This window comes from Gouania willdenowi, chromosome 7 (assembly GCF_900634775.1).
Source record: "Gouania willdenowi chromosome 7, fGouWil2.1, whole genome shotgun sequence".
Classification (NCBI taxonomy): Eukaryota; Metazoa; Chordata; class Actinopteri; order Blenniiformes; family Gobiesocidae; genus Gouania; species Gouania willdenowi.
This window is the reverse complement of record NC_041050.1, coordinates 32555607-32608276: the sequence shown is the minus strand read 5'-3', so window position 1 is coordinate 32608276 and position 52670 is coordinate 32555607. Positions and strand designations below refer to the sequence as shown.

Here is a 52670-nt window from a genome sequence, read left to right as displayed (position 1 = left end):
AGAGAGAAGCCTCGGAGGTCCCAGGGATCAATTCAGACCCTGACAACACCACACTAAACCAGGGTGCCATTTGTTTAGAGGAACCCCCTGAAACCCTTCTCCCCATCTGTCAGGGGGCCTCTGAGGCACTTTGTGTCTGTGTGTATGTGTGAATGTGAGTGGGTGGGAAAGGAGGAGGTTAATCAAGATTGGGTTGTGGATGGGTGTGGGTGGAGAAGGAGTGTGTGTGCGTATGTGTGTGTGTGTGTGTGTGTGAGGGAGAGAGAGAGAATATGTGGTAGGGGAGCATGGTCATTATGCTGATTTTCCATTTTCTTTCAAGGCATTAGAAGAATACTTCCTTTTACATTCATTTTTTTCCTTAAGCCAGGCCATCATCAGCTACTATGCTGCACACTTTTATGCCACGGCAAGGGTGGTCAGGAGAACTGAAATCTGGGAATCAGCTCAATTATGGACGGTGGCTTGCTGATAAGAGTGAAAGAACTCAACCCGGAGAAAGAGAGAAAGGCGTGAGACTCCTGTTTTTCAGGCATTTACTCGAACACCGCTGGGTCCGTACTGCAAGCTTGGCCTGACCCGACCGCCTGTTTTTGTCAGATCTGTTGTGACGCTCCTAACTAGATCTGTTCTCACACAGACCTCCCCCTCGAGTACCTCATATATTTTTTGTCTTTGAATGCACGCTCGCTACTCCTTCCAGTAAATTCACACGCTTCCATTCACACCTGCAGATTCTCAAACCACAGCTTTATTTTCTTTTCGGTTCCCTGGCCATTGATGATGGAGAAAAGACGCAACAAAGCAGGACATCTATTTGTTCTTTACTTAATCAGGAAAACCTGAAGGGTCCCTTTCAAATGCTTCCGCACAGCAAGCCACCTCAAAGCACCACTCCTGTTCAGTTCACACATCCTTGGCTCTTAAAACCAACTGGCCTGTGTTTCCTACTGACCGCTGCATTCGATCAAGGTTCATGTTGGTTCTAGCTCACAAAGGGACAAGTGGTGACCTCTGGCCTTGGCACTGACCCCTTCTCTTCCAGGGGTGAGGTTCTGAGACAGATGTGGGTAAACTTCCCCATGTGAACAAGAGAAAGAGGCCCACTTGTTAAAAGTCTTGGTAAACTCCTACGTCTCAGAGGAGTGAACCTCAAAGTGGAAAGTGGGTCTAATTGGGAAAGGTTTGGATATGGGGTTCAGATAGCAATGGTTCAGCTGAAGAGTCAGACTGTTTTCACAGATAATTAGGACTTATGAAAGGCAGAAGCCCTGCACACTCCTGGTTGACACTACAAATACCAAATTCTGGCCAGCAACGATAATTTCAAATGATTTTTTTTACTCAACAAGATGTTTACATCTACAAGGAAAAAACATGGCTTTTGTTTCATCACTTTTATGGAAGTAAATTACAATAACTTTGTGAAAAGACTGGAAGTTTCTATAGAAGGTCTGAAGTCAAACGCATTTGCTGAGAATTCCAACAGCTCATGGTTCTTATGATAAGTCACCACAAGGCGGCGCTCCAGACCTGAGCTGTAAGAGGCCAAATGTTGAAGCTTGTGTAGACGACTTCCAAATTTATAGCAAACCCCAAGTTAGTGTTAGTTTCACCTTAAACCATGTTGTTTTCCTGCTAAAAAAGGGTCAAATTACAACTCCTCATTAAAACTGACATAAAACATGTATTATACTTTAAGTGTTAGATTGTATTATTAATTTAAGATTTTTGTGATCTTGACAAATTTGGAACCTTTATTTGTTAATTATGGGTCTACGCCTCATTGATCTGAGGCACTACGGCTTGATGTCGAGTTTGACAAAACATGATTTCTGTAATATTTTGACTATAAGAAATTTTTAGATGAAACAAAGTTTATCATAGACTACTTTGGCTCAAGAGTACCAAGGAAAAATGTTTTTAAACAATTGTTTTGAAAAAAAAAAAAGCACAATCACAAAAAGTAACACCTTTTACAATTTTTTTGCCTCCCCCATTCATTTCTAATGACCTTTATTTTTAGGCCAGTCTGAAAAAAATGACGATATTTTCTAGAAAGAAATCTTTTGAAATCAGCCAAATTTGACCGGAACACAAAAGGTTTTAACTACCTTAAACTATACATTCTACATATTGTTTCATTCTCAAATGTTTTTAAAGCACTTTTGTTTTGTTCCTCTAAATATTTGAACTGTTCAGGCTGTAAATAACTATGTGGTAAGCATGAAAGTAACACTGCTGTTTCAATTCAGCTGTAAAGGCAAAATTACTTACTTCTTTGTAATCACTAAGTTAAATTCATTTCATGTATTATATATAACTCTATAGAATACAAGTTATTTCAATGTATTGTATTTTCTCTTGATTTTAGGTTTTCTTGTTTTGATTTAGTATTGTCACTGTGCATTTATTTACTTTGTTTGATTGAAGGCATCTTAAGGGAAAGCACAAAACATTACAACATATATTATTCACATTCTAAGTTAGACCAGTTATTATTTTCAAAGCAACACATAAATTCAATCTAATATTTACTTCCATTATTCCTACATATTGGATTTAAAAATGTTATTCTAACATCTCGAGCACGGATGGATGGATGGAGGGAGGGAGGGAGGGAGGGAGGGAGGGAGGGAGGGATGGATCTTCTTTTCTACTAATGCTTCTTCTCAAATTTTAAGAAAAATAGACAACTAGCAACATGGCTTTACCTAAATATAAACATAATAAACGTTTCCCTTAAACTGGTGAATAAATATAATGGTAAATGGTTGACTCAGTTGTTTAGGTTGCCTAGGTTCTCACAAGTTATCTCAACACATGGGTCAAGTTGGACTCTTGTTGGCTCCAGTCTGATGAGCACTGGTTAAACTGATAATTAAAAGCATCATATACGAGAGGAATCCAGTACAGACAATGGCTCAGAAATGTAATACCAGACCATTTAAATCACCCTAAATGGACAGCCTGGCCGGAATCAGGGGCAGATCCTTTCTTCAGTTTTCCCAGAGAGAGTCCAAAAATGTTCAGTGTGTCAGTGGAGAGCAGCGTGTCTCCCAGTGTGTCAGTGGGAGTACAAGAGCCTGAGTGTGAACTCTTCATTTTTCCCAAGCTGAAGAGTCATAAATGTCTTGTTTCTATTGTGTGGAAGCTCATCTTGAACATTGTCCCCGTGGCTTGTCCCACCAGTAGCCAATAAGTGGAACATGGTCTCCTATCGAGAGGCGGTCTAGCATTCCTGGCATTTTTAGTCGGCTGTCTGGCATAAGGTCGGAAGAGACACCGTCAAGCAGAGAAACCTTGTTAGGTTTGTTTTCCTAGTGAGGAAACTTTGACCGTCTCCACACTGGAATGCTATTGTCATCTTTTGTCTTCACCAAGGTATCAAAGCATGTGAACAAAATGTGGTGCAACCAAATACAATGATGCAACCAAAACCTCGTAAGACGTTCTAACCACAAAAAAAGAGCCGTACTTTTAGAGATTTTGAAGCTAACTCTGAACTGTAGTTTCTAAAAAAGATTTGGCTTTTTATTGAATAGGTTTGGTGACTAAAACAGAAACTCATTTATGATCATACATACATATTTAGAGGAGATTGACATGCTACAACCTCCTGTATATCTTAAAGACCTGTTAGTGCCCTATCGTCCGGGCAGAACGTCTCGTCTTTGGAACCAGCTCCCAGTCTTAGTACGAGAGGCTGCTACTCTCTCCACCTTTAAGGCTAAACTCAAAACCTACTTATTCGCAAAAGCATATACCGTATAATAATGTGAATCTAAACACTAGGAACAAAGCCCTAAACCTAAAAATAGGAACTAAAAACTAAGATTATATAGTAGAACACCAACATTACATTCAAACACAATCCACCATCTACGCATAGTCCTCTAACGGGTTGTTGTCCAGACAGACACAGTCGTGCCGGGTTGTAGTTAATCCCCCACTTATGATCCTCGTTGTATACCCACCATATTGCTTATACGCCACCCGACACCATACTCCTCGCCCTTCTCTCACTTTTTCTGTTTCAGGTGTCTTGACGCTGGAGCTGGCAGTTCCTGATCTGTGGTTCACGGCTCAACTAGTCTGGGACACTCTGATGTTCTATTTCTCTATCCTGTTCTGTTCTCCTCTTTTTGTCCAATAACCCCAACCAGTCGAAGCAGATGGCTGCCACCTCTGAACCTGGAGATTTCTTCCTGTTAAAAGGGAGTTTTTTCTCCCCACTGTAGCTGATGCTTGTTCATGTGGATTTGTTGGGTTGTTCCTTTTTTCCTAAGAATTTTACATTTGAACTAAATGATCTATTAGCTACTTATATATACAAAGCCATATGTAACCATACATAAATACACCTTAAACACACACACACACACACACACAGTTGTCCAACTATTTTCATTCTATGTACAACATAAATGCAACAGTTTGATCATGTTATAAACTTAATAACAAGTAAAACAAACTTTCATCTACCGAGTTAATATTTACAACCAGTCATGTTGGAGACACTCTGACATGCACACACACACGCACACACACATAGATTATATACTACTGTTATATACTTTTGTTATGTGTTAAAATATATATATAATAATATAAGATTTATTTTGAGGCTATTCAAAATACATCTTTATATTCCAATTGTCAATGTTTACATGAAGAGAAAGTGGAAGGAGAATGTTAACTCTTACTTAAAGTCATAAAATAAAGTGTTAAAAGGTAAAACAGCATGTACTGTGTGTAAGTGAACCCCGGGGCCCAGTGTTTTACCGCCCTGGGTTTAAGGTCTCGTTACTGGGAGATTATTAGACTTAATCTAGTAAAGAGGAGCGTGAAGTTCCGATCACCCCGAAGGCTTAGGAGCTGCTTTTGAAACAGTGGGGGAATTCATCGGAGCCAGCCATATGCTGCCTTCCCTCTGAGGGGGGAGAGGCGTGGCTAATTCTGAAGCGAAACCCTTTCAAACAGCACCTGAGGCACTTAGCTAACAGGTACGTCAGTTTGGTGTGTGAATGAGCTGCTGAGTTGCTGATGAAGCACTGGGTCACCCACGGTGTGCAGTAGGGTGAACTGTGCCTGGGGCAGGTGGCAAACAGTGGCGTGCAGAGGTGCAAAGGGTGATCATCATGGGAGGCCTTTGAACTGCATGCTGCAGGTGGAATGTGCTGAGTCAGCAGGTCGGTTTTTTCCCTGGCCTGCTTAGAAGTGAGCCTGGAGAGTCAAGATGATGCTAATTGTGCTTGATGTGGTGGTCCGTGACTGAGATTTATCTGTAGCCGTGACCACAGTTTGTATTCACAGGCAGTGAAACGCTTTGATCTGACAAGGACTCACTGCAGTAGGTCAGCAACCTGAAGAAAACCAGAATAGGGGAAAAAATCTGGAAAAGATTTTCTGATTTGAAAATGATTGGTTACCTCTGCCAGGAGTTAATATTTTCACCGACGTTTATTTATGGGTCATTTCAATAAATTTTCAGGACATACCCAGGCACTTTGGTCTAAAAAAATGCAGAAATCTTTACTAATTATTCCTTATTAAATCAATTGGCACTCTGTATATTTTTTGTTTGATCGGATGAATACTTTTTGATATATGGATGATTTAGTGTAAATTTGAATGCGTCCTTTTTTCTTTTCCTTTACATGAGGTCATTGTAGCTTGCTTCTGTGTCTTATAATCATTCGCTGTTTATTAGTTTTTCACTGGTAACATGAAAAATATATATCAGATTTTTTCGTTTGTCTGTTAGCAGGATTATGTCAAAAGTACTGAACGGATTTTCAAAAATTTCAATTATGGAAAATCCCATTAAATGTTTAGGGGGATTCAGATCAATGTACTGATTCTGGATCAGTTTAAAAAATTAGACACTATTGAAATTTAGAACGGTGCTCAGAATGATGACCTTTCTGAGTGTTAATACAGGGAACAACAAAGGGTTCATTCTTTTTTGGTGTTGTTTTGTAAATGTTTTCCTCATGTTGTGTTTTTTTTGTTTTGTGTTATACAAGTAATTTCTTGTAATTTTTTGTCATTTTGTATATTTGTCTGTTATTTTTGTGTATATTTGTCTGTTATTTTTGTGTATATTTGTCTGTTATTTTTGTGTATATTTGTCTGTTATTTTTGTGTATATTTGATGTTTTGTTGGTGTAAATGTCTATTTTTGTTCGCCTTTTGCGCAGTTTCTGGGGATTATGTAAACATGGTTTTGAGTAATTGTAATTGTATGTATTTGTGCTGTATAGTGGAATCCTTTGTCATTTTTAGCATTTACTTTGGGCCCCGCGGGCCACCAGTTGCCCATGTCTGAACTAATGACTGCTGGCTGGGCACAACTGTTTACCCTCAGGCTGGTATCAGACAGCCAATGTTCTGTTTCCGGTGCGACTGAGAAATGTTTGAACATTGTGGCTTTTTAGTGCACACGCCAGAGGGTTCATGGTTAAATTTGGCAGCTTTGAACAAGACGGGAGCTTGGGGGATTGGGGGTCCTATGGGTAACTGATGTGCAACATTACATTGATAGTGAGGCCACAAACGATGGACTGCGATAGCCGAAGCGGCAGAACGCCCTAAAGGATCCTTCACGTGAGCTCCAGTTGAGGTCAGCAGGACCAGGGCGGAGGAAGAGGGCCACCTCAGAATCATTTCTACCGTCCACCACGAGGCATTAAGAATAACAACCAATGAATTTATTACAAATACCACTCATTTCAGGTTGTATTCTAATCTACGGTGTGTGAGCTTGTATCTCAGGATGAGATATATATATATATGTATAAAAAATATAGATATAAATTCTTACCCTATAAGAATATAGATATATACATATTTACAGGCGGGGGGGAAGGAGAGATGTCTCAGGCTGTTTTGTTGTTATGGAGGTTTTAGCAACTTTACTCAGCAGCACAAATTAACAGCTGTATAGCTCTGTGCTCTCTCTCCTCTCGCTGTCGCAGAGGAGGCGTGGCTTAAATTTAGCCTGCCAAAGATTAAAAAAACTGAGCCTGATGACGTACTTGATGGTCACGGGGCAAAGTGATTGGTCACTGAGCCGAGAGGAAGGGACAAGGGAGCCACAAGTGTCTCTGGAGCCATAGGTTGCCGACCCCTGACCTAGGCCACATACCGACATGTTTTTTTTGCGCTCACAAATGCCTGTGAACCACTGGTCAATGACCAACGCAAAGACCATAACACCAGTTCAAGGATGTAAAAATTCCAGCACTATTCATTTTATCGGCAACTTACTTCACTCAAATATCGCATATTTTTAGAACTACTTTGTTCTCTTACTTGTTTTTGAACTAAAACTTCTGACTGCTCGTTTGGTTATGACCACCACAAACAAACAAAGAGTGAATATTGCTTTACATTACACAACTGCCCCCACACAAAGGTGAGATTTAGGCCCAGTTTACAGAAGAACATTTTCCAGTGAAAACGCCAAAGTTTCGTTGTGTTCTGGCGGTCCATATACATGGTGCTTTAAAACAAAACTTTCAAAAAACGGGCTACAGAGTGAAAGTTTTCTCCGTATCTGTGTAAACAGTGAATCAAAACTTTCCGTGTCATGGACGTGTTTTCACTATTTAGATGAGGGAGAAACACAATATTTGCATAATGAGGCCCTGTTTCCATGATTGTTTTACAGACTGTTCATTCTGCAATGATCTGCTCCAAAGGCTTTAAATCTGATCGTTCCCTCTGACTTTTATGAGAGGAGATGGGTAAAGGGAGTTCCTGGTGGGTTAACAAAGAGAGGTGTGCCTTTGTTAAGGGAACAATTACACAGATTAAGCACGATCAGATCAGAACTGCTGGAGAACTGTACATTTTATGGTGCTTTGTGATTTATGCTTGGCTGCAGCAGCTCGTCCTGGATGTGTGTCTCAGCGCTGTCCACCGTGCTGGGCCTCTTCTTCCCAGGGTTGGAGGGGGCCACGGTGGGGGCAGAGGGTCTGTTGGCTGGGTCAGCACCAGGCAGGGGGCCGAGGACGGGACAAGGGACCAAGAACACAGGAGCAAGAGCTGAAAATCACACTTTTCAGACCTTATTATTGCTGCGTTTGTATATGAGTGTGGGAAGATCGAATGTGAAGGCCTTGCAGGGAAAAGCTTTAACCACATGGTGCATTATGAAACAGAAGTCCACTTTGTGCTCTTTGATCTGTATTTATTGTAATTGACCACACAGAGCTCTGCTTGTTTGCCTGCTGGCTGAATGAAGCAGGCGGTAGGTTCACTTTGCTTTTACAGTGTGAGATATTCTAGAGTAAACAGCCCCTCCTTCCACCTCTATGTGATACAAGAGGGTGCAGTGAGTAATGGGAGTGTTTGTCAGATGCGGCAGCCTCCACTTTTGTTTCCTGTGCTTTTGATGTCAATGATACATTAGTTTTCAAAGGCACAAATTGTCTCGTCCTCAGTGTTTAGCTAAAATAATGGTCTAAAAGGGTGGGTTTGCTCTGTGGAGGGTGTGAATCTGCATGTTAAGAGCGAAAAGACAAGCAACGATTTGGTGTTTATGGTGTGCTTTGATGATGGGATGAGGTTTGCAGTGACTATTAGCAGAAAAGTCAAATCCTTAGCTTCTCCTTGATCATATAAGTCACATAAGTACCCCATTTCTCTTATTTCTGAATCCAAGTACCCCTTTCGTCCGACTACACCATTTCACTCAGAATTCTGTGAAAAAACCACTATTGACCATAATGATGGAATTAATGAGTGGTAAAACACATTTTAAATAACTTCATTTTGTAAATAAGTAGAATGAAACTGTATTTAGTGCCTCCTAAATAGATTTTTTTCACTAGATTTTTTCATTCACGGTCATCTCCCTCCTGATGTGGGACCAAAACTGACCCTTGTATTTTCAGTTCATGTTCTAATCATTTTTATCATAATTTTTTGTGTCTCTGATGTCATGTTGTGTATTTTGTTGTTGTTTGTCTATTTTTTTTTTTTCATTATTCAGTATATTTTCCTCTTATTTTGTTGTCTTTTTTAAGTTTAGTGTAATTATCATTATCATACCAGCCTGTCATTGCTTGTAGTTCAATGGGAGACCACTGAGAATACCAGGTGCTACAGTGGGGGACAGTCGCACCAGTGGCATCTGTCATTGAGTCCATAGGCAAGGCACTTTACCCACATTGACTAGTATGAATGTGGTGTGTGAGTGTTGGTGGAGGTCGGAGGGGCCGATGGCACACTATGGCAGCCTCACTTCTGTCAGTCTGCCCCAGAGCAGCTGTGGCTACAATAGTTGCTTACCACCACTAAGTGTGGAGTGACTAATGAATAATGCCATGTAAAGCACTTTGTCACCAAAATAAAGCTCTATAGAAATCCAAAGCATTATTATTAATGTTATTTAACTAAAAATAAACATTATAAAACCCCATATTTTTAATGCTTAACTTTCTTAATTTTCCTCTCTTATATGAGTGTTTTTCGAATGGGGGTACACGTATACCCCATTTGAGAAACACTGACAAGTGAAGTTAAGTTCCAATCTGTTTTGAATGTAACAGGGGAAAAGTAAGCCTCTCTGTTTATCCTCAGATCAGGCACCCTAACCCTTTATAAAAAAATATCTATTCTGCCTGACTACAAACCACATTATTTATTGCAAACTTAATCACAATGAACTATAGAATAATTTATATAAACCTAAAATATTCACCATCCAATATCTTTCGGGTCTCTCCAAGTTATTTATGGACTGACCATTATTTAAGTTCAGTGTGTCTTACTGAAACCTCATAATAAACTGGAGAATATTTAACTGTAACTGAAGCAAGGCATTCCAGTTATAATAATGATAGTTTTCTATGTGGTAGTATAGGAGAAAAGGATGCATCTATTATTCCAGCTAAAACTCTTTGTTTAAATACCTCACTCTGAGCCTCTGTATAGTCCTAAAACACCAAATGCTTGTTGTGCTCTATCATCCTTTCACCTTCCGTTTATTCTGAGCATCAGTCGGAGTGCTGGATACAGATTTGCTGTGAGTGACTGCAACTTCCAGGCTGCTGAAGAGCCTAACACCATGTAAACGCAAACTGCATTGACTTTATCTCTTTGTGTCAAACAACCAGAATTAATGAACAATCTCAGGACTTCTACATCCAATACTTCATGATTTAATTTAACAATTGCCTGCTTCATGCTGCTTACGAATCTAGTCTTGCTAACTCGCGCATTGACTGTCACAGCTCGTGTTTAGCTCCTTTTGCCGGCTTTATAGCACAAGAATCTTCTAAACCCAATCTAATGTTCTCAGTGTGGCAAACAGTTGTTCTCCCAATCCAACTCCGTGAAAGCAAATTGTCATTTGCACCAAAATATTGTCGGTCATGCCATTTTCACTCATCTTTTAGGTTTTTCTTTTAAATAACTTTTTTTAATGGTATAATTGAGATGTATGCAGAATTGTTTTCCATTCTATAGTCATTTTCCTTTTTAGCATAGATTTGATTTTACTTTTTAGCATAGATTTGATTTTACTTTTTAGCATAGATTTGATTTTACTTTTTAGAAATAAATGAATTTTTACACACTTAGAAAATGTCACAAAATAATCTTATTTCCTAATATTTAATCCACCAAAAATTTAAAATTCATGTATTTGATAAAGTTGGGACTCCGAAAAACATTTGCTCTACGTTACATACATCATTTTTCCCTTTTGTATCAGAGAGGAAAGTTTATGTAATAATAAGAGTATGATTTCTTTGTGAAACATCTGATGCTGTCAATGTTGAAACCATTTGTCAAACAATCTCCCGCAGTCTTTAACACTGTCCTCCCTAAACTTTTTCACACAAGAATTGGCAAAAAAAAAGCAATTTATTATTTCAATCTTTTAAATTTCTGTAAGTTGTTTAAAATACTTGTATTATTTTTTTTTTTTTTTTTTTACCAACACTCCATTTCTTGCACATGTTGGGTCTCCCGTGGTGCTGGTCACTCAGAGCAATACCCAGTTTCATGGGTTCATACCAACACCATAAAGGACTCTTTGTCATTCAAGAGCAGGGTCATCCTTCTTTTCCACTGACCAATAAACGTCCACATTCTCCACCTTTCTTATGATTTTGTCTAGCTCAAGGGCCTCAGACAAAAGTGCAAAGACTTGGAATTATTCACAGGGAAACGAATAAAAGGTTCAATTTGATTGCATTGGATTTGCTCCTCCGTGAAAGGAGTCATTTTTCAGTAAAGAAAATCACAGAGAGGAAAGCACGTCTTTAATGGATGGAAAGTGACAAAAAGATCTATGGCACCTCCTCAAATGGCATAGGCAAGAGGTGAAATCCTAAAATTGATGCTTTGTGTTAAAGTGGTCTGAAGGATTTTCCACTTGGTCTGTTGAGTTAAAAAAAAAAGCTGTGACCTTTGTGTGAAAATGACCATTTCAGTCACAGATTGGGAGAACATTTGTATAATTTGGCTTGTGAAAGTTGTGGACGGCGCCTTTATAAATCAAACCTTTCTGAGGAGTCGGTGTGTTAATGCAGCAACAAGTGTTCCTTCTCTTGCCTTGTGTTTGTCTCTTTGACTTATTCTGGGCTTTTCACGGCAGCCTTGGAAATAAAAAACCCTGTTCTCTTGTTAGCTGTGTTTGGTTTGACTGCAATGGATTAGACACAAGCTCCATTTAGAGACAAGAAGCTGATTTTCTGCCTGTTTTTTCGGACACGTGTGTTTGTTTGGAGGCTTTTTCTGATGAGTGCTGTGATGAAGATGGCCTTTTAACAAGGATAATGAATAATTAGGTTTGTTTCGGTCATACATAAAACTGCAAACTGCTGTCGGTTAAACTTGAACTAAAAAGTTACATGAGTTACAAGTAGTGTCGATACCGATAGTATCGGGAGGGGCCCCGGTACAGCACTGAAGGCTGGAATCGGTATCGGCAAGTACTAACTATTAACACGGCAATGCCATTTACAGCATCAATCTCTTCTTCAAACGCAGTGCCTTGTGTTTTTCTCTCTCCCGACTCTCACTGCTGCCCTGACTCCTGATCACAGAAACACGTATGGTTATGTCACGTGTTCAGTGCATGCCAAGGTCAGCTATCGCTATTTGCCCGGAGCTGCCGCTGTGAACCAATCAAGGCTGAGCAAGTACTAGTCTTCAGTACTCAAGTAAAAGTAGAGATACATGAATAAAAAACAACTGGTAGAAGTAAAAGTATTGAAGTTGCTCCCTTACTTGAGTTAACGTAAAAAAGCAAATACTACTAAATGTACCCAAGTAAAAAATAAAACAAATGTCCCTTAAATAATAAGACAGGGTTTTTAAACCAGCAAATTCCATATCTTCTTTTTTTTTTTTAAACTTGTAGAATACCGGTAAATGGAAATAAGTTAAATATCGTACCTTTGAATACCTGGAGAATTTAGAACTCCAGGTAAAAAAATGCAATGCTCAATTAAAACCAGAGCAGCTTTGAGTTTAACAAAAACTTGAAAATGCTAACCATAAAACTAAGGGACCTGCCTATTAGAAAAAAGCTCAAACTATCATTTTTTTCATTTAGCCTCAAGAGAATCATGTTCTCAGGTTTATAGAAGGGTAACTAGGGCTGGGCGATATATCGAATATACTCGATATATCGCAGCTTGTAGTCTGTGCGGTGTTGAAAATGACCATACCGTTAAACTCGCGGACTTTTTTTTTTTTTTTTTTTAAATATCTTAGTGGCATTATGCACAAAAGGTGCACTTAAATTTAGTGTTGTTTTGAAATGTCATTTTAATGACAACATGCACAAAAGGGCACTATTTGTTTTTAAAATATTGTAGTGGCATTATGTACAAAAAGTGCACTTTAATTTTGTGTTTTGAAATGCCATGTGAGTTGCATCCTGCACTAATGTCTTGTTTTCAAATGTCTCTGTGACAATTTTGCACAGAACGTGCACTTTCTGTTGACAATTTTATGTTTGAGCCACTCACTGTTTGATAAATACAGTTATGTCAACTTTGACTTAGTTGTGATATCCCCTTTTTTGCATGAAAGTTTAAAATTGGCATATATTAATGCAGTATGATCAAGAATGTTTTAATGTAGACATATAGAATCATCATACTGTTGTGATTTTGTGCATCAAAGTGTTAATTCAAGGGTAATGCAAAATATCGAGATATATATCGTGTATCGTGACATGGCCTAAAAATATCGCGGTATTTCTAAAAGGCCATATCGCCCAGCCCTAATGGTAACATGCCCTTTTTAGACTGAAAATGAGTCCTTCTGTGCTGAAAAGTGAGTTTAGTTCGAGTGACAAAGTCTTAAAAGTAACAAGCTCATTTTTAAAATGTAAGAAGTGGAAAGGAGAGATATTTGTTTTAAAAAGTAAAACGTAAAAGCAAAAAGTCGCCAAAAAAACAAATACTCAAGTAAAGTACAGATACCAGAAAAAACTACTTAGGTACAGTAACAAAGTATTTCAGAATCAGAATCAGAATCAGAATCATCTTTATTCGCCAAGTGTATGTTGTACACACGAGGAATTTGACTCGGTCAACTGTGCTCTCTCCAATAGTGAAAACATTCAATAATAAACAATCAACTAGAAAAGATGATAATAAGTATAAACATAAGTATAAATATAAACAGTAGTTAGACTAGAATGTGCAAACTCGATAAAATAACAAGATAATAATAATAATAATAGCATAAAAAAAATAAATAAAAAACAATAAATAAAAAGAAAAAAACAAGATAAAAAGAAGGAAAATAATAGAAAAGAAAGATAATAATAAAATATAATAATAATAATAAAAGGAAAATAGTGCAGTAGAGCATTGATAAGTAGTGCAGGAGAACATTTAAATTAAAGGTATGTACATGAACATTCTCAGTGTCAGATTGATCCAGGGTTGTACATTGTTGCACTTGTAGAAACATTATCTTTGATCTCAACATTTCATCTTTTGTCTTTGAACACCCACCCTCTGTCTCAAACCCAGGGTTGTATATGCAGAGGGATGTCGGGGGTTGACGGTCTCATGGAGTGGAACGTTGTTTCTGATTGGCAATAGCTGCCATAGCACATTCCTCTGTGTGACGACGAATGAACTGCTGAGGTGTGGGCAAGCTGCAAGCGTGGAGCTCAAAAGGCCTGCTGAAATGCTGTAATGTAATTATGTGGACAGTCATTCTGATCCATCAGGTTGGATTCAGTCGGTAGGTTGTCATGTTTGGGGAGGAAAGGGTGCAAAGACATTTGAAAAGAGATCGTCTCTTTGTGCTCATTGTCTTTGTTAGAGAGGGAATCAGGCTACAGCACTATGCTGATCAAGACCTCAAATGTTTATATGGAAGTGTTTGGGTTGGGTTGGGGGGGGGGGTTCTTAACAAAGGCGTCTGCAGGCTTCTGTCACATGAAATTTGAAGGAATTTAGAACGAGTTCCAAATATCTGCCACAAATGATTGATTTCCAGAGATTTGTTGCTGATATACTAGGCCTAGATCATTAATACTCAATGTTGTCACAACTACTGAATAAACTATTTAAAACTACAAAACTATGCCTACAAATCTAAACAAAGTGTACATATTATTTACCTCTATGCATAATAAATCTATTTTACTATAATTTCCCTTTAGTTTTTAAGTCAAACGTTAAAGTATCAGAAAGTTTTCAGCTTTTTTTCTCTAATTATATCAGTGTAATTATTAGGCTCCGTGTAGCGATCACCTCTAGAATCTCATTTATTACACTTAAAAACTGCTTACAAGGCGGCCATGAAAACACTACGCTCATCCCAGCCGCCAGATAAAAGCGGAGATTGCATTAGGCTTGTCGTTTACGACACATTTCTCAAACATTTATAGAGCGATCAAATTAAAGGTTCCAGCAATTTCCAAAATTTCATTTGGCGCTTTGTGTTTACCTAATCTCAGGCATTCACACAGGCCCCAGTGGAAATGTCCAAATGCGTCAATGCACAACTTTAAAGACCATTCCCATGTATTGCAGTCCAGTGACCCATTCTAAATAACCTATATTATTGAGGAACTGCTGTTTATAAAGAAGTCCATTGGGAGCGCTGCTGAAAAGGGTTTTTCTTCTGATGGAGGCCTGGACGAAAAGTGCAAAGAGGAGGATAAAGAAAAAGTATAGAAGATGTCAGGACGCCTTTGGAAGGAAAACAAACTGCAGAGGCCGATGTGAGTTGACTTAATCTGATTAGACTAACCTCATCAACAACCCACTTAAAAGAGAGAAGAAAGCCTTGAATTGGGGCGAGAAGCAAGAGAAAAGGGTCCGTCTCTGTTCAGAAAGCCACAGAGGCTCAGTGAATGCACCACATTGTACTGGACATGCTGGTCTGCAGATGGCAAAATGACAACAAGTCGCTTGAAGAGTGAGGCAAAGACAATTGATCTAAGGCTTCTTTTTCTGTAGGTATGAAAACAACCAGGGGAGTAATAAGATTAAGGAAGAATAAAATGAAATTCTGTGGAAAAAACCCCATTTCTCCCTCACGTTTGTGGTGCAAACAGGCAGCTTTGGATCCTTTGTATGAACTACCCCCTGAAAAGCCATTAGAAATATTTCCAAATTCATATTAATTCATTCAAATGCTGACTTCTCATAGAGCACCCTGCTGTCCTCGTAATACATCAAGCACTGATGGGCTGGGAGTGAAATTAACTAAAATCAGTAAAATTTATTAGCCTGGGATAATTTTTTAAAAAAACACTAAAATCCAGTAGCAATAGATGCTATGACCAGCAATGCAATAGTTGGTCATAGCAAGGTAACAAACACCCTTTTAGATGGTATGCAAATATCTCTAGGAAGGCCTAAAATTTTACTCTAATTTCAATATCCAGTCCAAAATAGGTTAAGCTGTTCGTCAGTGATCAATCCCAGCAGCATCAATAATCAATTCTCTAAAAATTCACTGCAAATAATGGAAATTACTTGCTTCAAAAACCATGAAGTTGTAAAAAAATTAGGAACCATTATGTTTCTGATGTCCAGAGAGAATTCATATGATCATCTTTTGTTTCAAATTGTTTAGTCACATCGGTTGATAATGGAAAGAATAGATTTGTACAAACTTAAAGCTTGCAGGCTTTATGAAAATAAAACAAAGATTTGTAAGGAAAACCCCCAATATAGGAAAAGTGAATGGAGGTAATAAAAAATTATAAAAATGTTGTTGTTACACAATTCTTTCCTTCAAATTAAAAAAGGTATTCTATATCAAAATTGAGATTATTTGAACAAAATGTTTCCAGTTTTTCATTTTTCATTTATAAATCTTTTATACTCGCTAATGTTGTATGATGCAGAATGTTCTCAGTCGACGCTGTAAACCCAGACACTCTTGTAAATAGGTAAAAATCCATATCATATCCCAATATTTTTCTAAAATCAATTTCAAGCCTTGGTGTTCAGGACAATCAAAAGGTATCAGTTGTGGAAATGTATGTGTATAAAATGTGTTTTCATGTATTACCAATACACAAAATATGTGCACATTTATTTTAAAACACATTTGAAGTGATTTTTTGGCAAGATTTTATGCCTTAAACTACAATCCACACGGGTCAGCCCGACTCAGCCATGTTTGGTCGGATGTAACGTGAAGTCGTGTTCACATTAGGTCCCACCTGATTTATCTGATTTTCTTTTCTATTTACACTTTTGTAGTGCTTTTCTCAACTTTTTCTTTAATATCGTTTTATTTATTACCAAGGACAACATGATGCGTGTTGGAGCTACTTTGGGCGTGTCTGAAGCTGGTATTTCTAGCCCTTGACTAAACCTCAAACACAATTCTCTACAGTACTGTAAGTTCTGGAAAGTTTATTTTCCTATGTTGCGCTGTAATTATTTCATATAAACATGTTTTTTTTTTTTTTGTTTTGGTGAACTTTTGCATCGTAACTCACCAACTTGGCTTCCATTGATCCAGTCAGTCCATCCCGACGGAGGTCTAAATGAAAGAGAATAAAATTTAAATGTTGAATATGTAATTGGGATACAATACAAGACATGATACATACACAAATGCAAAACCATAACAAAAAGGATAGAAAATAAAAGAAACCAGTGTTAGGTCTCTGATTAAAAAAAAAACATGAAAGCATGCTGATGTATTTTACAACTGGGACAGTTATAAGTTGTAAGTATTCTGAATTATGTTGGATCATACTTGATCATATATAAGCAGAGGTGTTAAGAGTACAGACATTGAAAGTACAAGTAAGTCATGCATAAAATACTGAAGTACAAGAAAAATGTAACTCAATTAAATAGTACTCAAATTAAAAGTTACTTCAACCCCTCACGTATATTTCTGGTAATAAATCTTGCCACGGTTCTCTTGCATATAATAAACATCTCATTTATAAACTTAAAAGAGACCAAATCTTGCACAATTGTAACTTAATTCATTTTCCACAAAGGCATCTGTATAAAAATCTTAATACTACATTTAAAAAAAAAAAAAAAAAAACCTAATAAAATAATACCAATGATCAATTCAAAATAAAGAGATTCTATAGCTAAATTTATGAACTCTAAAATTGAGGAAAAAAAATTGGCATTTAACGCTGTTTTGGCGCTTTGTTTTACGTTTAATCTGGTTGGTCGGCTATGATGTGATGCATTTGATTGTTGTCTGGTCATTTCATCTTTTGTAGTTTCACAATGTCCGTTGATCATTTTAGATCCAAAAAATAATAATTTACTCACTAATGGTTGGGTGTAAAAATTTTATGAATGACTTTACTTCTTGTAAAAGTACTTAAGGAGAAATAAAATTACTGGTTTGGAAATACAAGTACCCATAAAAGCAACTCAATTACAGTAAGGTGAGTACTTCTGGATATGAGGTGATTATTGCTGTTTGAAATCAGGAAGATAAATAGAGAAAGAAAAAAAGAAACTGGCAAGGATTCAACTTCAAGTTTGAAATCCAAGCACAGGAAGTGAGTATGTTTTGCAACACACGAATATGAAATGGATACTTTCTGTCATGCACGCCATTAACATTAGATTGAAATGCAAATAAAACATATTTGCAGATGTCTTCCATCTATTTTGGTGCTTTGCTTTGGGGGTTCCTTGTTCTATAAGCACATCTACCAGCTCTTGATTGTGAACTGTGTATAAAGGGATTTTCCTACCCACACCAGCTAATACAGATATAATTGACTCTCCTTCTGCATTCTGCACATGGATTTGGAGAAGTGCACAGGCTCATTGTACAACAACAAATTAAGCGGGCAGCAGTGAAAAGGAGCCGCTGAGCTTTCAGTGAATCTGGACAAGAGACGACTGAACTCTGCTAAATCTGCAAACACTGCTTCTCCCTCCTCGTTGGGTTCTTTCATCTAGACCCGACGTCTCCTCCTGAAAACCCCTTCTTCATAAAGCTAAGTCAGAAAGCAACTACTTTTAACTCCTGCCTGTTGAATGTTGATTGTCTATTAAAAAAAAAACGCCGCTTTCTCTACTCTGCATTCTTCAAGTCTGTAATGTCGGCCTCAGCTTTAATGATGCTCTCATGATGGAGTCACAGAGAGATTTTTTTTTTTTTTTTTCATTTGAAGGGGAATTTTTGTTCTCTTTGTTGTCACGGCTCTGATCTTTGATATGCAGGAATGACGAGGAGGGAATTATTCTAGGATATGGTTTTAGAAACAGAGATTTAAGCTGACTTTGGATCAAGCCCAACAGGTGCTGCTCCCACCTACACTGAATTATTAAATTAAAATCCCCTTTAACTCCCCCCCCTGCTGCAGGGAGAAGTTGTGTAACTCTGTGGAATTAGATCTGCTTCATTTGGGTCGATCCGAAAGCAAATAAAGGTGATGTGACTCAGAGCACACACAGCTGGCCCTTGAGACTCCCGATCCTGGGTAAACAAGTGTCCAGCATACCTCAGCGCAGCTCACCCATGGGGGCACATGAGCCACTGAACAATGACTGATACTCCTCAGGAGAACTGGCTGACGCACGGCTTAGCAAAGCTTTATTACATTTGGCCTGTTGAAATGCACTGGCAGCCAAGAAAGGATCACAGGGCTTGCCATCAGTTTTAAGATCTAGTTTTGGATTAGCATGACATCTTCACCCTCCTTTGAATTTGTAATACTGCTTTTGTTGCGGTGGGTCGGCTGACTTAACATGGAAATCTGCTGTTTTCATTCATGCCATGGCTGCAGATCCATGGAGTGTGACCCAACACTGTTGCACTGTTCTTTTCCAAACCAGTTAACCACTTTAACGATAATGAATGATGCGGAAGTTCAGGTCACACAGATAAAAATACATTTAAAGTACAGATCATAAATGTGTATCTGTTGGGCTTCATTCAGGTTATAAGTTTGTATGTATAATGTGTGTATTCATGATGTTTTCCAGTCTGGTTACGGGAACTAAAAAGCCAAATGGACATTGTTGGTGCTCCCCTTGAAGTCTTCCACAAAATCACCAGAATGAGTTTTTCATGTCCATGCACTTTATGTTTTACTGGCCTTTAACTCATCTTTCTTTTTTTTTTTTTTTTAACTTATTCTTCTGTTTTGTAATGATTTTAAAACAGTTGTACACTGAGAATGTGAATAAAGACTGACTGCTATTTGTAACCTTAGATACATATTCACTCACAAAGAGGAAAAAAACGGGATTGAATAGATTTTAAGGTCTTCGTTGTGCTAAAAAACAACAACACTAAAGTACACTTTCAGAATACTTTAGTATAATAGTTTATTTTATTTTTTATTTACCTAGGTAGCCTGTATGTATTTTTAAAGTTATATGGTTATAAGCTTGTATATATAATCTATATATTAATGATGTTTTCCAGTCTTTTTTGTTATGGAAACTTTAAAGGCCAAAAGGTCATTGTTGGTGCTATACCCTTAAGTCTTCCACAAAAATTCTAGATTATCATGTGTTTTTCATGTTTTACGGGCAATGCTCAACTTTTGCTTTACCTGACATAATAATAATAATAATAATAATAATAATAATAATAATAATAATAATAATAATCCAGCTCTTGGTTAACTGTGTGTGATGAATTTGACAGTGACAGTACTTCTACTTTCTCTTGTGAAAGGTTGACCAAAACATAATAAACGTTTCATTGTCTGTTTAAAAACATATACATTATTTTACTTCTTCTCGGTAATGTATTTAAAAGGAGATTTGAACAGTTGTACACTGAGAGTGAGAATAAAGGCTGACTGCTAATTGTAACCTTAGAAACATAATCACTCACAAAGAAAAAAAAGGAATTTAATAGATTTTTAAGATATGCTGTGCTAAGAAAACAAAGTACACTTTCAGAATACTCTAGCATAATAGTATTTTATTGTTGTTAAATTTACACCTGCCTGTTTGGTTTTTACCCCTTTTTTAAGTTAAAACTTTTTTTCTTTTTATAAATACAATAACAACCTTTTGTATAAATTATTTCAATGGTCACATTTTATTCATTTTGATTTTTTTGTGGTCTGGAAATATATCAAACAAATAGGGTATTGGTGGTTAAAATACAGCATATTTGACTGAGGAAGCGCGTCATCTCCTAACTCATCCATCCATTTTCTGACCCGCTTTCTTCTTTTTTCAGGGTCACTGGGGGTCTCCAAAAACCTAAATCATACTTTGTAAATTCAGCCCATACAAATGTGCCGCCTGGTGGTTGTTAATGGTACTGCTTATATTGATTTGTTGGGGACTTTACAGACCCATGCATGCTTGTACTCAAAAATACCAGATTGGCTGAAATTAAAAACATTTTTGAAAAATATAACTCAATGAGAAATAAGTTGAGAGGAGTAGTGGTAAAGAACCCCAATGACGATCCTGGGTCACACTTCAAAAGGTGGGGAAGTTTTTTTTTTTTTTTTTTTTTCCTATGGAGGTATATTTGTGTCTTTATTATTCAATAAAACAAAATTAAAAAAAACTTTTCAATAAAAAAAAAATAAACACAAAAAACATTTTTAATCAAGTTTACAGTTTACTTCAATCAAAAATATTTTCAATTAAAGAAAAAAGTGTTCAAATGCAAATAAAATATTTGAGACCCTTGCTTTTGAACACTTTTTTCCCTTTGGTTGAAAAGATTTTTTTTTATTATAATTGAAAAAGTTTTTTTTTTTTTTTTTAAATTGAAGTCATCTTTTTTCGTATTTGGGCCATATTAAGGGTAGTACATTTGTGTCTTATTTATTCAATCAGAAAACGAAAACATTTCAATCAAAGAAAAAAAAAAAAAATCAATCAAAAAAAAATAGTTTGGCTTTTGTCTTTAACTGAAAATATTTTATTTTGATTGAAGTGGTTTATTTTATTGAAAATGTTTCTTTTACTGATTTTTATTTTTTATTTTTATTGAATAATAAAGACAAAAATCTACCTCCATATGTTTCACTCTCACGGAGATTTGATCACATCACCTTTTAGAATGTGTTTGTTTAAAATTCCTCACTAATGTTTTCATTTTTATTTTATTGCCACCTTTACACCATAAACTCACTAGATGGCGCAATTCTGCTTGTCTCTGTGACTCATTTGCTCATGATGTCAAACTATTTTACTCAGTTAAATACTTTAATGACGCTTAAACAGTCACATCTGCATCATGTCTTCACATTGGTTCTTAAAACTTTAAAGAAGAGTTTAAATTAATGCTTTTTTTTTTTTAAGTGATTACACCAAATGTATCACTTCTATCTGACAGTGAGCCTGTGACACTTTCTGAGATGTTTGTATCTTATTTTACACTGCTTTAGTGCTTCTCTTCATTTCTATCTGAACTCTTCCCGCCCTGACATTATGAAGGCTACTTACGCTAATCCGTGAGTTGCAGCACGCGCTCTGCTCAAACCGGAAAGCAGTATACGGTCTGTGTGTGAACGGCACGCGGGCAGCTGTTGAGTTGCTCCCGCGCGGCGCTGACTCACACAGATCCGCTAACGCAGCCAATAAGGGAGCGCCCGTGCGGTCATTTGCATAATATGGCCCCACGCCATTGGCCCAGCGCGTGCGGCAACAAACCGCCTCGCGTGCCTTCACACAGAGGACTTCCGCTCTGAGGCAGAGGCAAAGAAATACATAAATAAATGTCGATATTTGGGAATAAAAGGGTCTGCCTATTTTTTCCCTATCAGTCATGAAGCTAAAGTGTAACCTAAATATTTTATTTGTTTATTAGAAGCTACACCAGTGTTTTTCAACCTTGGGGTCGGGATCCCATGTGGGGTCACCTGAAGTTTAAAAGGGGTCACCTGCAATGTATTCTAATTGATAACATTTAAAAAAAAAAAAAAAAAAAAAAAAATGTTAAAAATATATTTTTGATTATATTTTTGTTAAACTTTTTTAAATGAAAAAATAAAAAAAATAGAAAAATAGAAAAGGATAACAAAACTTCTGTGAATGCAACCATGTCGGAAATAAACTGAATAAATAAAATAAAATAAATAAAACAACACACTTAAACAACTTAATCCATACTTTCACTTTGACAAATATAATTCTATAGTTAAAATAAAATGCAGTGCATAATTATCTTGTTACTAATCCTGGATACTCTGTATTTGTAATACAGTATAACAAACTAATTCTATAGGACAAAAAAAAAAAAGTCTTTAGGGTGGCCAGAACTTCTTGATATCAAAATGAGGTCACAATCCAAAAAAAGAAGTGAACCACTGAGCTATTACACGATTTGTGTGATCCTCTGAAAGAAAATAAATACATAAATAACTGTTATATCCACACAATTTGTAGGATTGCAATACATTGCTAACTATTTAAATATATTTGATCCTGTGTCACATTGATCATACTGCATGGGAACGCTGATGTTTTTGGTGTAAATACTTCACAATAAGATGATGAATTGCCTGCTCAATAAAATACATACACATAATTTATTATGTTTGCAGTTCAAACAGACAAAGCACTGTGAACATTAAATATTCTGCTGCTTTTGCCGTCAGTGTTTTCTCTGCTCCCGTCTGAGTTGCCCCTTGTTTCCCACTGTGGCAGCCATTGCCTCTGTTGCAGTGTGTTTTCAACCTGAGTGTGTGTGTTCCTCGGTTGCCCTCGCTCCTTGTGTTGCCTCTGTTGCTAGAGTTGCCCTTCCTGCCCAGGGGTGGACTGGGACCAAAATTCAACCCTGGAATTTTGTGTCCAGACCAGCGACACCACGTAGAAGCTGTTTTTAAGTCAGTGACTCACAATGTGTGTTTCTTTATGTTTTCATTTTAATTATAATTTTACCTTTTTTCTTTGGCGATGTTGCAACTTCCTTTGTCCAGTTTTTGCCCCTTTTCAAAACGTTTTTCAGACTTTAGCTACAGTTTGCCAATTCATATCCCTTTTTACCTATTTTTTCTCCATTTTTGCAAGTTCTTGTTGACACTTTTATCCAATTTGTGTCCTTTCTTTAATATTTGTTGTCCATTTCCATCCCACTAAGCAAACTTCTGCCAAAAAATAATCCTTTTTTCCTTACATTTTGATTGTTTTTATTCCAGATTTTTGTTTGTTTGTTTTTTTTTTTAATTTATAGAAAGTGTGTATTTGTGCGGTTGCCGTATGGACAACCCCTGGTGCTATTGGTACGGTTACCGAAGTACACGTACGTAGCGTTTTAGGGTTAGCATTAGGTTTAGGGTTAGGTTATAACCCAATATTGCAACAATTTTTAGGTTTAGGGTTAGGGTTAGGATTAGGTTTAGAGTTAGGGTTAGGGTTAGGGTTAGGATTAGGTTTAGAGTTAAGGTTAGGGTTAGGGTTAGGGTTAGATTAGGATTAGGTTTAGAGTTAGGGTTAGGGTTAGGATTAGGATTAGGATTAGGTTTAGGGTTAGGGTTTAGGTTTAGGTTTAGGGTTAGGGTTAGGGTTAGGTTATAACCCAATATTGCAACAATTTTTAGGTTTAGGGTTAGGGTTAAGATTAGGATTAGGTTTAGGTTATAACCCAATATTGCAACAATTTTTAGGTTTAGGGTTAGGGTTAGGATTAGGATTAGGTTTAGATTTAGAGTTAGGATTAGGTTTAGGGTTAGGGTTAGGTTATAACCCAATATCGTAACAATTTTTAGGATTAGGGTTAGGATTAGGTTTAGGGTTAGGTTATAACCCAATATTGCAACAATTTTTAGGTTTAGGGTTAGGTTTAGGGTAAGGTTTAGTCTTAATCACGCGACCTAAACTGACTAAATAGGGGCGCTACGTATGGATAGAATGACAGAATATTGATACGGCAAATGTATGGCTAACCACTGCCTTTTTTTTTAACAATCATTTGCCACATTTTGTCCTTTTTCACTCCAGTTTTTTCACATTTTGCCCATTTAAACTACCCTTTGCCATTCCATTCTATACCAGGTTCCTCTTTTTCCCCATTTTTTGACCACTCTTGACTGCTTGCGGCCTATTTTAGTCGCTTTTCACTCTTTTCTTGCTACATATCTGCTTCCACCGCTTGTCCCTGCCGGTTCTCCCTGGGTTGCCCTCACCGCCTGTGTTGCCTCTGTTGCCGCTTGCTCTCCCTGCGTCGCCTGCGTTTCCTCTGTTGCCTCTTTTTTCGCTCCGCTTTGTTGTTTGTCCCTGCAGGGCTGATTGAGCAGCGCGTGACTGACGGCTCGCGGGGGCGTCGTCCAATCAGTGGCCCGCCTTGCGCCCGGAGGGTGAGTCTCCGCTGCCATTGGCTGAGCAGAGTGTGGGAAAGAATGCAGAGAGCGTTTCACACGAACTGGCAGCACGCGAGCCGCCTATAAGTAGCTCGGCAGCGCGTGTCAGCTGCAGAAGTGGAGATTCCACCGCACGAGGCATTGCATCACGCATCACGCACTGCGCGCTCCCCGGAGCCACATGACAGCGTAACGAGCTGCAAGATTGCGAGGAACATCTTTGTTTATCATCTAATCCCTGACCTGCGCGCGCTTCCAGGAGAGGGATTTACTGCTTATTTCCACATATTCCCACAATTTCCCGGTGTGATCCATAATGCCAGCTGATACTATGGAAAAGCAGACGGCGTCCCCCATCGCCGGTGCTCCAGCAAATGGAACGCACACTCCGGACAAGCCGAAAAACGCCAGCGAGCACAGAAAAGTAAGGACTTTAAACTCAATGTGAAAGCTATTATTTTGTTTCTCCACAACACCTCACAAAACGAATTATCACTATTGTTTTTTAATGGGATTGTTTGTATTGTTTTTCCCCCCCCAGTCATCCAAACCCATCATGGAAAAGCGCCGCAGAGCCAGAATAAACGAAAGCCTGGGACAGCTCAAGACACTCATCCTGGATGCTCTGAAAAAAGACGTAAGCTGGGACACAACTTTAAAGCATTTCATTATGTATAAGAGACATTTACGCATATAGGCCTGTATGTTGATGTGTCTTTAATGTATGTATCCTATCATCTCCACAGAGCTCCAGACACTCCAAGTTGGAGAAAGCAGACATCCTGGAGATGACAGTAAAGCACTTAAGAAACCTCCAACGTGTGCAGATGAGCGGTAGGTTAATTTATCCACACATGAGCCCCAAAGACACTGAAGACTTTACAATCCTGCAGATGTGCATTTAACATGTGACTCATATATATATATATTGTTGATGTTTTTCCCCCAGCAGCGCTCTCAGCAGACGCCTCAGTCCTGAGTAAATACAGAGCCGGATTCAACGAGTGCATGAACGAGGTGACCCGGTTCCTGTCCACCTCAGAGGGGGTGAACACGGAGGTGAGATCCCGGCTCCTCAACCACCTCTCCAGCTGCATGGGCCAGATGATGGCCATGAACTACACCCAGCAGGCGGCCTCCCAGCAGCAGGCCCACCTGACGCAGCCGCTTCATGTGCAGCTTCCGTCCACCCTGCCCATCAACGGGGCCACCATGGGCTCCAAACTCAGCCCCGCCGAGGCAGTTTCCCCCAAGGTGTTCGGAGGCTTCCAGCTGGTGCCCGCCACTGATGGACAGTTCGCATTTTTGATCCCCAACCCGGCGTTCGCGTCCGCCTCAGCGCCCGTCATCCCCCTTTACGCAAACGCAGGAGTGCCAGTTGCAGTGAACGCCAGTCCATTGCACGGCAGCTCAGCACCGCCCACAGCCTCCCCAGTGCATGGAATGACCTCCTTCTCGGGTGGACCACAGGTAGTGAGCCCGATGGGAGTCAGCACCGGGCCAGAGAGCAGCGAACCCGTATGGAGACCCTGGTAGCTCCAAATGAGAGTTGCAACCAGTGCGTTTTCCTGTTCACAGTTCACTGACTATATTCTCACCCTGTTGCGGGGGTTTAACCTGAGACTTTTCCGCTATATATATGAGATGGTTCACACTCTACCTAACGCCATCTGTTTGTTTCGTTTTATGGAACAGAAGTTGCCTTAAATGGTGCATGATGTTTTTTTTTTTTTTTTTTAATTTTCTTTTTTTTTAAAACATAAATTATTATTGAATCCAACATTTGGAAAGATTTAAAAGAATGTTTTGTTATGAAGTACTTTTATTAAAAAGATTTAGTTTTGTACAGATGTGTTATGATTGTTATACCAAAGTTGTGTTTTATACTCTTTATTCTTTTTTTTATTTTTGACAAGAAAAACTAAAGTTGGGTAACTTGTGACCCATTGTGCGAATAAAACGATTTCATAAATCTATATCTGGTCTACAGCCTGTTTCTATCACAAAAGTGCCCCCCCCCCCAATACATTTATTTGTTTTCATAGTCTGTGCGTAAAAAGTGCAACGTTTTTGGTTGTGCGTAAAGTTGGATGCCACGCGTTAAACCCACATTAAGGATAAAATGTACACATTTCTAACAGACATTAGTTGTCCTATACACATCGATCATGCTGCTAATACAAAGTTTACGATCTATTTAGCTCTTGGAACCACCCTGTCACCAGTTTGGCGCGCGGGACGTCCTTACATCTGGCCCATTGGAGACTGGTCTCAGTGACAATGGGGGTGTATTTTTCCTTTTGCTATAAAGGTAATTAAATGTTTGAAAAGCGTCTCATCCAGTATGCAGCGGGAGCTTTTTAAGAAGTCCGAACCCCTATTCATGAGCCTGGGAAATGCGCTCAGGGGTTAATGTCGCTAACAGATTGCCTCAGTGAAAAGAGAATATGGAAGGATCCTCACTCTCTTTTGTGTGTCAATTGTTCAATCCCACTCCCACTAGGGCCCGCACCTCAATAAAGGAGGAAGCGATGGAACTTGGGTTCAAAGTAAGAACTTTTAACGCAAATAATTAAAAATATGAGCGCTCTCAGAAATGATTTGAATTTGGGCGACATTTCCCCATTGCTCTAATATTCTATTAAAGGTCCCCCTGTCATTCTGCACCTGTTTCTTAGTTGTAAACTCATCTCCTTCCTCTTTGCGGGCTCTGGGACTGTGCGTGCGTGCGTGCGTGTGTGCGTGCGTGCGTGCGTGCGTGTGTGTGTGGCAATGCACGCTCCTGGCTGTGTGTCAGCGGGCTCTTGTTCTGCAGGATTGGGTTTCAGTCCGCGGTGACCGCTGGTCAAAACCCCTTAACATTTAATACTACAGCGGCGCGTCTTCTGGGAGCATGTCTGGCACATGTCTGAGGTTTAAAAGTGTTTAACCGCAGTCTGCACACGAGAAAAAAAAAACGTTCTTGGCGTTCCCTTATTCTGACAAAATTCAAGCCTAAAAATGGGTGAAACCCATAATAATCATAGACCAAACCTTTTACCAAACCTTCTCTAGAAATCAAATGAGATTCCAGGAGCTTTAATTGTGAGTTGGAAAACTATCCTGCTGAAACATGCGTGTGAACCTGCGGTAATCACAATAATAGACTAAATGTTAAACATGTCTGTGGGCAAAAAAAACAAAACAAAAAAATAAGCGTTTTCTGTTGTTCTTTAAACAAATACAGTGTTTTTCAACCTTGGGGTCGTGACACCATGCATGTGGGGTCGTCTGAAATTGAAATGGGGTCACCTGAAGTCTCTAGTAATTGAGAAAAAAACAAAAAAAAAAAACATTTTTTATTGATTGAAAATACATTTTAACATTTAGAATTATTATTCTTTTTTCAAATTAAAACAACACAAAATCTTTAATACCTGCACACACCTTTCTCAAATATAAATCTGGTTTAAAATAAATGCAGTTTAAAGAAAAGAAAGAGAAAAACGAAGGAAAATAGATAAAATGCTGGCGCATCTTGTCACTTGTGCACTAATCCTGGCTACTACATCATAACAAACATGAGGAAAAACTATAGTTACAGGTATTTAAAAATGAGTCACAAATGAGTGATATCAAAATGGGGTCACAGTCCAAAAAAGGTTGGAAATCACTGGCCTTTTTTTTTTTTTTTAAAAAAAAAAAACAAAAAACAAAAAACATTTTAATGATATAGTTTTTGAAAATGTTGGAAGAGATTAATCAGAATTCCTTTATTAATTTCAGGGGGAAATTGCTTATATACAACTGAAAAATTGATTAACGAATGAAGGACATCACAAAAACGTTAAACATTTGGTTCGTGGGCAAAAAAAAAAAAAAAAAAAAAAAAACAAGTCCTTTTGGGAAACATATGTTCAGCCTATAATAGGTCAAAGTGTAAATCCTGTCTTAAAGCTTTCAGAATCAGTGTATATTTTTAAATGATCAAGGCCTTTTTGAGGACATTTTTCATGTCAATATTTAATAATCAGATTGCAAAAGTCGCACAATGTTTGCCTTTATTTAAGATGAGATAAGATAACCTTTATTTGCACACAAAGGGGACATTTGCAGACTTTCAGCAGCGGATAAATAAAACAGCATAATACAAAATGCAATGAATAACATACTGTATAATACATGGGCACAGTTATATAAAACCAGAATATACCAAAATTGCTGACTGTTATATGGCTAACTGATGGTTTCATCTCACAATGTTAATAAATGTTTTTCTTAACATTTAACTCACATATTTTTTTGAGAATATTGTAAAAGATAAATCTATACAACTCAAAATTGTAATAATACATGCGGGGCATCAGATAAATCTTCATTTTAAACGTCTACTCTCTGGTTGACACTCTGTCTACCTGTTTTTATACCACAAACTATAGTTTTGTGTGTTAGGCATGTGAAATTTCCTTGAACTCTGTATGTGTGGTTTCCCTTCAGCCTCTATAGGTCTGTGCCCTGCAGATGACACCGATGCCTGTGCAGCTTCCTGTGAAGAAGACGCACAGAAACCTCCTGTTGTCAGTTGTGTGGGTTGACTGCGGTTTGCCTGCGACTCAGAGTTAATAGTTCAGAGATGTCTTTGTGGAGCTGAGGTCGTGAGAACGCAGAGAACCAGTCCGCCTGCGGAGCGGCCGGGCACCGCGCCAGCCGCACTAAATCCCCGCTGGCAGCGAGTGCGGGTCTGCGGAGGCGAGGAGGCGAACACACGCACGCGTGGCCGCCAAGAACGACGCCTTGTCCGGTGTAAACACATCCATGAGGGGGATGATGTGTGACCTGGATCCAAGTTAAGGGACTCTGATATTTTTAGGGTGAACTTTGCAAGTGATTTAAAGGAAATCAAAGATATCCACGCCTACGCAATCCAATATTTTACACATTTCTGCAGATTTGTCAATTTACATATGATCATGTAATAATAAAAAATCAGCCTTTAAACTAAAGGCGGTAATCTGAGTCTCTATGTTGCGATGAAAGGGATTCCTTCAGAGGGCTGAACGTCCCTCGGGGATCTCTGCGATCACCTCCCCAGGGAGAAGCAACCATTGAGGGGAGGTGGAGGTCATCAGAGGAGCCACAAATTATCATTCTCATTAGCGACTCAATGGAGAAACGCACGCACAAGCCTGCCGCCAAACGCCTAACTTCACCTTTTTCCCTCCAAAATGTAGAGCTGCCTTTGGAGCTTTTAACTGTGAGAAGTTTAGTGAGTTTTTTTGTTTTTGTTTGTTTGTTATAGATCCAAGTCTGTCTGCCACAAGACATCCTGAATATGAACATCAGAACTTGAAAAAAAGGCTTAAATTGACAGCATCCATCACAATCTTCCTAAATCAGAGGTTATTTTGTTGAAAGTTCAGCCTATTTGGCATTTTAAAGAAGAAGATGACGTTTTTATTATGACACTCACTGCCCCGTGTAGCCTACTTTACAACATCATCCCTTTTTGACTCTTTCAGCACAATACAGGTTTTAATGTGGAGCCATAAGGTGGAGTACTGAACCCTTAAGTAAAAGTCACTATTGAAAAGAAAAAGTCTTAAGCTATATATGTTATTTTCTGTATTTAAGTTTCTACTGTCATTTGTTTTCATACTGACACAAGCCAAAACTAAACTAAAATTCCTTTAAAAATAAATCAAGTTTGACACAAGTTTGCTCCTTTTATTTACAACATTAAGGACTTTCTTGGTTTAAACAACACACTGCTGTTTAATAAGCCAATAAAGCATCTGTATCAGTCACAAAAACAGGATCTTGGGTGCAGGATTAGTGGTGAATTGCTCCCCCTACAATCTCCCCTGCAACAAATGGGTAGGGGGGGAAAAATTGTAACAATTTTTCTTTATCACACACAAATCTGTAAACAGACGCCCCTTCACTTATGGAAATAACTTTTCAATCAACAGCTTTTCATATGACAAATTGTATGAAAATCCGACAGATTCCGATCAAATGGAGCATAATCACTGGCATTAATATATTCACAATGACAGAAATTTCAAATTCAATAGCGCAGTGTTTCTCAAATGGGGGTACATGTGCCCCTAGGGGTAGGCAATGGCACTACAGGGGGTACTTGAGAGTGGAAAATTAACAAATGAAAGCATTAAAAAATAGTGTTTTATAATGTTCATTTTTTTTAGACAATAATGATAATCATCACAATTGAAATGATCTTGATTAGAACATGAACTGAAAATACAAAGTCCCAGAACAGGTGGGAGATGAACGGAAATGATAATAACTATCTCACTCACAATGCACAATATACTGTTTCATAAGGCATAAGGGTGTCAGAAAAAATTGATTCAGCAATTTAGCGCAATAAAAAAAAAAAAAAAAAATGAATAAATAAAAACATTTAATTGTAATAACATGCATAGCACGTAAACGCCTTGTCAAGGTGTCAGGGAACAACATCAGACCTTAAAACTACCTCACGCTTCAATTCATTTTAGCTTAGAAGTTGATTTTTTATTTTCATAAAACATAATGGGCACTTTTATAGATGTATGTGATTACTTTTTAAAAATGTTTTAAAAGAATTTAAGAATTTAAAGGTGCAGTCTGCAACTCTTATAAAAGTGACTTTTTTGTCATATTTACTAAAGCTGTCACTATGTAAGGACAGCTTTACAGCAAACTAGTAGTTTGTGTGAAAAAAAAAACAGACTCATTGAGTCCCCCCTGCTGCTCCTGCAGCCTTTGGCAGATTCCAGAATGTACCGCAACCAAGCGAAAAGAACCAATCAGAGCCAGCATTGTGTTTGATGGGCTGTCTGACAGCTGTTGCTCACAAGCCCCGCCCCTTTCCCAGACCGAGAGTGCTGTCTTTTTTACAGTGTGGAGGAGTAGAACATGGAACTGGTGACTTTTCTGCATGAAAGGTAATTACTGCTGCTTGATTTACATTATGTCTGATTTGTAATTGTTACACTAGAACTCTGTGGTGAATGTGTTCATGTGCGCGCAGCAGCCTCCGTGTGGCTGCTGTAAGTGACACTGAGTTGTTGCTGCTGCTGAGGTGTGTGCACATAGAGAGAGAGAAGCGCTGCAGTAATATGCTTTTAACAGAGCATGTTATATTACTGTGATGTTGCTGTCAGTCTAACTTTAGCTTGTTAGCTCCTCTGAGGGAGGGACTTTAGAAAGTTTGGAGGCAGGGCAAGAGAGCAGCGGGGAGGGAGGGGGAGGGAGGGATCTGAAAGTTGTGGATTGCACCTTTAACAGAATCCGAATCTGTTGGAGAAGCAAAAGTTAAACTTTTTTGAAAGATGTAATTCAACAGTTTGATAAACATACCACTTGTTTATGGTATTGGTTCTTGAATTACAGTTTTTACTTGTTCTCGCAAGTAAAAAAAAAAAAAAGGAAATAAATTGTATTTCATACTATTTTGTACTTGTAATGGGGAAATTTGTAATTATTGATATTGCAATATTTCACAATGTATTTTGTATTGTTTAGTATTGGGATATGTCGTATTGTGACATGCAAATCGTGAATCGTATTGTATTGTCAGATTCATGGCAATGCACACCCCACTGTTTCATTTTTTTACATATTTACAAAGTGAGATTCTTTAAAATGTGTCATCACGCATTTCATTATGCTCTATAGTTGTTTTTTTTGTAGTATTCTGAGCAATATTTTGTAGGACTCGATTTTAAAACTCCAAAAAGGATGTGTCTTTAAAAGCTTGTTTTAATAAAAACCTACAATGCATTTGAAGCTCCAGAAAAAGTTTGTTCATTTAAAGTGAGGACCTTCTTTGGCTTTTTCCTAACAGGTGTATTTCATAGTTTTGCTGTGCTCACCTAAATCCACCCAGTTTTTTTTTTTTTTAGCTCTTGCCAAGTTTGCATCCTGTCTTTATATTTATAGCGAAGGCCCACTTATCCCGGGGACTGTGAGCCAGTGGGCGTGTGCAGACAGAGGAGGTGAGGTAGAGACGCACTTTGCCGTGTCAAAGCTGATCAAATATCACAGGCTTGGGAGCCATGAGGGCTCCGTTGATCCTCACCGCTTGTCTGCCGACCGTATGTCTGAACCAGGTTTGGCTTTTCAGCAGCTTCTTCAGTTTCATGGCATGAGGCCCGGGGCTCACAGCCCTCTGCCACTCGTGCAGATTCCAAGAGAGAACGTCAAGGGTTCTTTTTAAGGGCCTCGATCTTGTCTTGCTGACTCCAAGGTGGCCTTGAAGGAGCCCATGTCTTCAAATGTGGTTTTATTTTAACCTCTTAAGCCCAAGCCACTTTTCTCCAAAAAACACATACCCATAACAAATCAAGGTTTTCTAAGCTTCTACATGCCCTACATGGCTATTTTTTGTTCAGATTGAAGTAAGTGACAATAAATCATGTTTTAAATACAGAAATGTGTAGTCCGCCCCCCAAAAACTAAAGATTTACATCAAATATAAAGCCACTTCTCAATAGGGAAGGCTAAAAAAAGCAGAAATATTTGAATGAATGGATGTCAACTGTAGCAAGTTTGGTGATAATAACAAACAATAGGCCAAAGATACAAAAAAGTTCAGGCAAGGGCCCACTTTGCCACAACTGTGCCAAAGTTTTCCACAAGTTTGGAAACGTGTGTAACTGTTACATGTCATTCAAATTGATTCCAGTCATTATTAGTCTAATGTTTGACCAATAGGTGTTGGTGTTGCAGTTTGGCTTGTAATGGCGGTATTTGTCTGACGATACATTTGGGATTTATCAAAATATGGAGTTTGACGCACATTGGAGCAACTTTTGATAACAAACAACAAAGGTAAGACACAATTTGTCATCGTTAAAAATATTTTATCCTAATGAGTTGCAAGAATTCATAAAAATCTCCGAGTACAAGGAAAACTCCTAGAATAATACTGAAGTGCATGTGTGATGCCAATGTGTGCATATGTGATTTATTCCCTGTCAAAGTTGCCCTGACTTGTCCCCATTCTCACACCCAAAACGCTCCCACTAAGTATTGTGACTAATAGCTGTTTATGTCATTCTCTGATGTTTTAATTTGTTTGAGTTACACCTTTTTATCCTGAGTTACACCTTGTATCCTGTGTCTATTTGTACAACAGATAAATGTGACATTATTTTTTACTTCTACCTTTCACTCTAAGCAGAGGTATTATTAGCGTGGGGTTATTTCAGGTAACCTAATGTCCTGCCAATTTAGAAGCCTTACCTTTACACAGTATTTGCTTGTTATCAAGTTCATACATGTATAGTAACAAAGTAAACATACTTTTTTTCAATAGTTTACGTCCGATTTATACGTCTTACCGCAGTAAATTACAGTGGTAACTTAGGCTGAACACCTAACCTGGTCGGAACCAGGTTATGAAGTGGATAAGATCTGCTAGAGTATTAAAGTCCCGCCTCCTGACCAATCAGTTCTCTTGGAAATTGAGCTGCCCATTGTGAGAAGATCCTGATTGGTGCAGATCTGACAGCTGTGTTAAGGAAAGAAAGATTATTGATGGAAAAATACAATCCTTTTTTGCTGATGACATCCTTCCGGAAAGGTATAGATTGATCTGATGGATCTACAGTCAGTTGATGAAGCCTGTGTCAGGCACTCTCCGTATCGTGAATCGATAAAATTGTTGATTAATTGATTCATTTAATTATACATACACTATAGCAGTGTTTCTCAAATGGGGGTATGTGATGGCACTGCAGGCGGGTACTTGAGAGAGAGAGAGTGGAAAATTAACCATTAAAAGCATTAGAAATATGGGGTTTATCAAGTACTTTCAGTTAAAAATGGTGATAACAATAATAATGATAATGATAATGGAAATGATCTTGATTAGAACATGAACTGAAAATAGAAAGGTCACTCTTGGACCCATGCCAAGAGGGAGATGACCAGAAATGATAAAAAAACTAAAGAAATACACGTATTCAGGAGCTGTTTCATTGAGTCTATTTAAAAATGAGGTTCTTTAAAATCAGTGTTATCACTCATTCATTCCATCATTGTGCTCTTGAGTTGTTTTTTCATAGTATTCTGAGCAAAATGTTGTGGTCGGACAAAGGGGGTACTTAGGAAGTATGAGAAAAGGGGTACTTAGGCCAAAACGTTTTGAGAACCACTGCGCTATATAGTGAAGCTGACAGTCTCAGCAGGAACATACTACAGTGAAACAATGCACTTTAATGTTGTGTAAATTACCAAATTATTCAGTTGTAGATCTCAATTTCACAAATTCAATGAAACTCCACAATATTTTTATCTGTTGGAATTTTTTCCATGAATGCAGTTTTGTTTTATTTCAAATTATGGAAAGAAATCTGCATTAAATGAATATAAAAAATAAAAAAATCTTCCAATGTCTCAAAAACAATTCCACAAAATTCCACAAAGTTACACAAAAATGGATGCAAAATCAAACAGATCCAGCAGGGACTGATATTGAAAACTAGAGCACAATAATGTTAAAAAGGCACCTTATACCCTCATCTAAAATCTGTGTCTCCCTTGAGCTCAAACCGGTCCCTATTTGGCCCCTGAGCTAAAATGATTTTGACAGCCCTGCACTAGGACATGTCAAAGTTCCACAGCAATTTAATACTCTGTATTTTTTTTAAATAAAAGTCAAATGACAAGGTCAGCATCCGTTTCCGGCCTTAAAGTTACAGGAAACTCAAAAACTTTACTTTTGTAAAGTTTGTATTTAGCAAATGGGATGTAAGATTATTCAGATTTGATATGCAATGAAAAGGTTCCTTTCCTGACCAGTTCTCCCAGTGTGCAGCGACCTGGTTGATGACAGCCGCCCAGTTGTGTGCAGGAGTATTATCACTTAAGCACTTGAGAGAGGGAGGGCCTTGTCCTTTGAACAGGATGTCCTGGTGTCTGGTCTTATATCATTGGGATGGTTTCTCTCTCCGTGTGTGCGTGTGATACAAAGGCAAATCCTCAAAGCAGCTGTGACCAGGATTATTTAAAATGTTGCAATTTTTTTTTTTTTTTTTAAATCCCTATCCGTCTATTGTTTTGTTTTCCCACATTTATTTTCAAGACAAATGTTGAGTAGACACTAAAAACCTACGCGATGAGCGTATGTGGTTCCGTGTGCAAGTTTGCGTTTACACTGCATGTGGTCTGTAGTTATGAGTTGGGCCTTTTGTCCTTTTTTTTAAAAACCACCCTGCGCCTCCTCTTTTCATGCCCTGGGAAGGTAAACACTCCTCTTGGCTCTTGTTTTTCTTAAGGTGAATGTTGAACAGTGTGTGCTCCACTCGTGCTTTTTATTGCACAGATTGTCATGCAACAGGCAGAGGAGACAAGTGTCAATAAGTGGATGGGTTCACAGCAAACAACTGCTCTCAAAGGAGCAGGCTGAGAGAATGCAGCTGGGCACACACACGCGCACACACATGCACGCACACACGCATGCACAAGCAGGTACACACGGAAGCACTATTATTCTTGAGAAAACTGCAATTAATCACTATCAAATGACTTTAATGAGGATGACATGTGGGATTAACATCTTTTGTATGAGACAATATTTATTGCCCCACATTGAATATCTCACATTGTTTTAAACGATTAAAACAGAAGTTATGTGACAGTTAATAGAACTATTTACCTTATTTACATCCTCATATTGGTTGTATCTGTTCCCAGAGTTGAAAGTATTGGAATACAAGTACTGTACTCATGTTACTGTAATGTAATCGCTTTTGTGGCTACTTTTTTGAGAAGGCTATGTTTGTAAATCAGTAATTGTACTAGTACTTAAAGCTGATATCCGGAGTTTCTGAGATACGTCTCGATGTCCCACCCTAAACAGCCTTACTTCCTCCCACTGCTTGTCCCAATCTGCCAGAAGCCACACCTCTACTTTTCTTCACGCACATCGCGGAACATAACAAGGTCGTATCAGGTCACATTGATATAGGTCTATGGGTCAGGTAAGAACCAAAATCATATTTACTTGTTTGCTGTTGTGGCCTTGTTTCCGTGCACAGTTCCACATTCACTTTGATTGACAGTCTCAAAAACACGAAGTCGAAGCCTATTGGCTGGGCACAGTCAACGATCGTTTCCATTTGTATAGGGGTATATAGGATGAAGGAGTGACTTATACTGTATACATTAATGTATATGAATGACCACCGGCACTAGACCATAGTAAAAGACTAGCTACAGTAGGTATTTTTTCGCATTTCAAAAGAATCATACATAAACATAGATTTCTCAGATACTCAGGATATCAGCTTTAAGTACATTTCAAAAGAAGTAAAGTAATTACTTACTGAGTAAATTATAATTGTTTGTTTTAAAATGATCAATGGACATTGTGAAACTACAAAAAATTGAATCACCAGACAACAATCAAATGCATCACATCATAGCCGACCAATCAGATTAAACGTAATGCGATGCGCCGAAACAGCATTGAATGCTGGCTATTTTCTCAGAGCATCAACAGAAGAAGAACTAGCGTACTGCTGCTTATGTGCACCAAAGTGAACCATGGACAGAATAGGAGACAGTCAGAGAAAACACCACACAAGAGAGAGGCTGATGATAACGCAAATCCCTGGAAGCATTTTTCTGACATATTTGCATTTAAACATAGGAAAGGCGACAGTATCATAATGCAATGAAAACTTAAGTTCATACATGATATGTTTACCGTATGCAAGGAAAACGTCGCAAGATTTATTACCAAAGATAAAAGAGTACTAGTACTTTGAGTACTATTTAATTGAGCTGATTTTTACCTGTACTTGAGTATTTTTTGTATGACTTACTTGTTCTTGTACTTGAGTGCAATTACATTTAAGTAGCAGCACTTCTACTTGAGTAGGATATACCAGTACTCTTTACACCTCTGACTGTTCCATGGCACTACTTATAAGGTACAGGTTTGGACAAGTTTAAATGTAAAATCATAGCTGTTGCGCAGTAAATGGTTGAGTCCAGTCATTTTTGGCAATTGTCAGATACAGTTCATTTTCTACAGTGCTTTTATGACCAAGTAGTTCCAAAGCATTCACACACCATTAGGAAAAAGTTGCCTTGCAAGGTGCTCGTCAACCATTTGGAGCAGCGAGTTCAGCGAGTGTTTTGTTCAAGGACACTTTGGCACATAGCCATACCAGCCTATCAATAGCTGATCTTGCTAAATCTCGGAAGCTAAGCAGGTCTGGGCCTGGTTAGTAGTTAGTAGTTGAATGGGAGACCATTGAAAATTCCAGGTGCCACAGTGGAGGACAGTCGCTCCAGTGGTATCTGTCATTGTGTCCTTCACGTCTATCACGTCTCTCAGGAAAAACACAAAACAAACCTTTTATTATCGGCTATAACACAGAGCACCACACATGAGAACTGTTTTCACCTTTATTTTGATTGTAGTTTTGAAGCAGCAGCTCAACAATAACACACGGTTTCAGTTTGGACCGCGGCGCAGAAGAGAGATAGGAACTCATCACCGGTAAATAAAGCTCAGTAAAAGTCTGGAAAACAATCACCAGGAATAAATATTTGCTCCCTGGTAAAGACAGTGGCTCTAACAACTGATAAAATGATAAACTTGGTGATATTATAGCCTGCACATGGAGTACAGGGACGCATTTACTCCGTCTCCAGGTCCTAGTGCCAGCCGTCCGGTGAAGCCTGTTCCGTTCACCATATTTACCGAGGTCCGTGTTTGTTTAATTAGTCCGTGTGTGTCCGTGTGAAAGTCCGCATGTTTATGCCTCTGTCCATCCACTCTTTTCATTATATCCATGTCTTTTAAGGCTTTTGTTAAATAGTCTAGGCTGGAGTCCGGGCCGGCGCCATCTTGGATTATGTCGTCACCAGCGCGTCATCGCCGCAAGTCGCACATGCGCAAAACAATACGAATTAACTTAAAGCGGCTTTAACCAAGTGAAGTGTTTACAAGAAAGAGGAATTATCTCATTTGGAATTAAAAACGGAAAAATCCAGCCACCTAATTCGGAATTAACTTTAATTCGGAATTAACTTTAATTCGGAATTAACTTTAATTCGGAATTAACTTTAATTCGGAATTAACTTTAATTCGGAATTAAATTAGCATTAGGAATTATGTGTTTACAAGGTCAGGTTAAAGAGGAATTGACTTTTATTCCACTTTAAAGAGGAATTAAAGCTCCCATGTAAACGTGGCCACTGTGTCCTTGGCTGCCTTAATTCTGTAAAGTGCTTTGACTGTCTATGATAAAGCGTTTTATAAAATCCTATGTATTATATTATATTATATTATTATAGATAGTTGTTACCTTTGTTCTGAAGACGACCCCTTTACCAAAAGTGTAGAAAGAAGACAAAAAGGTGGTATTCTAATGTGAATTTTACATCAGTTGAGGCTTGAACTCAGAATTTCTGGCTGAAAAAACTATTCTCTATGTCATTGAGTTAACTAGCAAGAAACAGATCTTCTCGCTCATTATAGGAATTCTACAGCTGGAATGTTTAGTCAATAAATCAATAAATCAAACACGTAATGAATCCACATCTATTTCACGATGGAACATCCTCTATGTCACCGAGCTTATTAGAAAATGGAAATGTCACCTCTAGCTTCACTAATGCAAGATAGCAGTTGATAGCGATCAAATGGCTCTTAAATAAATCAATTACGAAGACAAAAATCCTGAAATACACAAATTGCATTTAAACAGCATGAAGATGTTGGTAATTTGTTTAAAACAATGGTTTATTGGCCCCATAAAATATTTACTTTTTATATCGCATATAAAATATTTTCCAAACATCATCTACAATGACTCCCAAATTTTTTTTTTTTGCTATTTTGATGAACATTGGAAAATGTGTTTCGCAATAAATTGCAGGTTTATGTTTACATCCCCGTTTACAGTCAAACATTTTGATGCAATGTAGTCTCAATTTTTGATAAATCAAAAAATCTGTGTGCATCGTTTGTATAGGACAGTCAGACATTTTTACAGTTTTTGATAAAAAAAACAGCATGACAGACTTCATAATTTGCAATAGGTTTAAAAGTACAAATGTTTCTTCAGTAATGGGGCTAAATTTCAGTGTAAGATATAATTCTGTAGCACATATGGTTGATTTGTTTTGAATTTTCAAACTTTTAAACTGTAGTGGCTTCCTGTAGCATCACCTTTTGGACGATTAACCTGTTTTTACAGGTGAAGCATGCATGGGACTAGACCATTGTGCAAGATTTGGGGATTGTTTGTGCATGGGGAGTAAGAAAAAAAGAACATGCATGATAATTATAATCTCTCTAATAAATCAAGGAAGTTCTGCATGTGTGTGTCTGTTTGTGGAGCAAATTTCTCCCTGACACGGTGTCTGTTTGACCTGAAATTTTTTGACTGCTTGAACTGAGGTTGAGTGTGTGCATGCATTATTTTGGACTTATTTGGTGTTGCAAAACATTTATTTATATTTTATTTAGCCCGGACAGCACCTATACAGCTTTTGACCTGTGTGAGAGGGCGTTAGCGCACCAATCTGTTCATTTACAACCTCTAATAATCAGTAGAAGAAGACCCCCCCTCCAGTCCACAAAAGAACGTTTTTGTACTGCTAATCCTCTGTACTGTTATTTAAGTGTGTTGCAAAAGTCTTATTTTCCATTTGGTTTTGAGATTACGGCTACCAATTTCTATTGCGTCGTGGTACTTCCGGGTCTGTTTTTTTTCTTTCAAGTCTCACGCATTGGGCTTGAGACACGCATTTCAACAACCTGTGACGGAGTATGTGCATGCGCGCGGCTGATGCACGTGTGTGTGAGAGAGAACCCATGGAAAAGATGGAGTGAGTCCCACACGGCAACCAGGAGGACAGGTCGCGAGTCTCACACACACACATGCCCTCACCACACATGAGGTATTTATAATACCAATAATAATAATAATAATAATAATAATATCAACATATATCTCTGGTCTTTGGAGAGAGCAGACGTGTTTTCATTCGCTCCGATAACACGACCTTGGCTACAGCTGGCTACAGCTGGCTACAGCTGGCTACAGCTGAACAGCCCGAAAAATTGGGCCCAAGACTGAAGGAAAATGGTGAAAAAACCGCAGGGAGGCCCTTCAGAACCCAATTCGGGTTTGGAAGAGGTCAAGGAGATGATACGCGAGGGTCTACGAAACCTATCTGCCGAGATAAGGTTGTTGGAAAAGACGCTGGAAAACTCACTGGAAAACCTACAAAGCGAAGCAAAGGTACTGAAAGAAAAGAATGAAAGAAATGCTGAAGAGATAAAACTGTTGAACGCCAGGGTTGAAGAGTTGGAACAAAAGGAAAGAGCGAAAGATGTCATCATCACAGGCCTAAAGAAAAAACCCAGGAGTTACGCGAGTGACGAAGAAACAAAATCGATTGAACAACAGGTCATTGACTACCTGGAGTCGAAGGACATTGTCCTGAACCCTGACAACATCAACTCCTGCCATCTCCTGCCAAAGAAAAATGATCACAGAGCTGTAAAAATAACCTTCACGAATAAGAAATTCAAAGGAGAACTACTGAAGCAAGGAAATAAACTGAAGGGAACGAAGGCGTACATCAATGAAAACCTGACGAAACAAAATGCAAGCATTGCATGGAAGGCACGCCAAATAAAAAAAGGAGGAAAGATTCTAAAAACGTGGACAAGGAACTGCAGGATTTACATCACACCACTGGGAGAAGAGAACGGAAAACCAATCCTCATCAAAACGATGGAAGACTTGGGAATATACGAAGGATCCACCTAAACAACAACATTACTGATGGTAATCATGGATATGGACCCAGATCTATATAAACACTGAAACAAAACTCAGACTGTGATTATTTTACGGAGACTGAATTAAATGTGGAAACCAAGAGTAAAAAAGGTCTGTCATTTATTCATTTCAATTGCTAGGTGGTGGGGTGATTAAGGATTACATTAAATTTAAATTCAAAGTGTTTATTGTCATATGTGCAGTTCGAAACACGTTTTCCTGTACAATGAAATTACTACCTTGCTTATGAACTAAGATATAATAATGTGTTTATACAAGTTAAATCTAACAGTGGAAAATACAGCACTGTCAATAGAACTAACAACAGCTGGATTAACCTTGATGTAGAGACAAAACAAGCTGCAAACTTGTGTGTCCAAAAGAGACATTCCCGAGTGGTGACATTATGGATGAAAAGGGAAAAACCTTCCAAGGAGGAAAAAAAAAAAAAAAAAAAGACAACACTGACTACAGATGAGAATACACAAAAAAGGACTGTTCAGAACAACTCAAGAATGTTTAACCAGAGAGACATGTAAACCCATGTAAATTTGCGATGGTAAAACAGGGGACGGGACCCAGATAAGCAAACTCTCGTCTCCTTTTTCGGCATGTACAAAAAAAAAAAAAAAAACATGTAAAAAAAAAAAGTGAATGTAACCATGTCGGAAATAAACTGAATAAATAAATAAAAAAATAATAATAAAAATATATTTAATGAGTAAAATAAAACAAAAAAACAAAACACAAAATATACAAAAAGTACACAAAACGACAACAGAAATGCACAAAAATATACAAAAAGGTTGCAAAAACACACAGAATGACTCAAGAAAAATACACCAAACGACAACAAAAATATGAAAATGATAACAGAAATGCACAAAACTACACCAAAAACTATACAAAAATACACAAATTGACTCCAGAATCACACTACAATGAAAACAATAAACTATAATTATACAAAAAATGCAAAAAAAGACAACAGAAAGATATAAAAATACACATAATGACTCAAAAAAATACATACATTACAGAAAAATACACCAAACTAAAAAAATATAAAAACCTTCAAACACATACTCATTTGGCCGTAATTGACAACTCTACTTAAGCTAGCACTATATGAATATATTCTTCCGACGAGCACTGTACTAGTAATAATAATAATGAAATTCAAAAGAAAATTGGTAATAATAAAATCAACATATTGGATATTAGCCAAAAATCCAATATTGTGCAATTCAGCTAGGTTTTTTGACACAATTTTTGCTGTAGTTTCTTTTCGGTATTCCCCCAAAATAAATATCTACCAGTGATTCATCACAAAGTCTGTGAAAACACCAGAAATGTGTTGGGAAGTCACTTTGGCAGTGATTTAGGAGGAAAACGCAAGAAATCATCATAACAATGAAGTAAAGACACTTCAATGCATCCATCTACACAAGTCCACATCCCACAATGCAATGCGCAAAATGTTAACAAAAATGTCAGAAAAGAGAGATCAAAACAAACTTTCAAAGAGGCTATTTTGAAGTTTTTCTTTCTTTTTGGAGTGAATGATATTTAATTAATTGAACTATGCAACATACACTACGATTTTATAAATAAAAACAAATAAAAAAATATTGTGTGTAGCAGCCTTAAATAAAGTCAGTTGTAATGTCATCAGCCTATTACCTCGACAAAAACACTTAAGCCTTTGAAGCATGCAATCTAATCCAATAATAACACTTTCTGTTAAAGCTGCTCCACTGCTTTTTTTTTTTTTACTTTGTCTGCATATGCTGTCAAAGGTCAACACTACAAGAGGTGCAATCTTTTTAACATAGCAATGCGTTTGTTATTGCAATTAAATAAGTTAATTTATTTTATTGCATAAATGTGACCATCACCAGCCCTCCCTAAGGAAGGGTACGAAATACTTTCAGTGTTACACCTAGGTGAGGGGGTGGGGTAGGGGGAAGGGAACAGGGAGGAGAGACTCGAGGTGGGAAGTGTAAAGGGTGGGAACAGTTGATTATTTTAAAGTGAGAGTGAGATGTGAAGTTGTAGTTGTGTATATTGTGCTTATTGTGTTATGTACTCAAGCCAGTCTGGTGACAAGTGTGAAGCTTAGGTATAATGATGGTGGCTGTGAACAGAGGGAAGGAGTAAGTGGTAATACCTAAAACAGGTATTTGGGTTCAACGTTTCTAAGATTAAGCCCAGTACGAGTTTTATCCCATAGCCCAAGACATGCCAGTGCATCGTAGACCAAAGTATGTGCAAGAACCGCTACTCCAAACCCAAGCACTGAAGATGCAGCCAGGCCAGCAGAAAGAGTGGGGTTCAAGGAGCCCCAGGCCACCCCCTACGGACGAGCAGCCCCCCAGACACCCCCAAGATCCCAAGCCGAGAGGCAGCCACCGCCCCCCATATACACATCCGAGAAAGCCCTAAGGAGCCGAGGACCGAGCGCACCCCACCACCGACCCCAACACCCAACTCCAAGGCCCCCGCCAACATCCATCCCCCCACCCCTGCACCCAACCCCCCGGGGGGAGGGCCCAGAAAGCCCCCCTGCCTCCTCTAGTAGAGGAGCCAAGGCCCACGCCCAGCTGGCCAAGCCCACCGGACCCCAAGAGCACCCCTGGGACCGGGATCCCCCAAGGGCGAGCCCCCGGGCGAAGCGCCACGAGGGGAGCTTCCCCACTCCAGCCCACAAACCAACCACAGTCCAGCCGCATAGCCCCAGATGGCGAAAGGACAGCAGCCCTGGCCCCACCGCCCACCGGACAGCGCAATTCAAGGGGCAATTCCCCCAACAGTGACCGGCAGCCACCACCGCGGGGAGGAGGCACTCCAACGGCACACATCCGGTGCAGAACAGCCGCCCCCAGCAAAAGGCGCCCAGGACCCACCCACCAGTCCACAGATAGCAGGACAGACCTACCCGGCGGCCGACAGCGACCTCAACCACCGGAACAGCCAGCATCGCACCCCAGCAAGCAGCATCATCCCAAAGCACCAATCAACCCCTGCTCCACTGCTTTAATGCCCTGTAGCATTGTTTAATAGCAATCATGCTGCAATTAGATTTAACTGATTTAACAAATTTTAAAAAATAATAATTATTATTATAACAGCTTTCAATTAGCAAAAGTAACCCAACAACCATTCTCTAGTCAGAATTCAAAGATCTTCACATTGGTGTAGGCCTGTACTTTCATAGGTAGAATTTTGATTAGGTTCCTTTCCAACTTTGACTGAAAATAAATTGAATTGTTGAAAACCATAATGTTCTTCTTCAGCGAGGTGTTCACATTTTCAGATGTGAATTATTTATTTATTCATTCATTTATTTGTTCATTGGATCCCCATTAACTTCTATGGTGGTGGTTGCTACTTTTCCTGGGGTCCTTTAAAAAAAAAAAGAAATGAAAAAAAATCAACATTCTAGTACAAATAAGAACAGAAAAAATTAAAGACAGTTAAAAATATACAGAAACATTACATAAAAATATACATCAAGACACATTTTCATTACGCCAACAAATAAAATAAAAAATACATGATATATACATTAAGATTGGTAAAAATATGATTTCAGAGATTTTTTAAATATGCGTATCACTGTAAACCTGAACGTTCAAAGTAATTAAATAGATTATATATCATAATCGTTGATATTCAAAATTACAGAAAAAGTTTTACTAATTTAATTATGTCAAGTTGGTGTAACATGTTCTTCATTTTTCTTCGTTTTTGAGTCAATGGAACTATATTTATTTATTTATTTATTTATTTTTCTAGAAGTAAGCATAACTTAAAAATAGAACTTAAGCACAATTTAATAGAATTAAGTAATTACATGCTAAGAATGATAAACAACTGTTATTTCTGTTGTTTCAAATAGGGATTATTCAAAAATAAACTTGATTCATAGGACTTTAATTTAACTGTTATTAAAAAGTTCAAGTAGCCAGTCATCCAACCTTTTAAGTTCTGGAAAATTTTGACTTTTAAGTTAATCAACTTTTTTTAAAAAAATTGGAGGTAATCGATTGCCTAAAAAACACAGACATTTGTAAATGGTTTGTATTAGGACGACTGGTGACTAAGTTGGAGTTAGAAGCAAGTCGAGTATTGTACAAGTGGATGATGGGAGTGTTTGATCTTTTCTTGAAATAAAATGAATATGGATTATATTATTTTGTCAAAAAGCATTTAAAAAACAGACATGATATTGAGAAACGGGCTGGAGATATAAGACAAACGTTCCATCAACACTGTGAGACTCCCCTAGACATCAGTTATCCAACTGTCCCTCTCTTATCTGTGCTGATATAACAAACAGCTTTTTTACTGGCACTTAACAATGGACTGACAGAGAGCAAACAGCGCCCCTGCAGCCACCCTGTGACTGTCTGTCTGACTGACTGTCTGTCTGTCTGCTTGAAGTGATCAATCTGCGATGGATCACCCACCTAACACGGGCCACTCATCCCCTGCCATGCTCCTGCACTCCAGAGCTGAGGAGACGGGGCCTCATGATGAATACATGTGTAATACGATTAGCAGGGACCAAACACACACACACACACACACACACACACACACACACACAAGGCTCCGTCTAGCATGTTATTCTTAGTCTCAGTGCATTCATGAAGTCATCCCCCCCTCTGTGAATGTCTGGCCTTGTCAGTCTCTGTCTCTCTTCGAATCACCTTTCCATCCAATGTTCATCAGTCAAGGTCTTATTAATAAAGAATTATTTACTTTTTTATTTCAGCATTCAGGAACCTTGCTAGCTTTGGATATCACCACTCAATATGTTGGACTCTTATTTTGGCTTTGATATCTGAGTATTTGGTATTAGATTCAACTTTGAGATGTTAATCCATATCAACAGAGGCGTAAAGAGTACTGATATATCCTACTCCAGTAGCAGTACTGATACTTGATAGAAATTCAACTCAAGTACAAGTCAGTCATACATAAAACACTCAAGTACAAATTAAAAGTAGCTTAATTAAATAATACTTAAAATAAAAGTTAGTCGTTAAACTTTCACCCCCCACCTTTAATTTTTTCTAATAAACCGTGCCACGGTTCTCTTGCACACAGTAAACATCTCATATATAAACTTAAAAATGAAGTGATAAAATTTTTATTTATTTTCCACAAAGGCATCTGTGTAAAATAAAATGTTTGTCAAAATGAACAATTCCTTTTTAAAAAATAAAATAACACCAAAGAATTCATTTCAACAATAAAAAATTCTGTAAGTATAGCTAAATTTATGAAAACTGAGAAAATCCAATGCTTTACATTTATTCTGACGCTGTGCTATGATGTGAAGCATTTGATTGTTTATTTCATTTTATGTTGTTTCGCAATGTCAGTTCATCATTTTACAACAAAAATAATATAATTTACTCAGTATGTAGAAATGTCACAAATTACTTTACTTCTTTTAAAACGTACTTAAAGCTGCAGTTTATAGAATGCTCTCTTCGCTCCCTTTTGAAACCAAAACCAAAACTTAGCCTCCCTTACTGGTGTCTTTGTGAGCCATCTTAATAACTTTTTTCTCAATAGACACTAGTGACAAATGTATGGACTTCTTGTGTTATTTTTTCTGGTGTTTTAAAGACTCTAACATGAACGCACGTATCACTCTGTAGTTACTGTCCTGACCAGCGGCTGCTGCCGTTGGCTCGTCCCCGCCAGAGAGCTCACAGAGACGGCAGTGATCTCAGCTGCCGCTCAGCGCAGAGTGACAACCATCACTCCACATTCAGACTTTAAAATTAGTTCACCTTGAATAAGCTTCTCTAAGGTTTACATGCAATTTATCCCGTCTGTCCTCACTCTTCCTCTGACACCAGTATGTGTGGTGGACCCTGCGCAGTCACGGAGATCCGCGAGGACACGAAGTGGCCCGTTCCTCCCGAGTATGTTTCTAACTTGTAAACTGTTGCTTCTCCACGTTGGTCTACCTTTTTCCACTTTCTTTGTCATGTAATCACTGTGCCTAATGCCAGATCTGTTGGAACTTACACATAACACTTTTAGTGAATTTACTCCCGATGGTAGAGCCCATGGAGCACACGTGTTTATAGAAAACATCTGATTGGCTGACATCCTGGATTGATAAACTTCATTTACAGGGCCAGGAGAAATAGCAGAGATTCACTGTCCACTCAGAACACTTTGGATTACAATATGCTCAAAGATTATTATGGATTTTTGACCAAATGATGACAAAAAAACTTACATACTGCAGCTTTAATTACAAGTAAAATTGCTGAATTAGTACCCATACAAGAAACTCAATTACAGTTACTTTGACCTCTTTGTTGCTGTAACCGCCAGGTTTTAAAAATAACCACATTAAAGTAATATTAAAACGTACAACCATCCAAGAATGTCATAGGAGTCAAATCAACAACAGCAATACTGTAGTCTGATATCATATGGCTTTACAAAGCATGGTGTGAGAACCGTGTGTGTGTGTGTGTCTCACCCCCTGCTGGGCTACTGCATGTGACTGACAGCACCACTCTCTGGCTGTACAAAAGCTGCTCTTTGCTGTGTTTCTAACTGTATAAACACAAAGCGGGATGGCTCCCTCATGCAGAACTCCAGTATTGATCACTCCTGTGACATCTCACCAACACACTCATTGTCCTCGCTTTCTTTCCCGCCTGCCAATCAATTGCTTTTTGTGTTGACTTTTACTCATTGACAAATCACTCCATCCCAGTGGCTTTGTTCAACTGTCAGTCATGCAGAAGGGAACTCTGTATTTCATAAATAAGAAAAAACACATTAAGTGCCATTTAAAATGTGTCTTTTACATCTTTGTCTACCTTAGATTATTGTTAACATTTTGAAATAAATTATCAAACATTAGATATTTCGTGTGTCAAACTCATGGCCCGTGGGCCAAATCCAGCCCTTTAGAGCTTCCAATCCGGCCCGCAAAAAACAGTAAAACTGACGGAGAAAACATGAATCATTGTGTAAATGAAACTCAACAATATTTGCAGGTGCTCACAGTTTTCTCGATGTTTATATCGCATGAACATTTTCAATGGTAAAGTTTTGAAAAAAAATGTTTTACAAAATCCTTTAATTTTCCTCAAATATTACATGATATTTCCCTTAAATAAATACAAATTGGTCACAAAATCTAATACATTTAATATGTTTCTTACATATTTAGTATTTTATGTATACGTAGAACTGCAAACTCGGGCACAATAATGTTGAAATTACCAATAAATCTGTGGCCCACTTGAGATCAAACTGCTGAACTGAAATGAGTTTGACACCCCTGTTTTAAGGGATATTTCACTCAAACCTTCCACTTCTAAAATACAAGCTTATTTATTCATAAAAGAAAAAAAAAGTTTCTAAAAATGTACCTAAAAATCTAAAAATGGATCCCTGCTATATACTACTTCACATAGCTGGATTATTCCTAACAAAGCTCGCTGTAAAATAACTGTTTGTATTATTACCTTAAGTCCCCTGACTCCCACAATGCAGAGCCCATCACACTGTCACAAAATAAGTCTTTCGACTCATTAAACCTCTTTGTCTAAACGTACTATCTTCATCTCTTGAGACTGTGACAGACGTCCTGCTGTGTCATGTTGGAAATTCACAGGATTTCACCCACAGAAGTCAGCACATGTGTGAACCTCACACACACACACACAGAATAAATGGATCAGTCTGATTGCCCTGTTATCTTTGCTCAGTGAAGATTTATTGTGTTGGAACAAGTCAGAAGTCTGGCGCTGTCGGTGTCTGTCACATTAGTGCTTGGATGTGTATTAAAAAGCAAATGTAACTAAAGCCTTTGGACTAAAGAGTTATTGCAGGGTAATGTAGGCTGTTGTATTCTTTTAACAGAGTTACTTTATTCTCATTACAACACTGATTCTCTTTGACATTGTTTTTGTTCTACTTTTATTCAAGGGATTCCCCGTGTAATCGGAATGAACTAAAAACACTTCTATGTGATGAATGCACAGAAATGTCAACAAAAACATCTTCTATGGTGAAAACAAACATTCAAGCAGTAATTTCGACCGCTTACATTTTTAATTTTTTTTTTAAAGCAAAAGATCTTTGATTTATTGATGAATGAGGCATATATACAATATTATGAAAGAGGATATTTTTGGGCAGATAAAAAAAAAGTCAAAATTTCGAGATTAAAGTTGAAATTTTGAGAATAAAGTAGAAATTTCGAGAATAATGTCAACATTTATATCTTGTCTTTATTCTCAAAACTTCTAACATTTTAATTTAGACTTTATTCTCGAAATTTTGACTTCATTTTAGAATTTTGACTTTATTTTAAAATTTTGACTTTATTTTGAAGTTTTGACTTTAATTTTGAAATTTCAACTTTAATCTCAAAATTTTGAGAATAAAGTAGAAATTTTGAGAATAATGGTGACATTTGTATTTTGTCTTTATTTTCAAAGTTTGACTTTAATTTCGAAATTTCAACTTTAATTTCAACATATACAGTATATTTTGACTATATTGTGAAAATTTTGACTATATCTCAAAGTTTTGACTTTAATCTCCACCTTACATTTCAACATTATTCTCGAAATTTTGACTTTATTTTCAAATTTTGATTTTAATCTCAAGATTTAGACTTTAGTAAAATTCTCCATCAAAATTGGCCCTAATTCTCCTCCGTATGGAGTTATCTGATTTAAGATGTAAGTATTTATACTTATATAAAAGACTCAGATACAACAGTACTATATAAAGTATAGCTGTCACTGATGAATGACATGAATGTATTCCAAGGGAAATCAAGATTATGCAGGCAAACTGATTAAAATACACAGTTGGAATAAATTCTGATTTTATGATGTATTTCAGACCATGGAGACGCCGCTAGACATTAGACATTAAACTAATCACTAAGAACAAAGCCCAAAACCATTCAGGCAGACCTGCTAATAGTGTATCATGTTTTTCTGCAGACAGTGCCTTCTCCTCGTCCTTCTCTCTCTGCTCTGTTTCAGGTGTCGTGAAGCTGATGATGGCAGTTCCTGATCTGTGGTTCACGGCTCAACTAGTGTGGGACACTCTGATGTTCTCCTTCTCTACCCTGTTCTGTTGGTCCTTCTGTCCACTAACCCCAACCAGTCGACGCAGATGGCTGCCACCTCTGAACCTGGTCCGACTGGAGATTTCTTCCTGTTAAAAGGGAGTCGTTTCTTCCCACTGTCGCTGATGCATGTTCATGTGGATCTTGTTTGGTTTTTTTCCTTTGCATTACAAATTTGATATTTTGATGGCGCTTTGAAATGACTTGTTGTAATTAGCGCTACATAAATAAAGAATTGAATTGAATCTCCACTAAAATAGCTAAATCAGTTTATAAAGTGCATGTAAATCCTTTATCTTTAAGGTTTTACTTTAAAAAGCTCAATAATGCACAACAGCCTGACCTTCCACCACAATGTAATTTAGAAATATATTTAAGTGAGCCTCAACAAAATACATTTGGCTCAAACATTTTTCCAGTAATGTTCAATGTGACTTTCACAGCTTTGGCACATTAGTTGAGATAAAGAATAGATAATTTTTTGTATTTTTATAGTGTTTTGCACATTGTCTTGTTTTGTATCACATGATTTCTAGCAATATACATTTCCTCAAGGCTTGGCCTAAATGTTTGTATTTCTCTTTATTTGTTGAGTGGATATCCTAATTTATCCCATTGGGTCCTATTCCCATAGCCTATGGCCTGTTACCATGACTCAGCAGCAGCAGCGGTCAGAGGTTTCTACACATAGACACAACAGTTTATTCAGGAAATAACATCTCTCTGATGCCTCGGTCATTCTATATTGTCTGAGACGATGTCCGAGTCAGGAGAGGCTTATTGTTTAAATGTCTTTGTAGTGCAGGTTTGTAGCTGTGGAATGTGGGGGATTTCCGCCCTTGACGGTATTTTTAGATCTGTGTGTGAATTCAAGAGAGCTCTGCATTATACTGTGCAGTGTGGGGTCCGAGGGTGGGGTCTGGACGTCGATACATGTGTGTGCAAATCTGGAAGTTTTCTCAAACTTCAGAGCAAGGTTGTGGTCAATTATAATTGTAATTGAATGAAAAAAAATGAAATCCTAATTGAAATGAACTGATAATTGACTTTGTAATTGTAATTGTCATGGATCAACCTTGTTTCTGATCAACCTTTACCACTATCTGTCAGTTCTCTTCAGGATCATTTCACCATTTATTTAAAAACAAATTCAAATCTAGGGGTATACTGACAGAGAAAAGCCTCAGACGCCCACAACAAGAATATTAATACCAATATTTCCATTGATTAGGAAGCCTAACAATGTAACCAGGAGATGAGAAACAAATCTGAGAATAAATAATATGTTTTAGAGTATTTTCAATGGAGGTAGATTTGTGTCCTTAATGTTCAATCAAAAATAAATGTTTTTAATAAAAGAAAAAAAAAATGTTGAAATGCAAAAAAATATATTTCTTTTATTTAATTTTTTCCTTTGATCGAAATGTTTTTTGATTGAATAATAAAGACACAAATTACTACCCATAATATGGCCCAAAGAAGATGATGTCAATGGAAAATAAATAAATAAATTTAATCCAAAAAAACATATATATGTTTAATTGAAAATGTTTATTTCTGATTGAAGTAAACCTTTTTGATTAAAGTGATTTTTTGTTGTTGATTGAAACGTTTTTTTTTTTTTTTTTAATTGAATAATAAAGACACAAATTTACCTCCATAATTGACATGGGTCAAACTGACCCGTTATCATAAGAGATGCTAACAGAAAGCGGAACACAAGAGAATTGTAATTAATTGTAATTAAACTTTAGTAATTGAGAATGTAATTGTAATTTGACTGTCAGGGGGAAAATTATAATTTTAATCTTAATTGTAATTGGACAAAATGCCAGTCATTGTAATCATAATTGAAATACAATTAAAGATGGAAAAATGAAGAGGTAATTGTAATTGAAAATGTAATTGACCCCAACCCTGATTCAGAACATCACTGATTGAGACGGAGGTTGCCTTTGTCTTGTTTTTATTTATTTTTTAACTAATTTCACAGTGCATT

General features: G+C 37.8%; 1 protein-coding gene across 2 annotated transcripts; it reads left to right on the top strand.

Moving 5' to 3' along the window:
- The first annotated feature begins 24582 nt into the window (after positions 1 to 24582).
- Positions 24583 to 26610, top strand: her9 (hairy-related 9). Of its 2 annotated transcripts, none has more exons than XM_028453046.1 (4): positions 24583 to 25154; positions 25272 to 25367; positions 25477 to 25564; positions 25680 to 26610. In XM_028453046.1, the coding sequence occupies exons 1-4, from the start codon at positions 25047 to 25049 to the stop codon at positions 26264 to 26266; spliced, it is 879 nt and encodes a 292-aa protein (XP_028308847.1). In that variant the 5' UTR covers positions 24583 to 25046; the 3' UTR covers positions 26267 to 26610. The 2 variants fall into 2 exon arrangements, with proteins under 2 accessions (XP_028308847.1, XP_028308848.1); XM_028453047.1 differs by having other exon boundaries at positions 24587 to 25154; positions 25683 to 26609.
- Positions 26611 to 52670: the final 26060 nt, after the last annotated feature.

What these genes read in the sequence shown, in the direction of transcription:
- her9 (XM_028453046.1), top strand. Translation starts at nt 25,047, where the DNA reads ATGCCAGCTGATACTATGGAAAAGCAGACGGCGTCCCCCATCGCCGGT. An exon ending in ACGCCAGCGAGCACAGAAAA is followed by an intron (nt 25,155 to 25,271) that starts GTAAGGACTTTA and finishes TTCCCCCCCCAG; the next exon opens with TCATCCAAACCCATCATGGA. An exon ending in TGGATGCTCTGAAAAAAGAC is followed by an intron (nt 25,368 to 25,476) that starts GTAAGCTGGGAC and finishes TCATCTCCACAG; the next exon opens with AGCTCCAGACACTCCAAGTT.